The sequence below is a fragment of the Symsagittifera roscoffensis genome, chromosome 3 (genome assembly GCF_963678635.1).
Source record: "Symsagittifera roscoffensis chromosome 3, txSymRosc1.1, whole genome shotgun sequence".
Classification (NCBI taxonomy): Eukaryota; Metazoa; Xenacoelomorpha; order Acoela; family Convolutidae; genus Symsagittifera; species Symsagittifera roscoffensis.
In genome coordinates this window covers 80,605,549-80,676,033 of record NC_087064.1, presented here as the reverse complement: position 1 = coordinate 80,676,033, position 70,485 = coordinate 80,605,549, and the positions used below count along the sequence as shown (strand labels likewise).

General features: G+C 39.9%; 5 protein-coding genes across 6 annotated transcripts; all 5 read left to right on the top strand.

Moving 5' to 3' along the window:
- The first annotated feature begins 26,531 nt into the window (after window positions 1–26,531).
- On the top strand, window positions 26,532–27,859 carry LOC134842451 (ribonucleoside-diphosphate reductase subunit M2-like). Its single transcript, XM_063858794.1, has one exon. It carries the CDS (start codon window positions 26,563–26,565, stop codon window positions 27,652–27,654), a length of 1,092 nt encoding a protein of 363 aa, XP_063714864.1. The 5' UTR covers window positions 26,532–26,562; the 3' UTR covers window positions 27,655–27,859.
- A 147-nt stretch (window positions 27,860–28,006) lies between these two features.
- On the top strand, window positions 28,007–30,690 carry LOC134842126 (serine/threonine-protein phosphatase 5-like). The gene is made up of 4 exons (XM_063858324.1): window positions 28,007–28,563; window positions 28,685–28,948; window positions 29,474–29,644; window positions 30,050–30,690. Exons 1-4 carry the CDS (start codon window positions 28,009–28,011, stop codon window positions 30,491–30,493), a joined length of 1,434 nt encoding a protein of 477 aa, XP_063714394.1. The 5' UTR covers window positions 28,007–28,008; the 3' UTR covers window positions 30,494–30,690.
- Window positions 30,691–30,797: 107 nt separating this feature from the next.
- LOC134841857 (succinate dehydrogenase [ubiquinone] cytochrome b small subunit A, mitochondrial-like) lies at window positions 30,798–33,376 on the top strand. The gene is made up of 2 exons (XM_063857897.1): window positions 30,798–31,140; window positions 33,213–33,376. Exons 1-2 carry the CDS (start codon window positions 30,798–30,800, stop codon window positions 33,374–33,376), a joined length of 507 nt encoding a protein of 168 aa, XP_063713967.1.
- A 2,313-nt stretch (window positions 33,377–35,689) lies between these two features.
- Window positions 35,690–44,072, top strand: LOC134842452 (pyridoxal-dependent decarboxylase domain-containing protein 1-like). Of its 2 annotated transcripts, none has more exons than XM_063858796.1 (13): window positions 35,690–35,774; window positions 35,944–36,138; window positions 36,376–36,525; window positions 36,917–37,265; window positions 37,623–37,809; window positions 38,803–39,047; window positions 39,524–39,700; window positions 40,130–40,264; window positions 40,338–40,440; window positions 40,736–41,076; window positions 41,296–41,412; window positions 43,043–43,235; window positions 43,423–44,072. In XM_063858796.1, the coding sequence occupies exons 1-13, from the start codon at window positions 35,710–35,712 to the stop codon at window positions 43,536–43,538; spliced, it is 2,373 nt and encodes a 790-aa protein (XP_063714866.1). In that variant the 5' UTR covers window positions 35,690–35,709; the 3' UTR covers window positions 43,539–44,072. The 2 variants fall into 2 exon arrangements, with proteins under 2 accessions (XP_063714866.1, XP_063714865.1); XM_063858795.1 differs by having other exon boundaries at window positions 35,944–36,144.
- Window positions 44,073–52,026: 7,954 nt separating this feature from the next.
- On the top strand, window positions 52,027–61,674 carry LOC134842283 (histone-lysine N-methyltransferase EHMT2-like). The gene is made up of 7 exons (XM_063858554.1): window positions 52,027–52,343; window positions 55,817–55,988; window positions 58,167–58,336; window positions 58,589–58,678; window positions 58,945–59,197; window positions 59,432–59,578; window positions 61,492–61,674. The coding sequence occupies exons 1-7, from the start codon at window positions 52,048–52,050 to the stop codon at window positions 61,666–61,668; spliced, it is 1,305 nt and encodes a 434-aa protein (XP_063714624.1). The 5' UTR covers window positions 52,027–52,047; the 3' UTR covers window positions 61,669–61,674.
- Window positions 61,675–70,485: the final 8,811 nt, after the last annotated feature.

The following is a 70,485-nucleotide window of genomic DNA, read 5'->3' as shown; positions in this document are numbered from 1 at the left end:
CTTGGGACAGTGGTCTTGGGACAGGGTCTTGGGACAGTGGTCTTGGGACAGTGGTCTTGGGACAGGGTCTTGGGACAGGGTCTTGGGACAGTGGTCTTGGGACAGGGTCTTGGGACAGTGGTCTTGGGACAGTGGTCTTGGGACGGGGTCTTGGGACAGGGTCTTGGGACAGGGTCTTGGGACAGTGGTCTTGGGACAGGGTCTTGGGACAGGGGTCTTGGGACAGGGGTCTTGGGACAGGGTCTTGGGACAGTGGTCTTGGGACAGTGGTCTTGGGACACTAGTCTTGGGACACTAGTCTTGGGACACCAGCCTTGGGACACTGGTCTTGGGACACTACCCTTGGGACACTAGTCTTGGGACACTACCCTTGGGACAGCAGTCTTGGGACACTAGCCTTGGGACACTAGTCTTGGGACACTAGCCTTGGGACACTAGTCTTGGGACAGTAGTCTTAGGACACTAGCCTTGGGACACTGGTCTTGGGACAGTAGTCTTGGGACACTAGTCTTGGGACAGTAGTCTTGGAACAGTGGCCTTGGTACAAGGGTCTTAGGACACTAGCGGAGAGTACTGTGATAGTGACGAATAGTCTTGGGACGGTATAAAAATTGAAGTAGAATCACAACAAGTGTGTCTTAAGACAGAATAAGACAAATCGAAATAGGTACGGTTAAGACCAAATTAAGGAAAGTTTTTCGGAGGTTTTAGAAAGAGAATTGGATAAGGTTTTTAACACGTTGTACAGAGTTTGTTACCACAAAAAATATTTTTTTTTTTTTACCCTTAGAATAGAATCGTGTATATAATAAAATTGTAAATAGAAGCAGTTGTAAATAGAAATAATGAGGCGGAGTAGGGTACCGGTGCTCGAAAAAAGGTCAAGTGGATCAAACACGAAATATAATTCATCGCTGCGCGGAACGACATCAACGGGCCCAAAGATAACGAAGACGAACTTTTCAGTTAACATGGTCAGCACAAGGAGTACAGCGGAGAACAGGGCGAAAGAGGGCACGGAAGGGGAGCGAGTAGAACCCACCATCGAGATTGATCTAGAGACACCCGATCAAAGTGTGGATGAAACAAGGAAGATGGCGACAGAGTCAACTCCAATGCCCAATGCAGAGGAACCGAACCAGAAACCCATAGAGTTCTCACCGATAGATGACGCGGAAGATGCAATAGGCAACACCGAAGAAACGGTGAAAGAAGACTCTCAAGTAAAGAGGACATCTTTTTCGGGAAAAATTGGGAATAATGTTCGGAATAAAAACAAAAGAAAACGTGACTGAAGAACCAAAAGCAGAAAGAGCACGAACATTTGGGACAGTGAGCACGAGGACCTCAGAAGCCAATCCAAGAGAGGAACAAGCTAAAGCAGAGGCTACGGCCGAAGAGAGACCGACAGCTGACCATGAAGAGACTACCATTGAGCTGGGTGACTTGTTGGCGAAATTAAATCAGATTGACAAAAGACTTAAGCACAGTGAAGAAGACAGAGAGGTGATAAAAAAGAAGATAAGATACAACAAGCACGAGTATCTAGACAGTTATTTTAACCTAGCTAAGGCAACAGATGAGAGACTCAAGGAAATGTCAGATAAGGTAGAAGCCACCAATGAAGAACGAGAAAAGAACATCAAAACAGACATGCAACAGTTGAAGAACCGATATGATGATGTCAACAGCCAATAAGGGAGCCTGGAAAGGAGAATGGACACAATGAGCAAGAGTCAAGCCGAGAGTTCATGTGCAATACAGGCGAAGTTGGATGCAATCTTGAGAGGTTCTACTCCACAAGAAAGACCGGCAGCGGATCGTACGCAAAGCACCAGAGTTGACTTTGTAGAACCACAAAGGAACAAACGGCAATCGACACCGTTGCCCTTAACCAGGGATGCGATAAGCATAGCACCAACAGCTGCGAAAACAATAATGAAGAATGGAACGTCGAATACAACGACTGCTCCGGGAGATTCAACAGCTAACAGCAACACAGGACCGGATGCTATGACATGGGCCAGCACTTGGGAGATGATGAACAGGACTCTAGAGGCCTTCGCCACGAGGAACACTGACTCGAGCGACAGGAGAGAGGGAAAATCAAGAAAGACATTCAAGAAGCCAAAAGAATTCAAGGACGACTCCGATGGATGCATTGACACTTGGGTGGAAGTGATGAGATTACACCTAGAACAAGACAACTTGAGTGACGAAAGACAAGCATGTACAGCCATACTGAGCAACTTGGAAGGAACGGCATTAAAATGCGTGGTCGCAAAGAAGGAGGAAGAACGCGACACCGCGGACAAGATCTTCGAGATATTGCTGAATCGATTCGGGTCAGGCATGAAGGGTCACCAAGCGATGATGCGATTTGAAAAGAGAAGGCAGAGGGACGACGAGTCAATAGATCGGTTCCTAGATGACCTCGAGAGCTTGAGAAGGAGGAGTGACCCAGAGGAGTCGACAAATAGACGGAACTTTAGCATTGCCTCGAAGTTCATCGATGGGGTGAAAAGTGATGACTTAAGGACAATGTTAGCAACATACTACACATTGTCGAAGGACAGCGCACCCACCCCAGAAGAAATGAGACAGAAATCAAGAGAATACATGCTGATGAAACCTAAGAAGTACTCATATTCCGAAAACAGGAACACGCAAGGGGGAAGCCAACCCCAGAGGTCATCATGGTACAAGCCTAGAGATGATATGGACAAGCGCAGATCATGCGCAAACTGCGGGTCAGCGGATCATCATGTGGCTGACTGCACAACGTACAAACAAGGCATGAAGAGCCTAGGTTATGCACCGGATGAAGAGGATATGAGCCAGATGGAGGAACACGAGTACTATAATGGCTTAATCATCAAGATAGGCGCCAGATGCTTCTTCTGTAACCAGGAGGGGCACTTCAGAATGGATTGTCCCTTGTTCTGGGAAGCGGTCAAGGACCAGAATCACCCCAAACATAAGTTGGCATTAGCGGCGGTGCAGAATCAGCGGAACAGGCAAAACGAGTTTGAATCTAGGAACTTGGGGGCACCAAACACCGAATTGCCGACGAAGACAGTGAAAGCTGTTACACATGTTAGCGGTGCGTTAGAGTCCGCGGCCGGAAGCTCTCTAGAGATAAATTATGAGAAAGCGGCGACGGAAGCAATTGCCAAAGTGAAACAAGATCTGGCTGCGAAAGAAATAGAGCAACGACTAAAGTTGGAGATCGAAAGACAGAATTTTAACGAAGCATTAACCGGATCGAACTCAATACCAGAGGCTAGAACGGGCTCAATGAAGACCGGGAATTGTAACACCGTGAAAATGGTGACAGGTAAACCTTTTGGAATATCGAAAATCGGAGCAAGAATAATGTCGATAATCACAGTGGGCGGACACGAGGTAACCAGAAACTTGAGCGAGCCGAGCGACCAGACGATAATGCACATTGACGTGTATGCAGACTACTTGAGTGGAATAAGTCCACAAACGACTTCTAGAGCGCTCAGGGCACTACTCACGAGAGGGGGCAGCAAATCGGTACGTGTTGATAATAGGTACACTGAAGCTTATGGTCCACACGAGGTCATGCTAAATATAGATGGAATCAACATCTATACCAAGACGATGATAACATGCGACGAAGACCTAATTGGACAAATCTATGTAGGGAAAGAAGAATTGAAAGTAAGATCGATTGGACACTGTGCTATGCTCGAAGAAGATGCAATGCACATCGGGACGGAAGCAGACGTGACAGGGCACGTGCTAGACATAAATGGCAAAAAGACTCAGTTACGTGGATTACTCGACACGGGAGCAGTCTTGAGCGTCATACCAATCGAAACATGGGAAAAGATGGGCTTTGACAAAGGTGACTTGATAGACTCGAGAATACGGCTGTCAGCTGCAAACAAAGGGGCCCTTCGGGTGTTGGGCAGGACGCCGATAATAGCCCTCAATTTGGGGGAACGTAACCTGTGGATGAGCTTCATCGTGGTAGAAAACCTAGATGAATCTGACCAATTCATTCTGGGCAGAGACTTCATCAGGAATTTCGACGTAACGATTGATCTAAATAATGCAATGTTCAGGATACGGAACCCGGATAGGAGGTACGCAATCAAACCGGTAAATTTAATAATGGCGAATGAAAACAAAGCACCGGTATTCTTGAGTAGGAGAGTGAGGTTATGAGCTAATGAAGCGGCAATCGTAAGCTTGAGGATGAAAAATTATAATGAACTAAGTGACAACAAGCAAGTGTGTATAGTTCCGAATCCCAATAGTCAAAGCGCTGCTGTTAAGATCATTTTCGATAACGAAGAGCGGCCTCTGCGTCAGTGTCTTGTTGAATACCCTTGATATACCGATCACGATACAGAGAGGGAGGAAGCTGGGATATGCTTTACCAGTTAAAACTCGATACGAAACAATTGAAAACTCAAAACAAAATGAAGTTGTTGATTGTCCTAATCACAGGGACAAAATTTGTATCTTGAGACGATTGCAGAGAATAAAAGATTCTTCAAGTCTTATCAAATCACTTAAGTCAGAAACGGACGATGGGCTTTCGAGCTGTTCGAACTTTCCAGAGCGACCCACGCTAGATGAAATGCAAACTGATAAACCGGTTCTGCCGGAGATTGAACATTTAAGGGGCAAACTGAAAGATGAACAGCTCGAAGCTATCAAGGACGTACTAGAGCGGAACGAGGAGGTTTTTTCAAGGCATAAGGCGGATATCGGGTGTTGTAATTTTGTTGAACATGAAATAGAACTTGAGGAAAACGCGGTGCCACACAGGGAGGGGGCGAGGCGCATGACCCCACACAAATCGGACGCGTGTAGAAAAGAGATCGAGACGTTACTAGAGTATGACATGATAGAACCATCCAAGTCACCGTGGGCGTGTGGAGTAGTGATGGCCAAAAAGAAAGGCGACCAGTTAAGGTTTTGTTGTGACTTTCGATACCTGAACTCCGTCACGGTGAAGGATGCCTATCCCATACCTAGAATTGATGAGAGCCTCTCGAAGTTAGGTGATGCGAAATTTTTTACGACTCTTGATTTAGGCTCGGCCTTTTGGCAGGTACCATTAAGGAAGCAAGACAGGGACAAGACAGGGTTCGCCTGCGAGTTGGGTCTGTTTCAATGGAAACGGATGCCGTTTGGACTCTGCAATGCAACAGCCACGTTTCAGCGGCTGATGGCACACGCGTTGATAGGCGTGACGAAGAAGTACGGCAACCTGGTAATGTGCTATGTGGACGACGTGGTAATAGCAACGCCAACACTAGAAGACCACATCGAGAGGCTTGACGAGGTGTTCGCGTGCATGAAAAGATCGGGGCTGAAGTGTAAACCATCAAAGTGCGAGATACTCAAGGACTCGATTAAATACTTGGGCAGGATGGTAGATAAACACGGTATCAGACCTGACCCAGACGCCGTGGAAGCAGTCCTAACCTGGAAATCACCGAAGACGGAGCACCAGTTGATGAGCTTCCTGGGTTTCGCCAACTATTATAGAGAATTCATCAAGGGCTATGCGGACAAGGTATACCCGATGCAACAATTAATGAGACACAAGGGCAAGAAGTTCACGTGGAACAACGCGGCAGAAGAGTCATTCCAGAGAATAAAGAAAGAGCTGTGTGAGGCACCAGTACTGGGTATGCCGACTGAGAAGGGGATGTACGTGCTAGACACGGATGCGTCAGTAGTCGCTATTTCTGGGATTCTCCATCAAGAACAAGAATGGAATGGGAAGACAGTCTTGAGACCAATAGCATACGGGAGCAAGGTCCTAAGTGACACAGAAATGAAGTACGGAGCACCGAAAGCAGAGATGTTTGCGGTGGTCACCTTTGTCGAAAAATACAGAGCATACTTAGGCAGTGAGCCCTTCAAGCTGCGAGTCGACAACCGAGCACTAAGCTGGCTGAAAACGTACTCAATGGACCAGAGCTATATTGGGAGGTGGATAGTTCGCTTGGATGGATACAACATGATAATTGAGCACAGAACACGAGATAAACATCAAAATGCTGACAGCTTGAGTAAGAAGACGGAGTTCTACGAGAGGCAAGAACAAAGAGAGGCGGACAGACCTGAGATCAAAGACGGCTTCTCCTTCATGGACAAAGAAACGTACGACAGTCTTCCACTCACGAGATGGCTGGACAAATCAGGCAAACCGATTGAAGATCATCCCGAATTGCCGAAAGAGCCTCTTGAAAAGACCATCTTGAAGAAAAGCAGAGGGATTCCGATAGGAATAATGCTCAAGTCCAAGATCGTGAGGGAAACACTTAAGGCAAAAGGTTATGATCTCATCCAGGTAGAGGAGGGAACGGTCCGAATAGATGAAGACTTAATAAGGTTGCTTGAGAAACTATCAGATGACAAGCCCGTGATCCAAGGGAAAGGTCAGGAGGCACCGGAACTAACCATACTTCGGAGAGAAGAAACAGTGAACAATACTGACGTCTCAAAAGGAAGCATCACTGATAGCAGGGAAGTTGTGCGATCACTAGTTGAAAAAATCCCCGAAAAAATTCTGGAACAGACAAAAGTCAAGGATAAGAAAGTAACATTCAGAGAAGAAGTTGAACACCTGGGACTAGATCAAGAGTCCGGGGAGTGGTCCAGATTCATGGAAAAAGACGAAACCGGAGAAGGGAAATTGTCCGGGGAGCGTGAAGAATGGGATGAAGACTCGGATGAGAGCAGCGAAGACCAAGACAGTCTATGCATGATACTGGCGGAAGAGAAGATAAGACAGCACGACAGGGAATTACAGACGGATCCATCTTCAGGGACGTACAATCTGGAAATACAAGAGGTACGAGGTGGTGAAGAGCTCGAGAAAATAGCAGTTTCAAGAAAACCACTAAGGGAACTATCGTGTAACTCAAACGTCAGAACGAATCTGGTACCAGAAGACGACATGAAAATCGTGAAAAGGATGATATGTGTGAAGCTGAGCGATGACATCCACAACCCTGGTGAAATGAATGGACAGATCATGGCGCTAAAGGAGCACGTTAAGGCGAGATACAGGCTGTCTGACCTAATAAGGGCCCAGAAGAATGACAAAATGACAAGTAACCTCTCCAAATGGATCCATTCGGGAGTCAAGGAGAAGGGGGAACTTGAGGAAGACAGCTACAAGATCTTGAGCCAGTTCTACAAAGAAAAGAGAGACTTACTTTATCACACAGCTGAAGGGGTGGTAGCGTGCAAGAGAAGAGATGAGGAAAAAATATTACACAAACACAACCTCATCATACTACCACAATTGTACCAAACGGAGGTGCTTTTCAGATCACACGACCAGATGGGCCACCAGGGGATAGATAAAGTACAACAAAGGATACTTCACAGGTTCGACTGGCCGGGAATGAGAAAAGCTTGCGAGAGATGGGTGAATGCCTGCCTAGCATGCCTTCAAGTAAAAGACCCAAGGAAGATGAAGTTTCCCCTCAAGTCTGTCGAAAGTTCGGAATTCAATGAAGTGGTGCAGATAGACCATCAGAAAATCTGCATGACGGAGTCGGGTTATAACCAAATACTAGTTATAATAGATCACTTCACCAAGTTGGCGGAAGCGGTTCCGTGCCAGACAGCCTCAGCAGAGGAGACATGTGATCACCTGATAACGCATTGGATATCGCGGTATGGTTGTCCAATGACTTTCCAGTCGGACAACGGCAAGGCTTTTGTGGGGGACTTGACAAAAGAATTGATGAAGAGATCACACATTGCTCAAGCGCACTCGACGACCTATCATCCACAGACCAATGGGTTGGTAGAGAGACAGAACAGGACACTGGTCAACATGCTCAGGGTGTACTGCTCGAGATACATGACGGACTGGGACAAATACCTGCCACAGGTAGTAGGAGCCTATAATAGTACTCAGCACTCAACGACGGGTATCAGTCCTTTCATGATGTTGACAGGCAGGGAAAGGGCAATGCCTATAACATTCTTCTACCCGGAGTACGAGGGGAAGAGGACGTCACCTCAAGCATACGTGAAGGAAGCGATCAAAAGACAACAAGAGCTAAACGAGCTATGTCGGAGAAACACGGCGCAAGCGCAAATGAGGCAACGCAAGAAATATGACGAAAAGATACTAAGAGCAAAGCCATACGAAGTGGGCCAATACGTGTGGGTCTTCCAAAATGTCATACCGCCCAAGGGAACAAAGAAACTACTCAAGAAATGGAGAGGACCGTTCATGATTACGGAAGTACATCAACAAGGACGGTTCTATCGCTTGAGTACAGGGCGAGCAGCACATTACGAAAATCTGAAGCCTCACGTCCCGTCCCCGGAGGACTGGTGCCTACCAAAAGACATGGAAGGTCTTGAGTACCTGGTGGTGGAACCAGCGTGCGAAGTGAATGAGAAAGGCACTAGAGAGAAAAATGATGGTAATGAGAACTTGAGTTTGGACGACAACGAAAAGATAGAAGTGGAGTCGGATGCAGGTTCATTTGTAGAAGAAGACTGGAACGACCCAGAGCAAAACGAGGTACCGAAGTGGATGGAGCCGGATCGACCAACACCACCGGAAACCAGGACTGGCAATCGTAAACGAACAGGTATGAGGTACAATAGGTACGGGGATGACTTCTTGATCGATAAGATACAGCCAGACAAGTTGGGCGATGAACTACTAAGCGCAGGCGAACTGGAAGCCGAAGAGGAATGGCAGGTCATTGACGATGGTGGACATTATCCGCAGGATGATTACTCGACGCCAGAATTGGAGACGGATCTCGAGCAGAGTGAAATAGAAAGGAGGGGGAACACGAACTTGAGGATTCTAGAGTGGATGCGTGATGTCAAAGACGAGAGCCGCGAAGGACAAAGCATTCAGCAAATCGATGTATCAGCAGCAAATTACATGAAGACAGAGGACCCTCTTTTCGGATGGACAGCAACAGACAGGCCACTGGACATCCCCAAGGACAATTCAGACCCGACTACATCGACGGGGACGTCGATAAATATTTTTGTCCGGGGAGTGGGGGTAGGACTTACCCACACCGAAAATTTGATGATAAAGAAGCTCAAGGAAGTGAGGGAAACAAGCGGATTGGAACTGGAGGAAGAAGAACCAGAGCCTACCATAGGAAGGAATTTCAAAACGAAATTCGAAATACCCAATGAATACTCAGAGAACATCATGATAACGGATAGCGACTTCATCCTGTCAAACAGGACCAGCGCGATCTGCATCACGGCGGACATGAGTTTCAAATCAAGATTGGAGGCTGACTTCAAAAGAGAGTACCAGAACGTAGAGTTTCTGTTCAGACAGAGGCCAGGACTGGGAGGCATAGCAGCGCTTCCACCGTCAGTGGCACAAGTCCCGGGCAAATACCTCTGCTTCCTAGTAACGAGAGTCAACGACAGAAACACAATTGATCCCGAACACGTGATATTGGCACTGACAAGACTACGTGACTTCATGATTGAAAGAGGAATAGTGGAGGTCTCGATGCCGGTGTACGACCCAAACAGGGGCAAACTGAGCTCGAGGGAATTGTACGCTATCCTACATGTGGTCTTTGCAGAAACAGAGATAATGGTGCATCTTCACAAGAAGTACTACTTGAGCATCGCCTGAGTCGGGTACATGGAGTCATCAGGTCGGGTGTGAGGGAGGAATCTTGAGTTAGGTACTGGGGTGCGGCGCAGGTAAAGGGATCTTAAGATGTGATTGGCATGACAATTGAATTTTAAAAGAAAGAATTGATGGTGCTAAAACATAAAATGAATCTGCATGTTCTTAAGGGAAAATCCAATCGAATTGCTTTAAGTGATATGAGAATGATAAGTTTTTAACCATATGGGTAGAAGGGGGGTCTCTAGGTTAGGAACGTGACATGCTAAGTTTTAATGAGCTTTCTGTTTTCAGATCGAGTTTGAAAAACAAAGTTGAAAATCCAACTACACTCAAGCGAGAAACAGAAAGAGAGAATCTTGATTGAACACGCGATAATCCGAATCTACAGCAAGTACTTGCAAGAGAACATTTCTAGAGAATTCTTGAATTGGGTAATACTTGAGTTGGTAAGGTAATACTTGAGTTGGTAAGGTAATACTTGAGTTGGTAAGGTAATTCTTGAGCTGGTTAACATCTACCTATATACATCCCGAAGTTGCAAAAATGGCAGACCGATTCTGGAACTCCGTGCCCGCGGCTCTGAAGAAGCCCACTCTTGACGAGCTGTACAGACGCTTGAGGGACCTGGACTACACCCAGATAGACGAGAGAATGGCGGTGATGCTGAATGCGATCCTCCAGTTGGAGGACCAGGGTGAGTGCAGGGAGTCTGCGACGGAGGCTGTCTTGATGGTCGGCTACACCACCGAGGGCATATCAAATCGAGAACAGACCAGATGGTTATCTTGGAATGCGGATGGAGGAGTAAGGGGCTTTGACTTGGCAAGAAATCCTGGCCTGAGTAACAACACCGAACACGGCGCAGGAGAGTTTCCGCTACCGACGAGACCAACAGCAAGATCCACAGGCCAGAGCTCGAGTAAGGTGCCGTCGATGTCGCGAGCGCAACAGACGACAGAGGCATATCCGGATCTGGGGGTTCTAAAGAAAGAGCTCGAGAAGGCGCTGAAGGAAAGGAATAAAGCGAACCTCGATCGGGATCAGGCGAAGCTGGACAGGGAGAAGCTTCAGCTGGAGAGAGACCAGGCAGTCGACGAGCGAGATCAGACGTCGAAATTACTTGAGATGCTAAGGGCTGAACATCAGCAGGAGCTGAGGGTGCGGGAGAACGTCGCAAATCGTGATCAACTGAAGTCGGAGTTGGAAAGGATAGAACAGCGACAACGCGAGCTTGACGCACAGAAGGGAGCCAGGTCAAACGAACGAGTGGTGACCAGCTCGAGGCCAGAGTCGCGCATGGAGGTGGATGAAGCTCCCAGGGCTAGAGGACGGTTCAACCTTGACCGCGAGGCCAGAGAACACATGAGCGAAGGGTTAGAGGTCTGGATACCGAATGACGTGACGCCTTCCTTGCGCAACCTAGAGACACAACCTGTACGTCCTCTGATGGATGTGGTGTTACCAGGATATACCCCAACCTCGACCTCGAGTGGCAGTCAGGTGAGTGGCGCCTCATCGCGCCTGAAGGAGCTAGGCGAGAAATTGCAGCAGCAGAGTCGTGAAAGATCGACAAGGCCAGAGCTTCCCCCAACTTGGAGGGAACAGCCGGTCAGGAATGTCGTGATCGCAAGCTATAAGAAGAATACAGAAGGGAACTACCACAGGCACAATCGGCTGGACTGGAGTGCGGAACAGGGAGCCAGGAGGGACTGCTTCCATGACGCAGCCTGGGTGGAGTATCTAGCGCCACCTCGTGTGCCAGAGGGTGCAGTTCACCTAATTATAGGGGATAGCCTGGTGCGGGTGTTGACCCAGATACGGTCCCATTGGCAGACAGGAGTCTTGAGTTTCGCTGGAGCTGCCACGCCACAGATGTTGGCAACCCTGGACATGCTAGGGATGACCAAAGTTTACACAGTGACCCTGATGGTTGGGACCAACGACGTGTCAAGGGGAGAAGCGAGGAAAGTAGCGAGGCTGTGCGACAAGATGAGCTGCCTTCTTGAGGAACTGAGGATCCAGATGGACCCCATCCTGCTGACGGTATGCACGGTCCCCTACAACATGATGTTTGATCAGCACGCCCTAGAGATGAACCAGAAGGTGCGGAGCCTGAACAAGATGATCCGAGACATACACCGGAAGAGTGTGCTTCCTCTCAGGCTGTTGGACATAGCAGAACGTATGGAGAAAAAGGGATTCCCTGAAGACACCTCAAAAGATGGAATCCATTTCGATAGGCCAAGGGGAGCGGAGTGGCTGAACGACGTCTTCCAGGAACACATTAACACGCTAGAGGCGGACCTGCTGGAGACAGCCCAATTCACTTTAGGACCACCTCCCAACCCACCATTCCTTGCCTCGAGGGCCTTGGCTGGTCGCTTGGGAGCGAGAGTTGATACTAGAGACAGTTCAAGGAGCAATCAGACCCGATTGCAGAGTGCCACGCCAATGGAGTCGGAGGAGGTAGAGTCATCAACACCTCCGGGCTCGGCGATGTCCTCTGTGGTGGTGGCAGATGGCAGGAGAGAAAAGAAGTCTATGGAGACTGCCCGCTTGAGATATCCTGAGAAGGTGAAGGAACTGGATCTAGAGAGTTTGGAATGCAGACGAGAGTTGGCGGAAACCCTGGGGATCGAACGAGTGTCGCACGAGGATTTGAATAGACATCATTGCATAGACTGGTTGAAAGCTCACGAAGCGCACTTCTCGAGAGCGAAGTTAATGGAGACCACAGACCTGACTGGAATTCCCACAAAAACGATCATGGGACCCATTAACTACAGGCCTCTCAAACTGTTGGGGGGTCCTGGACTTATAACAGAACCTCCCAAGCACCGAACTGGCATCGCTAGGATCAGGTTGGCAACCCCGGCGCAGTTGAAGGTGGTAGACAAGCTACTCAATCCGGGGGGAATGGAATTGCCTGATGCCGCTTACGAAGGTCCGAAGTTGGCAGAAGATCCCAGGTACGGGAAGCCCTGTGGTGGCACCCAACTGGCCAAAACTCTGGCAGTTTATGATAGAGCAGATCCAGCTGCTGCAAGAGTAGTCATTGTGGCGGGATCGGACTTCGAAGGAACGTCTCCCAAGTTGTTCTGGCCGGAGACTCTGGTATACTCCTTGCCAGGAGCCGAATTGAACCAGATGTTGACTCTAGTGGTGGCAATAAAGTCGGAGATGCCCTGTGAACCTGAGCTGCTAATGTTTGCAGGAATGAATGATCACCTGCACGCGATGGGACTTCTTGAGCAACTGAAGGGCAAGGAGATTCCGACATCAAAGAAGATATGGGAGGCTATTCAGGCGTTATTTGCGGCGATGAATGAGGTACAAGAGAACGTAGCCTCGAGATTTGGGTCCAAGACGAAGGTGGTGTTTACCACATCCCCAGGATACGCAAATATGCCACCCGCCCTACAATTCGTGTACGCGGTCTTGATCCTGATAGCAGAAGGGAGTGAATGGCGGATTCTGATGGCAGCCCCCAATCGAGAGCTGGAGCCATTGAACTTGAGGCTTTACAAATCAGAATTGCCGGCGGCATGGGCTGACATATCTCATGCACTGAGGGGCTTTTACGGACTGGCCGACGTCCTGATTGTATTGGATGAGGTACTCTTGCTAGAGATATCGAACTTTGCTAGACAACTCAAGTTCAGCCCAGTCATCGGGGACGACCACCCGGCGATAAACCAGTTGACGGCCAGCCTGTGGTTCCGGAGTATGGATGTGAAAGTCGCAAATTCCACCAGCAGGACTAGAGGTCCCAGCAACGAGAGAAGAAATGTGGTCGAGACGGAGAAACAGTTAGAATCGATGAAATATCGCTTGACTCAAGAGAACGGCTGGTGGCCATTCCTGACACCAAGGCTGGAGAACGTCACGAATAAGACGAGGGAGGAAGCACCACTCCTCGTGAAACAAATCTGGAGTTTTCTAGAGAAGCAACTGGAGCTAGCTGAAACGAGAGACATGACGGTGGTTAGATTTGTCTCGGCCGCCAATGAAGTGACGATTGGAGGATTTTGGAGAGAGCACGCCAACGGCGAATTGAAGACTAGGAGAGATTACGAGATTCTCAAGTTCTTGAGTCCTTGCTGGGAGAGAGAATTCTTGGCAGGAGTGTTCGGCACCACTGCGACTATCTTCGGAGCCTTCGTACAGGAGATACTGGGCATGTCCATCAGCCTGCTCTTGGCCCTGTATTTGGTTTACCCCAGATACTTGTTCAACATGGGCCCAGCATACATGTTTAGTCGAGGAGTGGAGACACTTCGAGTTGATGGGTATCTGGCACTAGTACTCTTGACCCATGGGGAATTGGTATCGTTTCATCGGTTAATGGAATATGGAGAACCTCTGTCTATGGGGAGAGTCCACACGAGCATTGAAACCAGCTCCTACAAGTGTGCCGCAGGGTTGAAGACACTGCTGGTGCAATACCTCATGATGCAGAATCGATACATGACGGGTGAAGATGAGAACCCAACCTCGAGAGAAGAATGGGAGAAGGCGAACAGAGGGATGCCTCTGTTGACGGACCTGTGCCTGGCAATGAGGTCGGACCCAATGGGGATAATCCGAGGTCTAGAGGAGGTGGTGACCTGCATCTATGGTCCAGCAGTGACGTACGCGTTTCCAGACCCCCTGGTGATAACGTATCGTCACTCGGTGACGCACTTGAGTCTCATCAGCGTACTGGATGGTACAGCGCTGAATTGGTGTCAGCAGGAGGTGCTCAGGGCGCGTATGAGCAACACGGTACTCTTCGGAAAAGTGAAAGATGCCGAGATGATGGTGTGCAACTTCAGGGGACAAATGCAATGTAGAATGGGAGGCAAGCGAGAGGGCCCCATTGAAATGTATCCAAAGTTTTGGAACCTAAACCCATTGACGGCCAACGGACGAGAAGTCTTGAGAATCCCCGCCTGGAAGGAGTGCTTTGCGCTAGTCAAGAGGGAGCTGAAGGCCATAATGGAGAAAGAAATCCTACCAGCCACCATGCCTGAGTTCCCGACAGTCAGGAGGATGACCTTGGGAATGAATAGTCCCTTGGTGGTTCCCTCCATAATGGCGAAGATGATGACGGAGGAAACGCAGAGGCATTTCACGGATGGCTGGGATCCCCTGTTCATCGGCTACACGGCGGCAGTCTACTTCCACACCAGCGAGAGGAAGGTAAATTCGTGGACGACGCAAGCGAAAAAGAGTAGAGGTTCGCAGCCCCCTGGATATGAGGTGCGGAAAGTCTTGAGGACTCTTGAGAAGGAAGGACTTGAGAATATGCTACCCATATGGGATGATGGCAGGATGATCGTGATGGAGGGACACGTCGCATTGGTGGACGAAATGAAATTTGCCACGAGAAAATACAAGGCACCCTATGGCTTGGAACAAGTAGAAGTGACACAGGAGGGAACAGAACTAGATGCAGCAGGTCAACTGCATGTAGCCCTGACGGAATATAAAAAGCTGGATCCTACGACACCGTCACCACTGTCTGTAGACACGCCTGGAGACAAGAGGAGTGGACCCGTTGAGGATCGATTCAAAAGAATTCTCGAGAGAAGAAGAAATGAATCAGAGGAAGAGAGTATGGATGAAACTCTCAGTGAAGCTGGAGAAGACATGGAGGTGAGGAATACACCTGAACCAGGGCCATCAGGGGAGGAACTCACCACTCAAGAGCTGTTGAAAGACTTGAGCGAAGAGAATTGGGCAGATACTGCCACACCACCTCTGAACCCGTCCCCGCGGAAGAACCTAGAGTTGCCATTGGCAGGTGAGACCTTCAATATGGGGATGTTACTCTTGAGCTCGGAGGAAAGGGAGAAGAACACGTTCGAAGGGAACAGGGACATATTCTTGGGATCTCTCGAGGATGACGCTTGGCAGGAATTCCTGGGGGAATTCAATCGAGAAGTGGGCAGCGAGACGACGCTGGACAAGTTCAAGAAGGAACTGTGGGACGCAGTAGTGAGATTCGGGGAACCGCTCCTGATAGGAACGGGCCTGGATGAGAAAGCAAGAAAAGAGCTGCTGAACAAGCTAGTGGAGCTGAGGAACGCACGATCGAAGACTAGAAAAGAGAAATGTGAGGACAGCTCTACTCTGAAACAAAAAACTGTGGATAAAATGGTTGATGATATAAAGAGGGATAAGGTTGGGACTAGTAATATGATTAAAAGTACTAATATCCTTAAGGCTCGAGCAGGGGGGAGGCAAGAGTTGGAAGGAGTGGATGGAGAGGTCGAATCAATGATGATAGCCACAACACCCTCGAGCAGAGATGTGAAGACTAGCAAGAGGAAGAGAGAAGTGGAAGGATGGGGTAGTCCTTCAGTGGATGCTGTTTCGGAAGGAAACTTGAGAGAGACGGCGCCCATCGTTTTGGCCCGATGCAAGACGGCGGCATACAAGAACAGCTCGGAGCTCAGGAAACCACTTGAAGTAGAAAAGGAAATAGAGGTTTCCACCAGTTCGACGTCAGAAGAAGAATTCAAGCCTCAGAAGGTAAACGTGAAGAGAGGTTCAACGAACGGACAGGTAGGGGAAGTGGAGATCGGCAAAGAATGGATCTCGAAGGCACATCAGGACATGGGCAAACAAGTGACGAGTGATCCATTGGAGAGGAACAAGACGAGGAACACTTCCCGGACGTGGTGGGTGGCCCTCGAAACATTGAAGGAAATGGAGGACTGCTTGAAGAAGTTGGACAGTGGAATAGCTCGCAGGCGACGCAATTGGGCCACCCAGCAAAAAGCCGAGGTTAACAAGATAGAGATGGCAAGTCATCTGAAGAGGTCCTGGCAGAGTTTGTTGAAGGATCATTTTGAAGAGGCGATGAGGACATCCTCATCAGCACCGCCACTAATGGCGAATCCCTTCGTTAGAACTGCGGGACAATTAATGTTCACCTGGATTCTGGTGGGAATAGAGTTGGAGACATTGACCTCGTATGACAGGCTGAAGTTGGGAAGCAAGAAGCTAGAGGTGTATCAGGCACTGATGCAACACGTGGCCAGGGACAATTCAGGCTTGAGCCTGGCTAGAAGAAAAGATGCCACATGTTTCTTGAGATGGACAATGTCAATGATGTCTGATAGCACCATCCTGGCATGCCACCAGAGAGCAAGTGGAAGTAAAACCATGGAGAGAAGAGTCTCAACGATCATCTTGAACGTATATCAGAGTACAGGAATAGAGAAAGAAGATGGTTCCAGACTATCCTTAGAGAACCATCGAAAGCTGGACGAGGTACGGAGGTTCTCTAATAAGAAGTTCGAGGAAGAACATGATGTTCACCGTAACCTGGCCTCGTCAGAACAGTACTCGAGACTCAGTGAGAAGGGGGAATACCAATATGTGTCTGGAGTGATGGGAATAGCCTACAATCCCTTCTTAGACTCGGAAGCTGGAGGAGCCCACAGAAACCATGAGGTAGCGGAGCTACTGAAGTTTTGGACAGAAAGAATAATGGAAATAGACGCGGTGGAAAAAGAGGGGCCGAGCCTGGGCCTGATTCTTGAGAAAACACCAGAGGTGATAAGCATACCGCGCTCAAACAAGAGAGTTGAAGTGAACATGGGCGGTGGAAATGGCTTGTTAACCACGAACTTGGGAGTGATATGGAAGCTACTAAGACCCTCCTGGTGTCCACATCCCCATGCAAGTCTAATCGAGGAAACCACAGAGCGAGTGAGGTTAGCACCAACGGAAGATGAAGATCTGGCGAAGTTGAGTGTGCTACATAAGCTAATCACGCCCCAGATGCAAGAGCCAAGCGAAAGGACGAGCGACCCCGGGTCAGCAAAGAAATTGGAGCCGGGTAGCTGTCTGGATTCGACGTGTGGGAACGGAGAGCACATCTGCGATGGACGGTCATGCGTCAGAATACTGTCGTTTCAAAAAGAAGACCTGGTCACTTGGTTCGAAGACATCACAGAAAGGGAGAAAAGTGAAGTGCAAATAATAGCGGAATGTTACGCGAGAACCACGGTGAATATAGCGACAGCTCTCGGATTCTTCTCGAGAATGTGTGGTCTGCAGGCACTGGAGAGACTGGAGTCTGAACATCATTTAGTGACGGCGTTGAGCGTAGAATCATGGCCCGGGGTGTTGCAGGTGACTCAAAAACACATCCGGAGCTGGAAGGTTGGTCTTGAGGCGGAAATGGGATTTCCCATGAGCGAAGCTTATGGCTTGCCATTGAACGCGAAATCGCTGATAGGGTCAATGATGGCCAACTTGTGCGGAAGTCACTACCCGCTACACATGGCGATGGTGGAAGTGTCCAGCCAGAGAATACTGGTGGACAAGGCCTTCTCAGTGCCCAAGTGCGTGAGGTTGGCTCGGATGTCGCATCACTCGCACAAGTTGTTGAGAAAAATCAAAGGGACAGTACCAAAAGAATTGAGAGATGACTTAAGCGAAATCTGGGGAGAAGATCTTCTGAAGTTGGAAAGAGAAAACACGAGCGATCACGAGAGACAAAACGTGATCGGGAAACCTGTGGGAAGTACTCCGAACCTGGAAGACAACGACACGATGCACGAGAAAATGATGGAGCTTGAGCCTCTCTTGGAAGCCTCAGGGGAGCGTAATCTCAGGAGCATTGAGATCTCTCATGGGGAATGCCCATGCCACTGTTTGGCACAAACGGTGTGGTATCCAGATCACAAGAACCTTTGCCTGGTGTGGGATGTGGAAGAGATTCGGTCGATCGGACTACCGGATCACCGGCAGAAGGTGACGCTCTTAGTAGTGAGTACGATGTTAGCTCTGAGATGGATAGAAGAGAATATAACGAAGTATCGGGAGGCGACGAAGCCAACGGCTGAGTCAATATACGCGATAGACTACAGCAGGAGACTCGAGTTGTTTGAGACTGCGTGCAAAGTATTCGCCATACCGACGGAAGTCAGGTACGTATGGAGTCGCTTGAGGTACTTTCCATGGTTTCGGGCGACGCTGACGTCTTGGTTGTACATGACAACGAAAGATCACATGAGAAAACATCAAAAAGAGTATCGACAGTTCCAGGCCGAGATTGGGCCGGAAGCTTTCAAGAGACCCCTGCTAACCCATCGTAATGCGATCACGACGGGATGGAAAAGAGTGGGGAAGATGTCTAGAGACAATACCAAAGCGAGGGAGTCGATACTAGAGGAAGACCTGGCGAAGAACGTGAGCTTGAGCCTGCACAACTCCTTTTGCTTGAACCGAGAAGCTAGGGTGAAGACACTACCCAACCAAGCAAAGAGATTGCAGGAGCAGAGAGAATGGATGCGATCCTATGAACAGCTGAAGGCTTGGGAGGAGATTGTGATTAGTCCCGATGATGAAGAGGAACTGTTGAGACAGTTTGCCGCATCTAGCACTTCAGGATGCAGTACCTCCAAGGCGAAGAGTACGAGATGAATGGGCAAATCGGATGGATCTTGAGTCTTGAGAGGGAAGGGGGGCTTGAGCGTGGATCCGAGTGAAACTTGGATTCACGAAAAAGAAATTTTAACAAAGCAAATATTGTTACTAATATACTATATTTATTATATAAATCGAAATGCTGCATGACAATTTCCTGATTGAATAGGACAAAAGAGATTTTAAAATGATTGGCTTGAAAAGCGAAAGTTCAAGGGTGCAGGTGTATGCAGATTTTGGTTGCTGTTTAGCAATAGCGTGAAAATTTTAAATGGCTGTGAATTTTGGGGTGTAGATAAGCTTAAATCTGCTGCAAACTTCTGTAAATGACCACTGGCACTGTATCTTGAGCAACACTCGGTTTTTCTGGGACTCACTGGCAGAAGACAGCGCGCGATGAGGACATCGATCTCGAGTCCGGGGAGTATGTGCCAGTCGGTCATATTTGGAAGTTTGACCTTGAGAGAAGAAAAAAACACTTGATTTTGGAGTGAAATTTAATTTTTCAAAATTTCGAATGGAACCTGTCATGCACGATTTTCTCGCGAGAACTGAAAATCAGAAAAAGAGATCAGAACAATTTCAGAACAATTGAGTAACAATCGCGGGAAAGTTGCTAGAAAAATTGGTGGGAAATTGCTATTCGCAATTTCGAAAGCAATAATAACCTAGAGTAGAGCTGTCCCATCTGTGACAGAGACGAGAGCATTCCCTCGAGTTGGATTATTACGATTGGAATACTATTATTGACTGGACCAGAGTGAACCTTCGGTGGAAAGGTGGACAGCTAGAGTGTCCCAATGGTTCACGAGAACTTGCAGTCTAGAGTAAAAACTTGTTCTTGTTGTTAAAACTGACTGACATTAAACTCATATTAGTTACTTTATTAATTCTTGAGTTGTTTACCGACTTATTTACTTCCTGGTTCTTGAGCGTGCTACAATGTGAGTACTTAATTTAAATTCCTAGAGTGTGTTTTATAATTGTGATGTTGAGGTAAGGCGAGTTTTAGGTTGATCCATCTGAAATGGATCAAAGTTCCACTGTCTAATAAAAAGTAACTTAACGGATTGTTCCAACCCGGTTTTTAACGGCGTTCATGTATTTTGGGTATCTAGAGACCTAAGTATGGGGACGTTTCTAATTCTAGAGTGGGGGGATATTTTAGTAGTAGCCTTTAAGCTGTAACGGGTCGTAGTCTCATGTCACAAACGAACCGAACTGGCTCCGACCGTTCTTGAGGTAGAAAAACACAAGAGATGGTGTCCCTGACCCTTGAGCCAGTGGTTATAGGGCCTATTTTTCTTAAGCCTCATGTGTGACTGCAGTAGACGAATGTTACAGCAATTAGGGAAACAAAAACAAGAAAAAAGTATAGAAAAAGGAACAAAAAACCATAAAACGAAAAGACAGTGACTTTGATACCGGATCATTTGGATCAAACCGTTATATTAATTAAATAGTATAGTAGTAGTAGTAGTAGTAGTAGGGCTTTTGTGCTCGTAGCACAAGGGGTTTCCCCCTTTCAGTTTTTCGTTCTATAGTGAAGTTTTGCTTCTACAGTCATTCATTGTGCAATCGCAAGCAATTCTCCATGTGCACTTGTTCATTTGTTCGTAGTCCTTCTCAAATTTTCTCCAAAATAACCACAATATTCGCTTCTTCAGTCTGCTTGTTTCTCTCACGTCAATTTTGATCACATTCGCTAGCCGACATGTTTGGTAAAAGAATTCGTCCTCCAAAAATTTCTTTTTCGGCCTCTCGAGCTGAAACATACAACCGCGCGAGGAACAGGAATACGATGGAACTTTCAACATGTCAACATCATAATTTTTCGATAAAATTTTTGACAGCAACAAAAGGTTGTTGATCTGTATATACATTGGCAGTGGCAATAGTGAAATTTCGATTAACCGATCTTTGTACGAATCCATATGCGGAATTATCCATTTAACTATACGCCTTTGTACATTTTCAAGCTCCGTAATAATGTATTTACTTAATCCATAACATGGACTTGCGTACGTGAGTATACCCATACTGTTTTATAACACCGATCGTTTCGATCAATCTAGCAATTTAAACCAGTGACTTCAGTAAGGTGCCCGAGTGGGGGGGCGTTGTTAAGGGTTTTCAGATAGATTGCAACCTAGCCGGACCACTAGGAGACTTGACTGGAAGAGGTGACCAGTCGAGTGGGAAAGTGGGTCACAAGGATCGAAACGGACCACTAGGTGACTTGACTGGAATAATTTTGACGATTATAATTTTGTCGTATGGCTTGACGTGTTCTAATTGTAGTTTGAAATCTTTGCGAGTAACGGGGCGAGTAACGTTGATGTTGTAAATTAGTTAGATTTGTTAGTTGTAGTTTTATGATTTGCAATTGATATTTCAATACTAAGTTTTAATTATACAATGTCTTTGATGTGAAGCAGTGGGAGTGTCGAAAGAAGTTGAGTCGGCTGTTTTGAGTTGAGAAAACAGAATTTTTTTTTTGGGACGGATAGTTAGGGTCTCTACAGCTGTGTTTGTTCTGGAGAAGTTTCAGAGTCAATGAGTTTCTCTGGCGTTGGGGTTTGGGTGGTTGATGAATAGGGATCAAGGGGTTGACCTTAATTTTTGGTAATTACCTGAGGTATTGCTGTCAGAGTCTTCAATATAGATTAGGTTAATAAAGTCAGTTGCCCTGAAAATGGGCGAGTGGAAATACGCTAATGGTCAAAATGGTTGAAGGTGAGGAAGCTGGAAGGGGGCGCTGCTGGCGTCGTAGGGATCCAGTCTATCTGTTCATGAAGGGCTAAATCGCTTATCGTTTTGGTAACAAAACGTTTTAGTTTGAGATTGTTTTTTTATCTGTTTCTTTTGGTTTAGAATCAATTTCAGTCAGTAGTTATTCCGTCAATTCACTTGAAATTATTGTCAACTTAGCATCGCGCTTGAGTACTTCCGACAGCTTGATCAGACAAGTACGTATGACCCACTTGAACGGGTTATAGTTAAATTGCTTATCAACAAATTAAGGGAGTCTAACACGAGTTAAGCCATGAACGGTTGCCCAAATTTGGCCACCCAACATGCAAAGCTCGTTCGATTTTTTGACAGTTCGTTTATAAAGGAAAAAAGCTACGACAAAATTGTGAATTTTAAAATTAAATCAAGATTCAGGATGTTACTCACACTGGCTAAATTGAGAAAGCAGCTGCTTTGGTTCAGTTTCAGACAGTTAGGAAATAGTTCGTCAAGCAGTTTGCGATCAGAATCAACAGCAACTTATTGTAAAACTGTTTTCGATGGATCAGCTCTTACTTTTTGAGAATATTATTGAGCTAATGTTTGCCGGTTTTCGTCATTGGGGCGCAACCAGACTCTTCAACATACTTGTCCGGATCCACTGCGACCCAATGACGAAAACCTACTACAGCTCAAAAGGGGGCAGTTGGCAGAAGGCAGAGTCATTGAACGAACAAAGATAGCACTTCATGTGTCTTTCTTTGTAGATGACTACACCGATGGTAGAGATACTAAGGAAAAGTTTATCAGATTGTGCCAGTTTTCCGAAAATTTTGTAAAAAGGCTTTTTCATTTAATGAATGATAAACTTGCCAAACTGCATAAAACAGAAGAAATTTGTCGCAGAATATGATCCCAGCGTCAAAACATTTGAACTCAATGAGTGTATACTTTGTAATAGTTTCAAGTATCAGTGTATAGTTGAATTGGAATCTGTGGAGCCTACAAGGTTGTCCAATTACGGAGAGCTTACCTAGTCAAGCCAGTCAAAATCTCGTTTGTTGATTTTGAAGCAAGTGACAGCCCAGCAGATGACAAGGAAGCAGGAGCTCCGGGAAGTAAGAGGTTGTGCTGTTGTTTTTGCCAAAAATTGTATTGTTAAAAAGTTAGCACGAGGTCACGTTCCCAACTTTGAGTTTTTCTGGATGATACTTGTGGAATGCTGAAATTGAAAACAAGGGACAACCCAAAAATAGTCAAGTTCAACATAATTGCTCAAACATGAGTATGCATGAAACAGAGTCTAACAATCGATGTTCAAAATTTGGCATTCGTTTCAACCCAAAAATTGGTCAGTTTTGAGCAACGTTTTCCAACCGAAAAATCAAAGTTTAGTCTTTCGATAACCATCTTGTTAACAGCACGCTTAACTGGCTTACCCCAATAAATAAATCATTCAGAAAGTTCCCACAAAAATTTTTCAAATATAAGGCTAAAATCACCTAAGCCGTCATGCGGTTAATTTCGACGGAATTTTTCAATTATGAAATTTCAAAACTCAACCCTTCAAAAAACCAATGTTTTTTAACTGTACCAAGAGATGTTACAAACAAAAAGAACAAAGTTTTCTCCAAATTTGTTAATTTTTAAGTACAAACAAACAAGGCTCCAGCGACAATCTCTGACCAGCAGCGCTGAAATGGGAGAAAAAACAACTACAATCTATCTATTGGTTCAAAACAACTCGTTAACTATGATCGAAAGCTTTACCAGAGTCACTCTCAGCATTCTAGGCAGAAGCTTGGAACAAAAATTGATCCTTTGGACTTGCAGCCATTGTAACAATAGTGTCAAAAATTTGTTCCGACAACATGGGATAGAGATTTGAAACAAAATGTCGATCTTGGTGCCACTTATAGCGAATCAATTCCAACACGTGGTATCAACTTAAATCTTCGAGCTTCCCTGGGCTGTTCGTCAGTACCTAGAAATAGATATTTTTATAGCTTTTTAGATATTCAGTCTTCATTTTTTCTGTGATGCATCAGATATGGCTTATAGAGCAGCCTAATTTGCTAGGACAGTTCCAGAAGCAGGATTAAACTTTTCATTGCTAGCAGCCAAGTCACAAGTAGCACTGAGGAAGAGAGATTGCATTCCATGATTTGAGCTTTGCTTAATGGTTCTCAGTTGTCAACTCCCTGGATGTGTTTGAAGTCAATTCACTAAAATGTTTGCAATTCTTGATAGATGTCAACACCTGTCAGCAATTTTATGAGTTTAGATCATATCAAATCTGAGTTGACAATCAAATGTGGGGTCAACCTCATTGCTAATGTTCATTAGATGCTGGCAGTTGAAACCACCACCAACACCCACAGCAGAACGTACATTTTGACCAACAGTAACAAGTGTATGTTTCAAAACCTAAAAAGCTCAGAGCGAATAAAGAACGAGCTTTAACTGTTACCCAAGGAAACCTTCTTGTGCTCTAGAGCAGCAAGTGGGGAGGAAAGCAGGCAAGCAGCAAATGCCATCAGGACTAGACGTCGGACAGAGAACGATTTTCATTTTGGGCTACTCTCAGCAGCCTACTGCCTGAACAAAAATGGAAAGTTTCGGATTCATTGTGCGAGAACTGTGTTTTACCGTAGTCAATGCATTCTCGCTCGCAATAGACAGCAAGGCTGGGTCATATCAGTCAAGGCGGTGTCACGACCAGTTATCAGCAAATGCTATCTTTAACTACAACTTTCATAGCAGAGCAATGAATCAGCTAAAGGGAGGTTACACAGGTGAAAGAGTCGATCCATCACCACTATTCTTCAATGCTGATATCAACTTTGCCGGACTAAAGTAGTACTAGAAGTCCAATCAATTACGCAAGTTTCACATGGTTGTTTTAATTTGCTTTTCTATTATAGCAATTTACGTGGATATTTCGTCAAAAACTGAAGAATGTTGAAAAACATTATGACAATTGACCATCTCTTGATGCATCATGCAAGAAAAACTGTTTAGAAAAACGAAATGTCAAAAGAGCTCCTGTATACAAATCTAAAGGTGATAAACCGCCTTTATCAAAGCCATTTCAAATTGTATATGCCGGAAAAGATAGGCCACAGAGCGTAGTTTTTTTTACATTTGTGGAATTTGCCTACAAAGACGATAAAAAACCATGAGCTATATCAACTAAAGAAATGAAAAACCAAATTGAAAACTAATAGCCAGTCATCCAGCTGGTTTTCCTCATACTCTTCTCAAAAGAACCTTTTCTAAACTTCCAATTTGAATTTTTCCGATCCCTCGTCTTCTTCAACACAAGATGAGGGGCTGCATCAACCACCTCCAACAGCCTGAGGTCAGTACGATCATCGAGTTTGATCTTGTTTGCTGCCTTCTACCTAAATTTTGACCTTTCTCGCAACATACCCATTCAACAAAACGACACCCATCTTTTTTCTCGTCAACGCAATTTTCATGTCTATCTAAAAAGGAAACGGATTGAACAATAAATGGAGGTGGCAATGTTTGATTGTCGCGGCAAATGAAGCAGTTTTTCCCTGATAATTTTTTTCTTCATGATAACTGAAATAAAAGTCTCTGAAGTTTCGTATTTTTTTAACTTTACGCGCAATTTGTATAAATCAAATCACCATTCATTTGTTACAGTCATCGAAAAATACATTATTTATGCATATCCACGCTTGTCTCCTAATTTGTATTATTGCAGTATTCTTAAGACTACCACCGCGGCTGATATTCACTTAGGTTTGATAATCCTGTCTAAAAGTAATTCGAAAGTAGACTTGGAGGTTGAAATCTTTTTAGTTTTTTTGAACACAAAAATGGGAAGGCTTTTTGTATTATTGTGTGCTTTAGTTTTTAACCTTCTGTTTCTTTTGTTTCGAGCGAAAAGTCAGATTCCACAATCAATCATCGGAATGGGTCGGGTGATATATCAAATGTAAGCGCTTTCAGCCGTGAATCGAATTAAAATAATAAATTTTTTGAAAAATTGTCCCGTTGTTGAGAAAAAAGGCTTGAAATTTTAGTGCCTCCAGCCTTATATCCAGCGAGTAAAGCGATCGAGTGACGTTCTTTAAATACGACGTTCATCATTTTTCTTCCATTTAAGGAAAAACTGTCTTGAAGAGCTTGACTTAGTAACGGAAAAAAAAACTGGGTAACGGAGAAAAATTCAAATTAGGATATTTAGACGATGCAAGGCAGAAAAGCAAGATAAGAAGAATAAATCCTCAATAACAAGTGTACTAAAAGTTTAAATCAAAGGTCGTAACACCAGGAATTTCAAACTGTTTTCAGGATCATTGGGAGGATTGGAATAAAGCATCCAAGAGATTGCAATACAAAATGCAACTAATGCATTCGTTTCGTCGTTGTTGCAACCTCTTTGAGTCGTATTTTTCTCTTATCATGCGAGAATAAGTCCTGGTTATTACCACTGGTCCTGACTTCAACCATCAAAAATGGGGGTGGGACATTTTACAAAAAAAATTCAATTTTCAATATCTTTTTTGTGACCATGCTCTCAAACTGCTCTACAAGGCAACGTGAAATTATGACTGGCTTAAATGGGCAACTGGCACATTGATACCACACTGGCACATTAATTTAGTGTGCAGCACTTTTTGTCTCCAGTTTGGCTCTTGAATGTTCTCCTTTTGCCATATAACAAATAACCATTGCTTTTATCAAAAATATTTTTCAGATTCTTGTTTTGCTGATTCGCTATGGTTCTGGGAGAAATTACTGGTCAACTTGAAAATGTTTCGCTTCGAGAAACTACTTCTAAAAATGCTACCGTTGTCACGTCCAAAACAGATCACAGCAAGTATATTGAAGCCGAGCCTCTTTTGAGAGAAAACCCGCGAAAGTATGTCATGTTCCCTATCGAATATCCAGATATCTGGCAAATGTACAAAAAAGCTGTAGCTAGTTTTTGGACTGTTGAAGAGGTTGATCTATCGAAGGACATGGATGACTGGGAAAAGTTGAAGCCAAATGAACATCATTTCATCAAACATGTTTTGGCTTTCTTTGCTGCCAGTGATGGAATTGTGAATGAAAATCTTGTTGAGCGATTTGGCCAGGAAGTTCAGATCCCAGAGGCAAGGAGTTTCTATGGGTTCCAAGTTGCCATTGAGAATATTCACTCTGAGATGTATTCTCTGTTGATTGACACATACATCAGAGATCCTAAAGAGCGCGATTATCTGTTCAATGCCTTGGAAAACATGCCCGCAGTCAAGAAGAAAGCAGACTGGGCACTAAACTGGATTAATAGTGATGATGCAACTTACGGAGAAAGGATAGTTGCCTTTGCGTCCGTGGAGGGGATCTTTTTCTCAGGTTCATTTGCAGCAATTTTCTGGCTGAAAAAGAGGGGTGTCATGCCAGGATTAACTTTTTCGAACGAGTTGATCAGCCGTGACGAGGGGCTGCATACTGATTTTGCCTGTTTGATGTTCAAGCATCTGGTTAATAAGCCGTCGGAAGCCAGGATCAAGGAAATCATAAAGGATGCTGTAAAAATCGAACAAGAGTTTTTGACAGATGCACTTCCGGTTAACCTCATTGGAATGAATGGAAATTTGATGTGTGAGTACATCGAGTTTGTCGCTGACCGACTTTTGGTTGAGTTGAACTGTGAAAAGATTTGGAACCGGGAGAACCCGTTTCCTTTTATGGACATGATCAACCTGGAAGGCAAAACCAACTTCTTCGAGAAGAGAGTCGGTGAATATCAGAAGGCGGGTGTGATGAACTCAGTGGGAAGCTCATCGAAGAAACAATTTGTGTTCAGCGTCGATGAAGACTTCTAATCTATACAAAATGAACATCATGACAACGATGCTTGTAATTTGTTTTTCGTGCAATCTAACCGGTGTCTTCTATTTAGCAATATGATAGTGTGCAATGTTTGTTTGATTCTTGAGTTCAGTTTGTTTTAATTTGTCGATAGTAAACCCTAAACTAAGAAGACAGTACTGTTTATGAGAATACCTACAATTGACTTTTAGTGGCTGGCTCGTTTTTTTAATCTAAACGCATTTAACCTTCATGCAACTTTATTTTAAAGAACTAGGGAATAAACGCTGGTAATCAGAGGTCCTTTTTGATCGGATTTTAACTGGAGTTAAAGTGGAACTATATATTTTCTTAATTTTCAGGAAATTATGGGCGATAGCGGGGATCCTGTGACAGAATCTGAAACTATCAAAAAGGAAGCGAACACTTGTTTTTCACAGGGTCAATTTGATAAAGCCATCGAACTATACACATCAGCTATTGAAATTGATCCAGAAAATGCCATTCTATACAGTAACAGAAGCTTCGCTCATCTCAAAATGGAGAGCTATGGGTACTCACTGGCAGACGCTACGAAATCAATAGAGCTCAACTCAGGGTACATAAAAGCCTACTACAGAAGAGCCAGTGCAAATTTTGCAATTGGTAAATTCAAAGTAGCTCTGAAAGATTTCGAAAGTGTTGCCAAGGCTAAGCCATCAGATGCTGACGCACAGAAGAGGTTCAAAGAGTGTGAGAAAATTGTTAGGAAGATTGCTTTCGAAAAGGCAATCGCTGTTGATGACAAGGAGAGTGTAGTCGAGACTATCGACTTGGATTCGATGGTCATCGAAGACTCCTACACGGGGCCATCGCTGGATGAGGACGGATGCGTCACGAAAGAGTTTACAGAACAACTGCTTCCATACCTTAAAAGCCAGAAGGTAGTTGTTCATCATAATATCATACAATTTTAATATGCTAGATGCTGCGTAAATTTTGTCTGTCTTTTATGTGCATAGCATTCAGCGGCAAATGAAACTGTTACACTTGAAAAATTTTCAGGTTTTGCACAGAAAGTACGCGTACAGAATTCTGCTCGAAATCAAAAACATGTTTGAAAAAGAAGAGACGTTAGTTCGAGTTAATATCGAGGACAAAAACCAGATCACAGTGTGTGGGGACATACACGGACAGTTCTATGACCTCCTCAATATCTTCGACATCAATGGAGTCCCCTCCGAGACAAATCCATACTTATTCAATGGAGACTTCGTGGACAGGGGCAGTTTCTCAGTAGAAGTAGTCATGACTCTATTCTCTTTCAAGGTGGGTTTTTAAACTAACCATAGTGGTGCATGACTGCAAACTATCCGATCACAGAGAACTTTTTGCTATGCATTTTTTTCAGGAGAATTGTAGTACGAAAAAGCCCTCGAGTGAATGAAACTTCAGCGTATAAACTTAAATGTTATTTTGTCCAGGCCGTTGTCTTAATAAACAGACTTCTGAGCCTTGATATAGACACGTTTTTGTATGGCGTGGAGATTGTTTTGTATAACTATACCACATTTTCCAATCATGCTAATTTAATATTTAGATCATAATATAAAATAGTCATTTTTGGCTGGGTACAGAAAGTTAGAAATGATTTATTGACGATTTCTGACAAATAATTGAAAGCGGCACATGTTTGCCTGCCGAATTATTGAAGTTTTTGTTTTAGAATAGCCACAAAGTATTTGCCTAATTGATTGCAGTAATCTTGTATAAACTAATTCTTCTGAGAAGTATCATCATAATAAGACGAATGTTGACTATGTGTAAATCACTTCAGCTTAGGGGTCTGTTTAGGTGTTGTACCCTAAGCACGTATATCTGGCCAGGGGAAACCACGAGAGTCTGACGATGAACAACATGTATGGGTTTGAGACGGAGGTCGGCACCAAGTACTCCTCTCAGATGTTCAAACTATTCACAGAAGTATACTGTCTTCTTCCACTCGCGCACTGCATCAACAATCAAGTAAATACCATTTACATTTTATAGTTAACATTATAGATCAATCGGCAGGGTTCAAAAAAAGAAGCTGTTAATAATTGTTCTTGAAGCTTGAGCAAGTCTCGCCAAAATTGGTTAAAATTTTTTTTGGCTGAGAATTCTTTTCAATGATAACTGTGCTCTTAAGTTTGTGTTTCTTGAATGAGTTTCTTCCGAGTTTTTTTAAATTGAATAGCATAAGTTTCGTTTCTACAGCTTAGTACAAACTAAAATTGTGACAGTCTTTCGAATTAGCGTCGACAAGTTTTTTGTTGACTTAATTTTTAACAAGACAACTGTTTTCAAAAAGTTGGCATGGCGTTTTACACATTTGGTGATCGGTTGTTTCTCAAGAGGTTTCCAATCAGATGCAAGTTCACGATGTTTCAGGTTCTAATCATGCACGGTGGTCTTTTTGCCGAAGACGGCGTAACATTAGACGACATCGCAAAGACAGATCGAAACAGACAACCGCCCGAATCTGGGATAATGTGCGATCTTCTCTGGAGCGACCCACAGTCAATGAAAGGCCGGGCTCCCAGCAAACGAGGCGTCGGCTGTCATTTTGGCCCCGATGTCACGGAACGCTTTCTGAAGGAGAATAATTTGAAGTATATCATCAGAAGTCATGAGGTCAAGATGGAAGGTTACGAGGTCGCTCACGGGGGCAAGTGTATAACAGTGTTTTCGGCTCCCAACTACATTGACCAAATGGGCAACAAAGCAGCTTTTGTTAAACTAACAGCCCCCGATTTGAAACCGGAGTTTAAAACATACGATGCAGTGCCTCATCCCAAAGTAGCGCCTCCAAGAATGCCCTTTTTCCTAATGTGATATAGCTTTCAATATTTTGCTGTAAAGATTATATTTTTTTTCTGAGGAATGCGAGTCTTGCGTTGCTGAACTTTTGAATTACATCCTGATTGCCATATCTGACTTTGTTACAAGTGGCAGTCATTTGAATTATTGCGTTAGATGATCACAACATAAAACTACATTTATTTGTTCGAAATATATTTTTGATGTTCATGTATATTGTTTTTCCAGCTAGAAATATTTTATCCAGATAAAGAACATCTTCTGGGTTGTTTTGCTTATTTTTTTGTTTAAAGAAATAATAAATCGTTTCAGAAAAACAATGGCTTTACTTCATTTGTTGAACCGATCCATTTTGAGACAACATGAAGTTGTATCTGCTTCGTCCAAACTGTTTTCAACCACTTCGAAATCTTTCAAACTGACGCCCGCGTGTTGTCAGCCGACGTCTTCTTATGTGCATCAACAGAACAGAAAGATCTCAGTGACTCCCGATACTGCCCTGAAGTACTTGGAGAAAGACAAGCACTCTCACACCAAAGAGTGGCTCTGGGAGAGAGGAACTGCAATTGGCCTGTTGTCCTGCTTCCCAGCTGCATTCATACTGCCCTTCCCCCTTGTAGATTTCACTCTGACCACGCTAGCTGTTTTTCACGGTCATCTTGGTAAGAGATTGCAACTGATATAGTTTTCACGAGAATTCCTCGTTGCATAATGGTAGAAATTCCTGACAAAAGAATATACGTATTGCTCAATTGGTTGCTTAATATCAGGTAAACATATTCTAGTGTTGGTCTCTCTTGGATGATTTTTTTTCATTTTGCATGAGTGACTTTGAGCCAAGGATTTTTCGAGAGTTCCAAATAATTGTTCTGCGTTAGCACATTAACTTTTCTGGGCTTTCTCGAGGAATTTTCCTGAGGCGGCAAGTTCGTGGGTTCGAATCTGACCAGGAACTGTTTATTTTTTTAAAACTTGAAATATTCTCTTCCAAAAAATGTAGGCCTATGGTTTGTATGCTTATGTTTTGTCGGATTAGCTGCCACATCGTAGAATTAATTTTTTGTACGCATTTTTTGATGTAGTTGCTTTCAGTGTTTTAAATCACTCTTTCAAGTTATAATTTTACCAGCCTTGACTTCGTATTTTTTGCAGTTTTTTTGCTTAAAAATTTTATTCGGCTTAAATGATTTCGGCTTATATTTTATCGAATTAGTGACCTAATTTGGAGATCTTTCAAAGAAAGTATAAGTTTTTTGCTTTATTCCGCATCGCACAAAACGCTTAAATTCTTTTAATTTATAGTTCAAAGTTTTTCATGACAACAATTATATTTTCGGTTTATGGGAAATTATTCAAGTTTTGTCGGCTCATTTGCAGCTTATTTATATTTTGAATTTTTTAAATTACCGTCGATTGTGTTTCTGGACGTGTTTTTCGCAAATAGAACATGATTCCAGGCAAAATTTTGAATTTTTTTGAGTTGTTTTTTAAAGTGTTTTCTCTTTTTTTTTGGATATATTGGCTTTCTTTTTTTTCTGTCTGCAAGCATGCAGTGCTATTTTTATGTTGTATCGCGCCGCTTCGCCTCCGTGGGCAGGGGGATATTTTATCCGCATACATGGCTTTCAGTTTCGACTGCTTGGTCTCAATTGAGCATGTGAAGGGGAAGTTTTTAGAAGGATTTACTTAAGAGAGGAATAGAGGAAAATATGCTAAAATTCATATTTAACATCGTAAATAAATACTTGCTACGCTAAGCATGTAAAAATGTTTTGTTACAGTCAAATAAAATGACGAAGATTTCGTCAGCTTAGCTACTTCTTCTTATGTAACTTAAGTAATATTGTACCCGACCATTTTTTACCCTACATTTTTTCACCAACGATTTTTCACCGAATAAAATAATATGGATAAAAAGATTTTGATGGACAAAGGTCTATTGTTCCTTCCGTACCAGGACCTGCACTTTCGGCAAACTGGAATATTTCTGTTCCTGAAAAACCTTAATATCCGGAAATCTCTCGTCTGATGATAATTTTCGCCTGGGTTGCTTCGTCCCCAAATTTTTAAAACGTCAATAAAGTATGCTTTGGCTTTTACTTTCCTAAGATGATTATTTTGCTTGCATTTAAGTTGGCAAATGATCATGTTTTATATTTTATTGTCTGAAAAAGTCGAAATTTTATTGGGAAGATATACAATTTTTCGTTTTTGTTTTTCAAAAATGGTTTCTGTAGTTTTTCAAGTAATTCGAGTTATTTCCAGAAAATAAGTAAGCTGAAAATCAGTTGACATTCTTTTTGCGACAGAACTGGTGTGAAGCTCCGTTTCCTCTATGAGGTTAAGGTTTCTTACGCCAATGAGTCATTTTTACAGCTCAATATACTATTTTCCCCTAGTTTCTGATATGATCACCTGGTACATAATCAACTACCTGTCAGGTTTCAGTCGTAGCTATTCGTAAAGGTTTGCGAAATGTTAATTTGTTTTGAGAAATTTAGTTTATCTAAATCTCGCTTAATCAATAAAGTCCCCATTTTCCCGTCTAATGGGTTGTGATACACATTTTGCATCTCGAAACTATTTTGCCTTGCTTATTTTCTCCGTACGATTTTGCTATTTAATCCCATTAGTCTTTTGGGCGTGATCGGTTAATCTGATTGTAGTCCCTCGTATCGGGCTATGCTTTTAGTAGTAATCTCTTAACTGTATTACAGTCAAATGGATTTTGCAGGTATGGAAGCCGTCTTCACAGACTACGCCCATAGCCACGCGCTCCGAAAGGCAGTGAATACTCTTCTATATGCCGTTTCGTTTTTCATGTGGGGCGCCCTTATGTACTTCAACTATGCCGACGTAGGACTCTGTGGAGCCGTCAAACTAATCTGGACGTCATAGGGACAGCAGTCAACGATGAATTAATGAAGCATAATGATAACTTGGCAGATAGATAAATGATGAACTTAATTTTGTTAATACTAAAATTGAACTTGATAGAAAAAAAAACAATTGACTAATGCAGTGAAAATGTTTATTTTAATAACCATTTTTTCGAGCGCATTGAGTTTTTTGTAGCTCGTCACTTGAAGAGTTTCACTTGTTCAAGTTTCGTTCACAAAAAAGCCATCATAGAATTTGTATAATCCACTCAATTTCTAAGAAATTAAAAAATAGTGAAAATAATGAAAGTATTATAGTGGCCAAAAATACGTGTATATTATCTTTTCGACTAGACTAGCAAGTGTATTTCAACTGGTTAATAGACTTTTTCGATGTTAATAACTTGGTTCACAGACTTTGATGAAAAGTTAACAGACTTTGATAGCTACTGTTTGATAAAAACGGATGGTATGAAATGTGTTTATTTTTTTGAATGCTTCGGAAAAGTTTTTCTGTTTCTCGAAATCCGCTCTGCCTATTTTCACCAGTGGTACCAATGAAAATATAAGCCCCTCCTCTGCGTGCCTGCTTATTTCGCCAGCCTCTCTTCGCGTTACCGTACTCCCTACGACCTTGGGAACGTTCAATTACAAGGAACTTCGGAGCTTGTTAACTATTCCCCCCCCCCCCTATGGTACCTTGTAACGAATCCCCCCCCCCATTAAAGAGAGAATTGATCAGTTAAGCATATACGAATTTGTACCTTGTTACGAATCCCCCCACCCCCATTGCAATAGGGGGGATTGGAAATTGTTAACAAGATCCGGAACTTTTGACCCATTTTTTGGACTTCTCTATTTTCTCCGAAAATGGTTTTGTCAATTCTAAAATTGAGGGTTCAATCGAAACAGTAGATTTTTGCTACCTCCACTTGGTAAGCGAATGCTGCCTAATTGTGGTAGGAAAACTGCTATGAACTTGGAAAAGTCTAATTTTTGGCATAATGAAACTTAAGCAACACCTTTTGATCAGTGCATGTTATGTTCTAAATTTATCAGCTACCTCCAGTTTTAACTAAACCACTTGTCAGATTTTAGTTTGACTTCTGTTTGCATTTCAAGATCAGTTTGTTTCCTTTGGTAAAAGGAGGGACAAACTTCACTATCGAGCAGCTAAAGTGTTAAGATCACAAAAAATGTGATCTACTTCTCGTTTCGAAAGTGGATTTTAAATATCAGATTTTCAAGCGTAATCAAAAAATTTAACTTTCGATCTAGTTTCTCAAATCGGGTTAATTTTATCAAAAAAAGTGCTATCATAAAATTTTCTTAAAATTCAAAGAGTTTGAATAGCATAATTTTTTCTTTGAAATTCTAAAATTTAAACTTCCAAAAAACAAGTAAGTATGTTTTTGCCTCTTTTTCCTACTAGCTGTTGGCTATGTTTTTCAATATCAGATTGAAAACAAGCCGAATCAAAAAATTTTATAACGAATTTTTTAACTATAAATGAAAGTCATGTTGATATATTCATGTGATGGTACAGGTGTTATTTATCTTAAATTTAATGACATTTTTTAAATTTTGATTTTCTTGCATCGAGTTTTTGTTTGCGTACTTACAATCATGGGTGGATCTAGGATTTTCTCGAGGAGGCGGATTTTCAAAAAATTTTGAAATTTTTTCAGGAAAAATTTTTTTTTTCTAGGTTGACCAAATCGATTTTCCTAATTTTGGCAAAATTTTGAAAAACAGGCCAAAAAGGCGTTTTTAGGCACTTTTTGGAAAAGATCGACCAAAAACTTGTGCTTTTTCGGCGCGCGCTCCCCCTCAAAATTAGTATGTATTGGCGCCTTCAGAAAATTAGAAAGTTATTAGGGTACGTCACTAAATATGGATATCTCAGAATAGTACAAAGAGGGACTCTTTGGGTCAACAGGGGGTCGAATCCCTGAGGGGATAAGCGTCCGCCCCCAACCGCCCCCTAAATCCGCTTCTGCTTACGATGAATCAGTTAGAGGAGCCTTAAATTTGAAATTATCGGAACTTATTTGAACATATAATGGTGAAAAATTACGATTTTTTTTGTTTTCACGATGGATTCCATTGTCTGGGTTGTTTGTCAAATGAGCTTTTATCTTTTGGAAATGTTTAGCATGGATTGATTGTGGTTACTAGAAAACGTATACTGCGGTTTTTTCTAATACGCATTCTCTATATTGCTGATAGCATGTTTCATAGATTCACGAGTGCAGTGAGGCTTAATTTGCCTCTGTCTCTAGAGCTCTTTTTTTGGTAAACATGTGTACTTATTATGCAGTTCTTTGAAGTGAACAGATTTTTTCAGATTAGATGGCTGCTACGATGGAAAAACTGGATAATGGTCTCACAATTGAGATGTTCAACACTCTTTTGCGGTATGTTTTCGTTTTCTCAAAAATTCTGTAGTGGTAAAAAAAACTAGCTGCGTTAAAATAAAGAAGCATACAAAAGAAGGAAGCTTACTTTTTGAAGCTTACCCATCATTGAATTGTGTTTTCTATTTAAGTCGAATAATCGTAAATTTCATTTTCTTTTTTTTTTCAGTCGTGGCTTCGAGGAAGGTGGCGAGCAGCAGGGTGGTTCGGAGATGGTTTCAGCAGCTGCACTGGGGAGTCCCCGGCTGTCGAAGTCGTTCGAGTACTGTCACGTGGACTCTGAGTATGAACTGATGAAGCATCTGGTCTCTTTCCTCTCTCACTCCACTCTCTCGCGCACGGAGAGGAACTTCGGACAGAAGAGGTCAAGGTCAATCAGAAGTGTCTTCTTAAAAATTAAATGAACGTATAAGACTGGAGAATGTAGAAAAATTATCCTTTTCTTTGAATTTCACATACACAGCTGTTTAATATCTGACGTGAAGAGAGCTGTAAAAGTTTCATAACCGCAAAAGTTTTATTTGTTTTCAGTGCTTATTTGCTGTTGTAATTTGTTCTGTTGATAATCAGATAGTGTTTTGTAATAACTACTTGGGTTTAGTTCTGACTTCTTGGTGATTGAGGAGAACGAGAGGCAGGCGCAGTTGGCAGCCCTCATCAGCCACTTGGCCAGACTGGACCACCAGGTGTTGAGGACACTCACAAGACGCATCCTGGCAGACACCTCTCACTGGATGTCCACCCTCTTCAAGTAAGTCACTTGTGCTTAGTCATATAGAGATAAATGTATGTACGTGGGTTCTTTGCTTGTTTTTCGCGGTTAGAATATGACCTTGGTTTCCAACGTATACTACAGAATGAATCATGTTTAAGAAAATCTTTTAAGATACGAGTATGATAAAAATTTTCTTTAATACAGTTAGACGCGACTGTAAACTAATGGTCACATTATTTAGTCTTTTGTTTTGAATCGTTTTTAAAAAGAGAAAAATTAAGTTCTCTTGGCTTACTCAATGCCGTTTCCGGGGTTAACAAATCTAAAAGTATGTGAGACTTCATGCCCGCAATGCGCAGCTTGTGTGTTGGTTGTTCCGCTTAACTTGATAAAACCTGAGCGAAAATTTAACAAAGTATTTTTCAAGGTTTCCACAATCCAAGTGCTACTTCCACCTGCGAGAAATCGACGGCGTGATTGGGGCATGCAGAATGGCACTACACAAACAGTACCCGTCCTTCGCACTGAACGGATTCAAAATATGGCTGCCAACTACCGAGACAATCTCGCCTGTTGAAAGTACTCCAGAAGGCGATTCCGAGGAAAAGGGAGATTCAACAGCAACTGGAGATAGTAGCGAGACTGAGTCGGCCTCCAACGACAAGGATGGAGACGGGAGTGTTTCTGGCGAGAAGAAACGGGAGCCGGAGAAGTTGCCAGTTATTTACATACCCCAGTGCACGTCCCCAGGGTGGGCCGATACATGTTTAAGACAGGTATGTTAACAGCATGTCTTTATCATGATGATATTGGAAGAAGAGACAGTGCGTCGATGTTCTGTTCTACGATTTATGAACACAGTAGACGCTTAAGTGCGCAGTAATGGCAAAAAATTCGGTAAATAGTTAGTTTTTTGAGGGTCTCTAAATTTGTTTGATTCGTTTGAGTGTCTCTAAAAGTCTTAACAACGAGTGCTATCTACACATTAGCAAAGAGAACCCACAATTTCTTACTAAGCAAACAAAAATGTTAAAATATGATGAAAATAATTTGCATCATTTTTCTGGCAAAAGCTTTTTTTTTTGAAATATCAGTCGCGCTTGTTGTTTTTCAATCTGCTGAATTGTGATTAGCTGGGTCTGCCGATGGACTGTCTGTTCACTTTGAGCTGCAACCACCAGGAGGAGATGTCGAAACGGTCCCACTCGAAGGACACTGAGGACAAACTGAGCGACACCATAGATGTGGCCGCATTCGACAAGGCAGTCCAACATCACATTGCGAATAACATGAAGCCCCTCTTCCTACTTACACATGCTGGTAAACAATGCCGCTTGCAAAGTTTTAATAAATTAAAATAAATAAATAAATAATGTCATTCTGGGTCTGCTAGAAAATTTTTAGTGGGCTTCAAGTGTGATGAGTAAAATGGTTTTAAATGCGAGAAATTTTGATATCCGTGTAGATCGCCGATGCACTGTGAAAGAACAAAAAAATTACTGATAATTTGAATTCCATTTCACCAATTTAAGATATCTAAACGTGATCGACTTACTAACAAACCGGAGTTAAAATAGATGCAATACTTTAGCATGTTTGCATATTGAAGGCCTTTTATGTTCAATTTTGTTACTTGTTCGGAAGTTTGCCAACTGCCCAACTGATTGTCCATTGTAGGTGTTGTTTTTTTTTGCTCTAAAAGAATTCTACATCAACTCCCGAGTTTCCAAATTGAAAAACACCGGCTTAGTCGACGCTACATAAATTGTAAATGGTTTTTTTTTTTTCGTTTTTTTTTTCGTTTTTGTTCAGGAAGTCTTAATATGCTTGTATCTTATAACAAACGAAGTGCACTCATACTTATAAATGAACATATGAATGCCCTTAAGTATATATGCACTTTTTTGTTCAATTCAAGTTCATTTGCTAGATGGTAGGCGAAATGATCTCTCCAATTATGAAAGCTGAAATGGCGCGAAAAAACGTGATCGAGTTCTAGTTTTGAAGTGGAATTTAGTTTTTAGTTTTTACAGCGGAATAAAAAACGCTTCCTAGTAATCTAGTTTTTGCAAATTGGGTTATTTCATCAATAAAACGTCCGTCAATTATTAATTGATCTCAAAATTAGAGCTTTGAGGCTTTTTTTTTTGAAGTTTGAGATTTTTTTCGGAAAACAAGTCAATTGACTCTTTTCGAACTGTCTGTTGGCTTTGTTTAAAGTTTGGAGGTGTTTTTATTCTAGAGAGTCTACAGTGAAGTCGATTTGTGTTGGGGGTCGCGACCATGAAGTAGTATTTTTAAATCTGTTTTCAGGCACTTGGCTGATGGGCCAGTCGGACAATATCCAGGCATTGAGTGCAATCTGTTCCAAGTACAACATGTGGATGCACGTGGTGGGCAGCAACCTGGCCGCCCTCGGCATCCTCTCCTCCTCCATCCCCGAGTCCATCGCCTGTGTGCCCAAAGTGGCCGACAGCATCACTGTGCAGCCGAGAGAGTGGCTCGCAATACCCATGGCCCCCCGAGTCACGATCTACAGGGACACTGATCCCGCACTCGTACGCTCCCTTCATTGTATTCCCACATTATGCGTGCAGTGTAATTATACAGTGCTCATTTAAATTATCCGGTCAAACGGATAAAATCTGATTTTTTAACGCATTTTTCTCTAACTCTTTTTTCCATATTCGATAGCTCAGAAAAAACGTGATAAAAAAGCAGTTGCTTTCAGTTTCACCAGAATTGAAGTTAGGAAAAAAGCGACGAAGAAATATTTTGCGTTGAATGTTGCCAGTGTTAAGATAGTGATGATCAAGAAAGTTTCAAAAGCTAGTTTTTTTAAGATCCAGAAAAGATAATTGCTCCGACCTGTTTTTATAAGCTTAAGAGTTCAGTTTTTATAAGCTAAAGAGTTCAGTTGACTCTTTGAAGAATACGAAGTAATGCGACGATAGCAAGTATAATGTAAAGTAATAGCAAGTAATGATGGTATTAATAATCATTTAAATTAGTAGACAAATTGAGTTTATTTCAGACTGCTCCAGCGGGACTGGGATCCGACTATGACCACTCGGACTTGCACGTCATTCCACTGTGGGCCAATCTGCAGTTGCTGGGACAAGATAAAATCTCCTCCATGCTGCATTTTAACGCTTCGCTCGCTCAGCAGCTGGCTCACAAAATCAGCAGCATTCCACAGCTATTTTTACTGGTTCGAGTTATACGGTATTTCGATCTACCCAATACTATGGACAGCATAGGGCCCACTTTGGTACTATTTTACGACATCCGTTTTGGCCCGACCGACCTTCAAGCTTTTTCTAAACAAGCCTTAGGCGGCGAAAATATTTTTTTGATATTGAGGGGGAGCACGCGCCAAAAACCACAATTTTTGATAAAAACTCCAAATTGCAAAAAATGTTTAAAAAATGCATCTTTTGTTCAAAATTTTTCAAAAAGTGCCTAAAAGCAGTAGAAAATTTTGGCAAAATAGTGTCGTTTAAAATTTGGGAGACCTGAGGCAATGAATTTAGTTCATCGCAATATTTAATGTGTAATTTTTTTGTCAACTGCAATTTTTCGAGTATAATTTCATAAGTTAATGAAAACTAGTGTCAATTAAATTCAGTTTATTTTTTAGAGCCAATCAAGTGCCGTGTCTTCAGTCGTGCTCTTCCAATTCTCATTGGAAGATGCGGATAAGATAATCGCCACTCAGAATAAGTTTAAACTGGAACCAGAATATCAAATAGATCAAGATGCAATCAATATGTGGGTAAGTATCCTGGTTCGTACTATTCGGTTTACAAACAATCAGCTTCACAGTTTTTAATTTTGTATGTCTTTAGCTTTACAAGAAACTGCGGGTGGAAACATCGAAAGTTGTGCTGGATCTAGTCCAATTGTCCACCAACATGTACCTTCGCTTCTCGCCTAACATGTCATCGTCACGTGAGTAGATAGCTTTCTGTTGGAGTCTTCTTCGCCATCTCCCCCTATGAAGCCTAGAAAAGAGTTTTCACCCTCATGAAGGACTAAGTTAGCGATTAAGCATTTCTAATTTAGTTTATTGTAACGAATTTCCTCTTTTGATATGAGGGGAGGGGTAAGTTAACAAGATCAGTTAACGGTTTCTTCTGTTCGATTTGAAAGGTCTATTTTATTAACTTTTCATTTAACAGCCAATATAATCTTAAGCAGTTAAGTTATAATATAAAATATTGTTTTCAGTTATTTCTTTTTTTAGTGCGAGGAACCAACAGTGATCATATCAACGAGTTGTCTCATATAATGAAGAAACTCTGCACGTCAGGAACTGACACCTTGCTGAAGCGGAAAGAACTGGTCCAGATCTTCCTGGATACGGAAAACCACTCAGTTATGTCTTGTAGTGTGCGCTTCGTCTCTGCACCAGAATGGGCGGGACTGGCTGTGCTGAGGTATGTGCCGGAGTATTGTGAGAAACCAGTGATAGAGGGAATCGTAGTTCCGGATCAAGAAGAACGCGCTCAAGAAGAGATAGAGCGACTCAATAAGCTGCTGTGTCAGAAATTGTCCGAAGCGTTTCCTGATGTCATCATATCTGAAGTGAGTGCAAGGAACTGGCATCTATTTTGATGTTCTTTGGAATACTATTGGAGAAATTTTAGCACTTGCTTGTAGCATATCAAAACTTAGGTTCATGGACCTGAAAAGCAATTAGGGAAGCGGAAGGCTTCAGCTATTCTGATTTATGGGAGAAAGTAAATAATTAATTTTCTTAAACCAGTGGGTTCAATAGAAGTGGGTTCAATAGATGCATTTTAGGGTTTAGTAGGGAAGCTATGGGCTATCAAGGTGTCCATGGTGCCCTTCAATTTCAACTGCTCTGAATTCTTGATGGAGTTCTCCAATTCGGGAAAGAAGCTGGAAGACTCCTCTGCTGTGAGTGTCATAAATTTATCTTTACACAAGTAACCGCTTGTCATAATACTTTTCCAGTTCACATAATCCACCCTAAAATTTCGCTCAATGTAATTGGTGAGCGATTTATTAGCATGTGGTATACTTGTTAATGTCTACTAAAAGGCAATCAAAACAGTTGACTCAGAAAAACGAATGCTGCGTAGTCAGCTGGTCTGTGGTGGTTTATCGTGGTCAGCTAGTTGTTTTTCTAATTATTGTTTGTTCCGACCATTGAAAATGGGGGAGGAACTTTGTACTCGGGTGTGATATAGTTTCTTTTTTTTCTTTTCGTTTTCCATGCAAAATCAGGTACCAAAAACAATTATTGGACTGGGTTGAGTGATATATCATATTAAAGCCCTTTCAGTCGTGATTCAAACGACATTGAAAAATTTTTACAATGTCGAGAGAAACCGCTTTGAAATTTTTGATTTTTTCGTCTTAATTCGAGCGAATAAAGCAAACGAGCAGGCTGGCAATCGCTTATTTTAATGGCTCAAAAGCTTGCAATACCTAATTGAAGCTGTACAAATTTAGTTTGACTGGAGTAAAGTTCGTTTTTTTTTGGAATCAAAAACTGCGAAAAAAAAATTGGAAAACTTAGTGAAATTTTGTTGATTTTTTTTCCCGTTTATTAGATATTTTTCTACAAAAATTGTTTTCCAATTTGCGTAATTTACTCTGAATGTCGATTATGCCTAAGCTTTTGTTTTTTTTTTGTTCAGATCCTGTATTCACATCATGCCGAAAAAACGACACTAATTGTATTTTTTTTTAGACTTGGTTGTTGTTGTTATTAGCCCGTTGTATGGGGCGCGTCCGGCATGCTCTCGCCGAGTTCAAGGAACGGTGCGACCTCCGTCGACCGAAGCCACAAGTCTATTGGGGTCAGGTTTTTAGACAATGGTCGGAACATTCTGAGCTACTTGCTCAATAACCGGCTATCCTTGTTTTCTTTTTAGTGATTTTCATCAATTCTTATTGGTGAAAATTAATTTAAGCTGCGAAAGCACATGAAGACTCGGTTTGTACTAGCGTTTTTTGTAATAACTTGCGTGTGTATGTGAAAATGATTTCGCCGGGCCCAAAACATTGGCTATGTTAAAAGATTCTTGAAGTTTGAAAAGATTTAAGATGTATAAGTTTTTTTGATCTTATGTTGGAAAAGTAATTTAATGAAAACTCGGAAACTGAAAAATTATTTAAAAAAAAAAATCTTTTTCGGCGTACATAAATTCAATAAATATTGTGTGATGGTTGGCAAAATGGGTTTGATAATTATTTCAATACATGAACCTTAAAAACTTTCAGATAATTGAGGTATGTGCAAACCTACTGCCTGCATATTCTGTTTACTACTGACACTAATTTTTGAAAGAAGAGTTGAACTTGTTGAGTTCACGGAATATAGAATCTGATAAACCCACCAATCACTTCTTAATTAATAATCTGTGAAATGAATTTTTCAGTACTCTAATAATCGTGTGATGGCAAATATCGAGTTCCTGGTTATCCTCAATAGCGCTCCCAAACTCTGTTTTGAAAAATAGTATCAAAAATTCTATTTAAATTAACTGACCTTCTTAATGTCAGTCACCTTTTGTTTTAGTTTATTGCGGGTTTGGGGTCTGTCGTGGAGTCTATGATCAGGGCAGCGAGTGAGCAGTTGCAGGAGGAGCAGACGAACCAGTTCTGGCAGGAGGGGGTGCTGAGGAACCTGCCTCTGTTCGGAGGCATCTACTCCTGGATACTACCCGCCGGCACATCTCCAATCAAAGGCAGATCTTTCAACCTGTCGTCTGGTAAATTCCATTTTTCCTATCACTCCCTTCTGTTCTTTCGTAAATAGATCAGTGCTTTTTTAATTGAAAACTTCATGAAATAACAGGAAATTAAAAAGCGTATCTATGAAATGACGAGAGGTCAAGGATTTGGTTTTATACTTTTGGTTGAGAGCATAAATCCGCTTATGACTCAAAATTGTTTCAGGATCTTTGGAGAGTACGGAATTCGTATATGAACACAAATTGCAATACCACGAAGCGCCTAACAGCCAACTGAAAAAAGTGGACGAAGAACTCCCTGCAAAAGGCGGCAATTCGTGAAATGAACAGTGCTGAACTGTGCCTTTAATACTATAACGTGGTGTCTATTAATCACTTTAGACATGATGAAAAGAATAACTCAAGATTGGGTGATTTTTGGGTTCACTTGGTGTCCTGGTTTATTACCCTCAATGAAACGCAATTTTTTTTTGAATAGTGCTGTAAAAAGGAACAGCTATTTCAAGAATGATTAGTAAGATTGTTGGGGTAATTCTTGTGTTCATGTCAAATGTAGTTCTGTTCACGCGTCGTTTACGTGAAGCAAATTATGTTATTTTTGCAGCAAGTACTTCAAGTTACGTCAATTTCGAATATGTGGAAACTTATTTAAGTTGAAGTGCTTTTTCATCTAAAACCTTGATTCCGTGGCTTTTCTGGTGAACTTAGAAATTTTGTTTCAACATATCTTTTACGTAAAATATGTATTGCTGTATATAATAAATTCTTTCTGCGAATTTTATGCAAATATAAATTGAATGTGTACTATTAATTGCATATATGAATCAGGTTTTAATTCACTGGATCTTCAATGAATTGTTTCGCGAGACATGACAGACGGGGGGAGGGGCTCAAAAAAGGACTGTTAAGCATGTGCTTTTTTGCTTTTTCACAATTTCGGTTATGACAAAGCTAAATTATTGTTTTTTTTTGCTTTTTCACAATTTCGGTTATGACAAAGCTAAATTATTGTTTTGCTTCTAAAAAATTATTAGCACTTGGGGTTATATATTAATGCCTTCATCCAAGATTCAGCTGTCTCACAAATAAATCAGTGGCATATGAACCACTAATAATCGGTGATATATTACAATAAGCGGTGGTACGCTCAAGTTAAATAGCTGGATCGCTTTTTTTTATACTTCGAACAGTATTTATAATTATTTCAAAAGCCAAATTTTTTTGCAAAAGAAGATAAAAATTTGAGTTTTTGACTAACAGTTTATCTGGCAGAGTAATGTGTTCACAAAAACTATCTTAGCAGCATGTACAATTGATTGAAAATGAAATGACTATATTATGCATTATAGCTCTCCAATTTAACACATGCACTATACTCAATATTACCACCTATTGATCTTTAGTCGACGATCAGTTATCGACGGTGAAGTGAATGCATGTGACAAACAGTGTATTGTCGATTATTAGTTGAACTTGTTTGCGGCTCAAGGCCGTTGGTAGCGTCTAGAGCTTTCAAAGTAATTAAGAGTAGATGGACATAGTTCAGACTCTTATATCGGTCGCGATGATTTTTTTCAGCAAACATACATTCAGTTTGTACAGGATCAATTTTTTTTGCGGTTTGACTTTTGACTTCTTAACGCTTGCGATTAGCAAGCATTATCAAACCAGAATATAGACTTTTTTGAGTTAAAAACTAGTTTAACAGAATCATTTTACATTTGGATCATATGAAATCAAAAGTCATACGTTATTTCGCCGCATATTGCGTAGAGCTAATGTAGCTGCCTATAGAGACAAAGGTCAATGGTTCGAATCCGGCCTGGAACTGTTTTTTTTTGCAAGCGGAATATTGTCCGCAGCACCAAATCTAGCTAAAATTTGAGCATCTTTTACTCGCAATTTTCCAGCTTATGTCTTTTTTGGGCTACTAATTGAGTTCCAAGAAGTTTTGTCTATTCTTTTCGCTATTTTTTGGTTTTTTATGCTGTTCATTGAGAATTGTCGGAAGTTGATTTGAATATTTTACATTTAAGGCTTTGGTGTCTTTCGGGGTCTCGAAGAAAGGTTCGGTTTCTTTTTAGCGTTTTGAAAGCTCTGATGTCTCAAATGGTCCGGGTAATTTTGTTCCCGGAATTTTTTCTTCCTTTCTGCACCAAAAAAAAACGATTTTTTTTTTCAATTTTTGATTTATCTTTTCATTTGCTGAAATCACAGTTTCGAAAGTGGAATTTAGTTATACTTTTTGATCCAGTTTTTATCAAATAGATTTAATTTTATCAAAAAAGAGCCAATTATAAATTGTTTTAGAAGTTTAAAGAGCTTTAAGGCGTCTTTTTTTTGAGTTTCGCAAAGTGAGATTTTTCCAAAAAAAAACAAGTCAGTATATTATTTTTTTACTTGCGTTCATTGACTCTTTTCCAACAGCCTGTTGGCTATATTTCCAAAGTATTTTTTTGACTTAAAGATTTCATGGAAAAAATTTATATTGATTTTTTTTTTGCTTTACAATTGAATATATTCCTCGCGGTCTCTCTTTTAAGTGTTTTGAACAATGAAAGCGCGAAACAAATTTATTTATCAGTCAAGTAATATTATTCTGATTCGATCAAATAATTTCTTGTACGAGATTGTCTTTGCTCGACTTGGATACTTATATTCGCTATATAGTTGTTCGATCATATATTTTCTTGTTTTGTTCCTTAATTTCTTTTTCAATTGTGTAAATTTGCTGGTTTCTTCATGCGGAATACTTATGTAGCGATTACTGTACGTTAATGCTCGACAATACACTGGCGGCAAAGAAAGTCGATGCTTCAAATTTGGGTCTATGTTCTTCTTTGTTCTAATGTTCTTATGTTCTACTTATGCTCTTCAAAATAATGTCTTCTGTTTAAATCGTGTGAAAGTTTTGTTCTTATTTGTTTTTGTTTTGCTTGTATATACTCATTTTTTGCTCACTTTTTTTAACTGATCTACTTCATAATAATTAATATTGCGTTTAAAAAGCAAATAAACCTATTTAACACTTATTTAGGTTGTTTAGGTTTTCAATTGTCAATGAATGTAGTGAAGAAATTATATAGATCGTGATAAACTTTTTCCGGGAATCTCTAATTTTGTTCACGCTCAAGCTGATTTTTTGCGGGTTAACTTTTCACTTATTGAAGCTCAGTTTTTTTCCTTTGTTCAAAGTAAGGCAAACTCAACTATCGATAAACAGTGTAGCGGTCACAAATAATGTGATCGACTTCTAGTTTTGAAGTGGATTTTTATTTTATGATTTCCCAGCGGGGATTATGCAATTATCTAATTTTCTCGAATTGGTTCAATTTAATCGTAAAAGTGTCAATCATAAATTGTTTAATTCTTTCTCTGTTCAATCAATTAAATTGTGTTAAATAGAGCTACATCCGCGTTTTCTGTTTCACTGTTTTCTCGAACATTAATCACTGAATTTTCGATCAACACTTCTTTATTAAATAATACCGATAAAATCACTTAACTGCGTTTTTATAGCACGAAATTAGTTACTTCAAAGCAAGGCGTAGAAAGTGTAGAGAAACAAAACCGAAAAACTTGTCCATGTTTTGAGAAAATAAAACTGTCATTTTTTAAATACCAGCCTATTTTAGAGCGGAGCTGGAGAACACTCTTTAAATGGCAATTGAATTATGCAAAGAAATTGAATACGTAAATATGACTATTATACGGTATACTATTTTTTATTTGACTAGTTCTCAAAGCTAACTTTTTTGTCAGAACTTAGTGAAGACAATTATCGAAGTCGTTTTTATTTTTTTCAGGAAGCAATCGTACAATTTGTTCACATTTAAAATTCATTTTTCAGTGTGACTTCTGATTTTTTTCATTGGGTAACTCAAATGCATTTGATGCAACTTTAACAAATTATGCTCTAGAATGAGAAAAAACGTGAATGCTTGATAGTTCTCAAAATAATCAGTTTCCATTATCGACTTAATTGCTTTCGTCTCATTTTATGCTAGCTTCAAGTCTTTTTTTGCCTGGTATCACAAGCGTTGCGAAGGTCACCTTCGCCTCTTTGTTCAAGATAAGTGGTTGCAGAAAATTTCATTTTCCCCTAAATATAGGAAATCGTAAATTTGTTTTTGTTTCCTCTTGTTCGGAGTGAACTGTCTGATTTTTTACACGCCAATTTAGAGTGAGAAATGATGTAACCAAAATGACGAGTAAAGATAATAAAATTAGTTTGAAATGTGAAATCAACTGTTTTTTATTCAGATTCGATGAGCGTTGTGAAGACTTTAATAGGTTCTTATGGTTTTTTGTATTGTTTTCAGGAATAGTCTTAAAATATGTTCACGCTTGGATTTGATTTTTTTGCCGTTTGAGTTTTAATTTCGTTAAACCAGTTCAATTCTTTTGTTAAAAGTAAGGCAAACTCCGCTATCGCAAAAGAGTAAAGGTCGCAAAAAATGTGATCAGTTTCTAGCTTTGTGAAGGGATGTAATTTTTGAGGTTTACGACCGGAGCATAAGAAAAGAGCTTTTGATCTAATTTTCTCTCATTGGGTTAGTTTTATCAAACGCAGTGATTTACAAATAAATTTGTGAAATTCAAAGAACTTGAAAGAATTTTGTTTTTCAACTGTCTTTTGGCTGTCTGTTTTGCTGAATTTTGGAAAAAAGTTCTTAGCTACTTACACGGGGCTCTGTCTTTGACGTATTTTCTGAGCATTGAGCGTCAAATTTTTTCTAGCTGTGATTTAGCTAGAAAATTTATTGCTAGTGGAAATTTGTTTAGACAAAATTTTTAGATTTCACATGAGGTTATCGATTACTGAATTCAAAACTTTTCATCTTTGAGCGATGACCGTAGAGAAAACTCTTATATAGGTCGTGATGAATTTTTTCCACAAGTTCAAAATTTGTTCAGGCTCATTCTTGTTGTTTTTTTTCGCGCTTTGACTTTTGATGATTGGAGTTCAGTTTATTTTTTTTAAAAAGGAGTCAATATCCACTCGAGCAACAAAAGTTTGAAAATCACGAAAAACCTGACCGGTTTCTAGGTTGATCCAGTTTTCTCAAATTGGATTGCATTAATTTTATCAAAAAATTGTCTATCATAAAGTGTTCTGGAAATTCAAAGAGCTTCGAAGTCATCTATTTTTTTCCTTGAAAGTCGAAAGCTGAGTTTTTTTTTCAAAAAACAGGTCAGATATTTTTTTCGGCTTACTTCATTCGTTGACTTTTCCAACTGTGTTGGCTGTTTGTGTAAATCTGGGATACTGTTGATTGGACTTTGGGCCTTCGCAATTTTTATCAAATAAATACGGGCTTTGAATTTTATCTTTTAATGCACGCAATTCTCGAGGAGAAGTAATCTAGCTCAATTTGAATGAACGCAAGCAAATCGTCAAAAAAAAGAACCAGTAGACCCGAAAAATAGCTGGTAACAAAGCTATTGACGTTGACGAAGGCAAAGATATTTTGAAGTAAGTTGTTGTCTCATTTAAGTCATGTCATGCAGTTTGCGAAGAATCACAAAGCAAACAAGCCCGGATTTTTCGAATAAATAGCTTCATTTGATCCTTAAACTTGTTGGGCAGTAGCAGCAGTGGATTTAGGGGGAGTCTATTGCTTGACCACGCAAAGGGTCTCTTAAGTGCTACTTTTCAACAACGTTTATTGAGCGACTAAACATAAAATTTTTACTAACTATATTTCGATGCCTCCTTATTTGAAGTGGTATGGGAAAGCGTTATCAAATCGGAAACCAGATTTTTTCGAGTTAACAACTAGTTAACAAAATCAGTTGAATCACTTGCTCAATCAGCTGACATGCTCATTTTATGAAAGTTCAAATTGTGGGTACTAATTCAAAAGTAGTGGGTACTAATTACAACAGGGTAGTTTCAGAGGGATTTGAAACATTTTCGAACTTTTTTACAAAATCAGTTTTTTTTCGGCTCAACTGGTGAGTGCTCAAAGATTGTCGGCGTTGTTTCCGCTTCGTAAGTTTTGTTCTAATCCTAATTTGAAAATAAAATCCCTTGCTTGGCATGTTTCCCTAGAATTGTCTTTTGATAAAGATGGATTTTTTTGAGAATGTATGGGATTCGGTTTTTTTTTGCTTTTTTGAGACGCTGAAAGTTTAGGAAGTTTTTTGAAAGCTCAGTGCTTTTTTTTCTCAAAATGCTACCGATTTTCAGAAAAATAGTAATTATAGAAAGGCTCTCTACACCCTTGTCTGCCTGAGCGTTTTCCTAGTCTCTTTCTGCTTTACAACTTTGTCTACAGCCTTCGAAAAAGTCTGTGGTGGAATATTTGACCGATATTTTAAATTTTATTTCACTTTCTGAAAAACTAATTTAACATATCTGAGATAATTGCTTGAATGAATAGCGATAGTTTGAAAAGCTCCCCCGCATAAGCGGCTACGCCCAAATTTTTTTACGCATTAAATTATGGCCCTCAGTATAGTGAAATTTTTCGATTTTCCTGACCGTTTTTTTTTATTTTTTTTGTTTTCCTCGAAAACTATCCTCCCAAACCTGAGGTTGTGGGCCAATTGAGAAAACGGGTAGTGAGAAGCTCCGCTTCCTTAGCGGTCACTCACAATTTTCTGTACACAAAAAGATAGCTCCCTCTAAAAAGTCCATTTTTAAACTTTTTTCAACGTTTTTTCTAATTTTTCAGAATTTTACCAAAAATTACTCTCTCATACCTTAGATTTTGGGTTCAATCCAAAAAACAGGTTGTGAGGAAGCTCCTTTGCATGTGCGACTACGTCCAAATTTTTTGACACAAAATTAGGCCCTCGGAATGGAAATCTTTTGATCGTTTTTTGAAACTTTTTGACTTTTCTCGAGAACTACTCTGGGTATTTGTTTTAATCGGGTTTTTCGATTCAATCGGGTAAATCTTTTCTGCATGAGTGGTTAAGCTAAAACTTTTTCTAAACAAAAATTATGATTCTCGACTATCTGATTTATTGACCGTTTTTTGGAATTTCCTCTAACTATCCTTCCAAATCTGATATCATAAGTTTAATCGACACAACAGCTTGTTGAAAGCCAAACTTTATAATTTGCTGCGCCAGGTTTGTTTTAAAAAAGTTGTGGCTTTCAAACAAGTGAAATTTTAATCGAGAAACTCGATTTAGAGAATCTTCTCTAATTTAGCGGCCTTTACCTGATTTTAGCAGAATAAAGTTACGAATTTTGGAAGGTCGAGTTTTTGAACTTCGAACGTTTTTTAGAAACATTTTGGCGTTTCTTAAAAACTACCTTATCAGATCTTAGATGAAAAGTTTAATCGAAAGAATCGGTGGCGCGAATGTTTCCGCGAAGTTTTTTAATAAGTGCGGCTACTCCTTGTCTTTTTTAATAAGAGAAAAGTTTTCGTATTTACCGATGAAGGACACTTAGAGCTCTGCTTAAGTTGGAGGTACTTGCTTAACATTTTTTGAAACATTTATACTGATGCAGGACGAAATGCGAGATTTCAAAAATTGGACTTTGACCAAAACCTTAGTAGTTTGTCTGCTAAAAGAATTAAGAGTGAAATTTTTTTAGTAGACAAACTACTAAGCTTTTGGACAAAGTTCAATTTTTGAAATCTCGCATTTTTGAGTGACTGTTCGCGAGAAAGCGCCTTGTAATCGAAAGTAAGAGTTTTCCAGTAAATAAATAAAACACATTAAAAGGTCAAAGGTCATATAACAGCATTGATATGGCAAATTTGTTCATATATTTACGAAATTGAACGTGCTTTGTTATTGAAATTTCGCAAATGCAGGGATTCTTCTCACTTGGTCTAGAAGTCACACGGTTGCCTTTGCATCCCAAGGTCTGGGTTTCGAGTGCCTTTTGTACCTTTTTTTTATGCATGTATGAAATTGATTTTTTCCGAGAAAAATCGAATTTGGACTTCCGTTCGACTGCTTTTGTTTGTGGGCTTAAATCTTCAAAACAAAAAAGTCTTTTTTGAATATAACAATTCTTACTATTATTGACAGTTGTCTTGTTATTTTGTCAATTTACCAACTCGGATTCTGATTAATTTTTAAAGTTTTTTAATGATGTTTTGGCCTATGTTTTATCGGCTTGGTCACCTTGTGGGCTGTTTGTAAAACAAAATTAATTGTTATTTGAAAAGTAATTCAGGTCAGTGAAGTTTAAAAACTTAATTGCTCAAACGGTTTTTTTGACAACAATTTCTTATGGATTTATTTGTTTTAGGCTCTTTGTCTTCTTAAGTTTTGTCGGCTAAGCTGCTGCTCGATAAATGGCTTCGAAAGCTTATTTGTGTCTCTCGACTATTTTTCTAGAATTGATTTTGTCAGACTTGAACTTTTTTTGAGTCTTTCTATTCCTTAGTTTTCAATGCTACGCTTGCGTTGTATAGCAAGTGGTGCGAAGCTCAGCATGCCTCAGTGTATACTGTTACGAAACTAATTGTCGTCTGTTACGCCTTGTCTCCTCATCGACCTAAACACTTTGTTGACCTTCTCTGTTGACCTCACTTGAGAAAAACGTAAAGCCACCTCCCCTGGAAAATAAGGTTGTTGACTGTCTACGCATTACTCAACACAACGTCTTTTATTGGTGAACGTTTTTCGAAAAAAAAATCGAAGTATTCCCTTTGCATCCAAGTTGCAAAAAAAACTTGAAAGAAATCATAGTGTTTTCGGAACTTTCAGGGTTTCGCCCTGATGCCTTAATCTGTTCGTCATCTAAATAAATGAAACCCAAGTAAATGAGATTTCAAGTCGTAGCAATACGATAATTTGAGTTTTTTGTTTTAAACAAATGGGCTTCAGGTTTGATGAATTTTAAATTTTACAAATGTCTTTTAACCCTCACATGCAAACCAAGAAATCCACTACAGATCCTGAAGTAGAAACGCGTGATAAAGAGCAAATTACACTACACGGTGAAATCTATTCCAAACTAATTGATATTATGGAGCTCGATGATGTTGAGGGCCTCCAGAAGCTGTGGAACGACCCCGAAAATCAAATCAAACTCAACAAGGCGAAATTTGAGGAGGACCAGAAGTCATTACTCCATCTTGCAGTTGAATATCAATCGATGGAGTGCTGCGAGTTAATTTTGCAGCAAGATCAATTCGCCGTAAATGCGTGAGTAGTTCTGTGTTTTAAAGTTCTATTATTGCAATCTCAAGAGATCATGGGCAATTATGCCAAAGAGAGTGAAAAAAAAGTTGTAGTCTAGTGCTTAGTGAAGAGATTACTAGCAGATGAAGAATTTAAAAGCTGATTTTTCTACAAAACCTGTCCGCGAACATGTTTGAACTTTTTTTGCCATTTTTTTTTCAATCTAGCTTCTTCGGATATTGATTTTGAGAATATTTCAAACTATTCTGATACTTGAAGTTTTGAAGTTAAGAGGAAGAATAGTTTTTCTGTCGGTTTTTCTGACCTTTTCGGTATTGGTCGAGATTTTTTATACTTGATTTTTATTTTGATTTAGAAAAAGTGCACAATCAGAAATTAGACTAAAAAGGAATTGTATCCAACTTTGTTCGTATATGGAAGTTTTTTGTCATTCAAGTTGTTAATAATCATAACTTGTTAGACGATGATAAATTTCAATGAAACGGTTTTCCATGTTAACGGTTGTTACTGAAATTATCATATCAAATAGCAAAGATTTTCTTTTCGCTGTAGTTTTTTCTTGTAGTGACCGTTTTTTCGAGTTATACACCGCCGGTTTTTTCAATTTATTGAGGATCGTGAAAAATTTGAGCTAAAACTATCTCAAAAACTATGCGAATATTTTAGTTGACGAATTCCTTAGAAATTTGATCAAAATTTCTCTCGAAAAATATATCCTCAAGACCTTTTTTAGCATGACTAACTTGGCCTTATACTCTTCGCGTCACAGCAGTGAGTATCGGGACCGTAGGTTATGATAATACCAACCAGAGTTGCTTTTTTTTGACCAAAATCACAATTATTTGTGAATGCTCCTATATAGGTCTTGGTGATTTTTTTCAGGAAAAAGTTTTAAATTTTTATTTTTCGCGGTTTGACTTATTATTTCGTTTTATGTTCACTCCATTTCCTTTGTTGCAAGGAAGGCAAACTCCACTATCGAACACCGAAAGTGTAAAAGCCAATTTTCAGATTTCTCAGCGGAATAAAAAATGTACTCGTTGATCCAGTTTTCTCAGTTTGGGTTAATTTTATCAAAAAAGTGCCAATTAAAAAATTAGCTTGAATATCAAAGAGTATAAAGGCCATAGTTTGTCTTTCATATTCCAAAGTTGAAATTTTCAAAAAAATAAGTAGTTTTTTTTCTATTCTTTTTACATTCATATCTCTTTTTCGACTGTCTGTTGCCTATGTTTTTACCCTTGCGATAAGTAATGGTATTGTAATGGGGTACTAGACTTTTCTTCCCGTAAAAAACTTTGTTCTCAGAAGGTCAATTTTTATAGAAATGGTAAGTTTTACGTTGCTGACACGCAGACTGCTGACATGCTCAATTTCTTGAAAGCTTAAATAAAACGACCATCATTTAAGTAGTAATTAGGGGAAGTTCGTGCCAGGTAATAGCTTTTTTTAAAATTAAATTCTTGAAAAAAAAAGATTTTTTTTTTGTATTCTTGGCTTTCTTCCTAGTTTCTGTCGGCTCATTTTCACTTTCTTAAAATGCAGTTTGTTTTATTTGGTACGTTTTTTTGGCCTGGCTTTCCAAAGCATATGTTTTTTTAATGATTTAATCAGTTGTTACTATGATTGAAAGTTTTGTAATTTGTGATTTTTTTTTTCGTTTTTTTTTTACTATTCAAAGGTTTCGGCTTAAGTTATTTCAGCGTAGTCAATTTATGTTGCGTATTTTCGAGGGTAAAATATATTTTTATGCTTTTCGAGGGTGAATCATATTTTTATGCTTTCTTAAGTTTCGTAAAAAAAACTTTTAATATTTTATAGCTCAAAATTTTTTGACAATATTTTTTTCCGGCCCAAATTCTTTCTGTTTACTCTGTTTTTTTTTCAAATCTTTTGTTTAATGTTGAACCACAACATCCGTCAGATTCCTTCCCAATTAGTTTATGAGTAACTTCGTTGCCTTCACATCCTAAGGTCTGGGATTCACGTCTCGGACAGACCTTACTTTTTTCAGTTTGTATGCAATTGAAAAAAAAAATCGGATAAAATTGAATTATCGGGTTTTCGTTTGCTTGCTCAAGTTTTGCCGGCCAAGTTGCCACATTAACCGTTTTGTTTATGCTGTAACCAACTTTTATTGCACGTGCAAGTGTTGTTCATTCTAGTATCAGAGGGAACTTGGAAGATTGTAGGCTTAGTTGCTACATTGCAGATTTTTCTTGTGCTGTTAGCAACTTTCATTGTAGTTGCAACTGCAAGTGTTTTTCATTGTAGTTTCAGGTGGGACTTAAAATTTTAAGGTTTTCTTATAAAATAATATTTTTTTTGTATCAATTTGTTTCTGCGCAAAGATTGTCGACTTTGTAAGTTTCGTTCCGTTCCTAATTTTATTGGAATGAATTTCTATCGAGAAATATCGAGACATTAAAAATTTTGGTAGACCTTTTTTTTTCATTTTTTTTCGACTCCTCATAATTTTACGAACCTTCGTGTGTTATTGTGAACTTTCTTTTTTTCTAACTTAACTCGCAAATAAAAGTTTTTTTCATTAAAAGTGTTCTTTCATTTGGAAATTTCACTGTAGCATTGGAAGTTGCTTAGCATCTGTTCTCTGCTTTATTTGTGACGGCCAGTGTTTGGGGCCAATTTAGCTTCCGTGGCTGAGTGGTTAGTGTGTTAGACCCTTAATCACTTGGTCGTAGGTTGGAATCTCAGTGGTAGCCGAATTTTTGCTTCGCCTCTGTGTTTATGTTATTCTCGCATCGCAAATAGTGCAAAGCTCCGCTTCTCTTTTGTTTAATAGCTTGTGTTTCACGTATTTAAGAGCAGTGCATTCATTGCTGCCTGATAATTACTGCTCAACAATTTGTTCACAAGGTCTTACTGGCCGAGTGATCTAACGGATTGTTAGTTAAGTTGTCTATGGTGCAAAAGATATGGGTTCAACCCTCAGCTTTTACAAAGTCATTTGCAGACCTATTTTTTGCCTTATTTCTGTATTTTCTTGATTTTTAGAGATCCTTTTTTGGTTTAGTTGCTTGCGTTTGAGATCTTCAGCTTTGCCTGTCTTGGACTGTTTTAGAAAACCACTTTTTCACATGGTGCGTGACATCAGTAAGTTATTTTTCAAATTTTTTCTTTTGCTGAATTGAAGCTCAATATCCAAATTAATTTCAAGATACTTGAAACCATTTGCATGCTGTAATATTTCGCCATCCAACTTAATTTTATTTGAAAATTCATATTTTTAATTTAATTGTTGAAGCCTACATTTGGAGTGATGTATCGTTATTTTGTTATTGACACACCAATCCTCGGCATATTTTTCATGGTCATAGAATTTTCATTCTAAAAACCTCCCTCGTTTGCAGAAATTTGCGCGACATTTCATCATTTAACTAATAAATTTATTCTTGGAAAAAGCAACTTACTAGTTGAAAAAGTAGATGGATTTATTTTTGACTGTTTTTGATTAGGTGCTCTTCGAATGGAACGACTGCCTTTGAGCTTGCAGTCGCCAGAGCTGAGCCGGATCTCGAACTAATTCAACTAATGTTAGATCGTGGATGTGACCCCACTGCTATCTTTCAATTGGCCATGCACGATCTACATGTCTACCAATTAATACATTGCCATCTTTTAAACAAGGCTAGCATCAAGGCAATTGTAGGCTTCGAATATAAATTCAAGTATAAAAATTAAACTCAAATGGCTGCTGCAATGTTTTGCATCCAGTTTGAAATATCTTGTTTGACCACTGTTGTTATAACCCGGATATAGTTTTTTTATAGAATATTTTTCGATGGGCCTTATTGATTTTGCTAGCTCTCCAGAAGCACAGAAAATAAATGGTTTTCACAAAGAAATGATTCCGGGGTGATTAAGAGCGATAATATTCCCTAAAAAAAACAATTCTTCAGTGTTTTGACCAATATGTTCTCCCGCAGAGTCGGATATATTTGTATCAAATGCGATTTGTAGTAATATAAGATTCTTAGCTAGAAATGGATATTTTGACCTTGCGATAAGCAAGGATGTTGCAAGCGGGTACTAGACTTTTTCACGTAAACAACTTCATTCATAGAATAGACTAAATGGTATTTCTAATATAAACAAATTCGTCGTTTTAAAGCAAATTAATGACTGGTATTGCGTGCATATGTGACTTGGCTGCTCGCTAAGAGCTGCAAAGTAATTTTTTTTCATTTCGAAAATTATCGGCACTGAAGTCTATTTTCGTTGGTATTATGTGTGGAAGATTGAGCTCTAACGAGAAATTTTTGAAAAATCTAAATCACCATCTTAAGCCTCCATATTAAAAATAGAAAAATTAAACGTAAAAAATTGTCTTTTGTTATTTCTGACTTTTTAGCTTGCTATTATCTTTCTTCGAAACTTTTTATGGTTATGCGACTGGCTGATTTATTACGCTTGCAATACGGAAGCATGAAGTTAACGTTAGCTTGATACACGACTATGGTTATGGGTTCGATACTGGCCAGGAGCAGATTTTATTTAAAAAATTCTGGGAGAAATTTAATTAACTGACTTTCAACTATCTGCTTATTTGTTGTCAACTTCCTTCCAAATCGTGCTACTTTTTTATTGGATCAAGTTTTGAGGGAATTGAAATACCTACTGATTTTTTCAAGTAATTTTGAATTCGCGAACTGTGGCTTCAATGGTATCGACAAAGGTTATATCGGGCTATTCGCCTGATATTGGGTCCTTTTAAGGACAAAAACAGCTTTTTGGGTGTTGTGTGTTTCAGGTGGTTCGTGAATCTTGGAGTTGCAAAACGTAATAGCTCGAAATGTTTTATTACACGTGCGATAAGCAAGGGTATCGGGTATTAGTCTTTTTTACCGTAAACAACTTTGAACACAGGATCTTCACTTCTAAAGAATCTTCACTTCTAGAGTATCTTCACTTCTAGAGGAACTTTCATCTGACATGCTCAATTTCTTGAAGAATCAAATAAAAGTATTATGACTTAGCTAGTAATAAGTTCAAGCCCGTTTCAGGTTGTTATTATCTTTTCAAAAAAGTCTAATTTTTTTCGGGTTCCTGGTTTTCGTCCTAGTTTCTGTCGGTTCAATTTCCATTTTTAAACGCCATTTTTTATGTGGTATGATTTTTGTTGCCTTTTTTAAAACATGTGTTTTGTTCCAATGTAAAATACTTTTACTAAAACTGAAACTTTTCAATTTGTAAATTTACCATGTCTGATTTTGAGTTGGTTTTTTCAACTTTTGTCAAGTTATTTTTTCAAATAATTTTTTCGAAAATAATTTTTCAGAATTTTTTTTCATTCACTGTTTTGTAGCGCAATGTGTTATTTTTTTTCATCGCAAAAGTTGCGAGACACTGCTTCGCCTGTGTGTGTTATATTTGTTTTCGACTCAATGATCGATCGTCTGCCCAAATTGTGTCGGCCATCCTGGCGCTCCATAATTTTTTCTGAATAGTGAATAAACCCTGCCGATTATATTTGTCGGAAGACAAAAGTATTGAATTTTTTTTAGATATGGTTTTTTATTATAGATTTTTTCCGACATACTGGCCTCCGCCTCATTTTCTAATTTTGACTTGCATCGCAAGTAGTGTGAAGCTCTGATTCGCCTTTGTGTAAAATGATGCCCTTAACGAGTACCGAAATTCCGAAGAGGGAGGTATCAAAGCCCCTCGACAGCCCTTTACTACACTAACGTGTTAAATGAAACTGGTTAATCTTGGATTCTAGATAGAATGCTTCACTCACATATAAAATAAACCTAATAATCCGTAGAAACTTAATTTGAAGCCTAAAATTGAATTGATATGCAGGCTAAAAGCAAGCGTTACGACCGGTTTACTCTGATAGACGATATTGCACTTGGACTTGAGAAGTTCAAAGTGCCGATGAAGAATTACACCTCCACCACTGGTATATGGTCCAAGTTTTCACCTTTTATTTACATCAACAGAACAATGGCTGGAGCTGAAGTTTCAGACACGTTAGTGTGTTTTTTGATTTCGTAGCAAAAAAAATCATTTTAGTCTTGTAGACTTGTTAAAACTTTTGAGTCGTTTAATTTAGTCTACAAATTTTATTTTTTGACTAAAAATATAAAACTAGTCTCAAAATTTATAATTAGACTGATATATCATAAACCCAACTCAACCATTTGTTTGTGTTAGTCTCATCCAGCAGTTTCATAGTTTGGTAATTTAGTTGATGAAATGGCTGGAATGGTTAAGATGTTAAGGGTACAGATGAATGACAGTCCTCGCGAACCCTGTGAATGTTCAGATGGCTGCGGCAACGATTGTTCTTGTGTTAGGAGAGGAAACATAACGTGAGTAATGTATACCAAGTGTTGTATATATACCATCATGTATCACGATAAAATTAGCTTTGGGCTATGATAAAGCATCGCAAGTGTTTTTCAAGTGAAGTTGTGAGTTATCATTGCTTTTCAAAGCCATATCATTGAAGTATCTTTTCTGGTATTCGGCTTGTTTTGTTCCAATTTTTTCTCATCCCAAGTAGTTTCTTATTGAAACTTAGACAAGTTGTTTGATCAGTGTTGGCTTTTGATTTCCTGCTGTCATACATATTTAGGTACTCAACTCCGGGTTTGATCCACGTGCCTCCGTCTGATCTGGAATTTCCAGTTCTGTTCCAATGCAGCTCAGAGTGTAGGTGCACTAACTGTGGCAATCAGTGGGCTAGTTCAGGGTCAGAGTACCCGGTGGGTGTGTACTTTGTCTCTGAGTCGATGGGTTTCGATTTGAGGAGTATGTGCACGATTCCAGAGGGCGCATTTGTGGGCGTGTACGCCGGTCGAGTGCAAGATGTTAAAACCACGTGCGAGGTATATTTCGGATGTATCCAAAGTATCTTGTTTACTTTTGAGAATCATATTTCTATTGTATTTATTACCCTTGCAATAATAAATTTTCTTGCGATTCAAACTTGAGCTTCATGAAAAGTTCAAAAATTAGCTATATACACTTACGACAGTTGGTATTTGAAGTTTGTCTTATAATTTAACAGGTGCTTTCAGAGAATTTTCAAGTTATAATGTCGGAAGTTGTTGTTTGTGTAGGACTCTGATGACGATTACATTTTTGAGATTCCCTGCTCAGTGGACGAGAAACACCAGCTATTTATAAACTCAAAGCAATTTGGAAACTACACTCGCTTCATAAACCACTCGTGCAATCCTAACCTAGAAGTCATCGAAATTAAACAGGTATGACCTTCAAGATTTTTTAAGAGTCTTCATATTTTAATCGGAGAGTAAGTCAGTTAATTAAAGAGTTTGAAGTGCGACTCTTGTTTATGCAGACCCAATTTCAATTTGCATTTTCTTGATCAATTTGGGCTCTGTAAGCTGAGTGGTTAACATTTGTTGACACGCCCGGGAGTTTAGCGATTAGCATGTGTGCCTATTAGCATGCGATAATTGTTTTTAATTGGGTGTGCATTTAGATGAAAAACAAACAAGCCTAAACTTTCAAATAGTTTTCGAAAACCGCTTAATTTATTAAGGAAATAAAATTTTCGCCTGAGTAAAAATTAGGCAAATTGCGCGCTGATAAAAATAGCCAATTTCAGTAAACAAATTTCGAAAAAGCGAGTCTTCAAGCTTAATGCTTTTACATGGGCTCACGGGCATGCTAATCGACACATATGCTAATAGGCGGGTCCCCGACACGCTTATTAGCTAAATTTGACAAAAATGCATCGCGTCTAAATATTGTCGGCTTAGTTGCTGCTCGGTCATGGTTTCGGGAATCACCAGCGGTTTTGGAGGGGTGTGTTTGGATGGCATACGCCCCCTTTTCAGGCATTCGACCCCCCTGCCGACCCAAAGAGTCCCCCCTTTGTACTGCCTTGAGATCTCCATTTTTGGCTGACTGACCCTAAAATCTTTCTAAATACGCCTTCGGCGCCAATATATACTAATTTTGAGGGGGAAGCGCGTGCCGAAAAAACACGATTTTTTGGTCAAAATTTTCCATGAAGTGTCTAAAACTCCTTTTTGTTGTGTTTTCTTTGGAAAAAATTCGGAAAACTAAGGTGTTTATAGTGATTTGTGAGAAAATCAAATTGGTCGACCTAAAAAAAGTCGATTAAGTTTCGAACATTTTTTGAAACTCCGCCTCCCCCCTCGAGAAAGTCTTAGATCCGCCCCTGTTCAGAATGCTTATTAACGCTGTTAATTGTATTTTAATATGTTTCTCTCAAATTAAACATCATTTGAGACAAACGTTTGAAATTTGTGAGATGTAATTTTTTCGCGATTTCTTACTGCTTGATGATTTTCTGTCCGCTGTCTTTCAATCCATTTTTTGTCTTGTATCGCAAGTGCTGCGAAGCTCGGCTTTGTCGCTGTGGAAAAAAACGGTGGTTTTCGTGATAGTTTTTTTTGTAATATATTTAACGCTAATTTCAAATGTCAATGAGCGAAACGAACCAACTTGTAGCTCGTGTTGATTTTTTGTTTGCTTTTTTTCCCGTGAAATGGTCTGAAAAGCTGTTCATGTTTAAATGTTTTTTTTGCGATTTTATGATTTATTTAAAGTTCAATTAAATTCGTGGACCAAGTTAACATCCTCCCCTAAACACGTTTAGGGGGGGGGAGGATGTTAACTTGGTTCTAAGTTGGGAATTTTCAGCCAATCAGAATCGAGCATTTTACATGCAGCGCTTAGCAAATTTAATTTAATTTGAGCGCTGGGGTGGAGGATCTTAACTTGGTCTATTAGGGGGGGAGGAGGGAGGAGGATGTTAACTTGATCCAAATTCGTTTGCTAAATGGATTGACCACCACGCCCTCAAATAACTAGGGCGCAAGTGGCTCGAAAAAAAACGTGAATGGCTTGAATTCCAAAAGTGGTTTTTAAATTTTTGAATTACCAGCGGAAGACAAAAAAATATTACTTTGATCTGGTTTTGCAAATTGCTTTTGATTTTATCTTTAAAATTTCTGAATGGATTTCTTCTATAGATTTTGAAGTTCAGACAAAGTTTGGAAAAATAATCGTTTTATATTAGGCGTTTTTGAGTGGGCCATTAATGCTTCCGTGGCTACGTTTGATTCATTTTGAATGAGTTAACAAATGTCGTCAAATATATTCAACACGAAAATTGCTTTAATAGGAGAATTATGTGAACTTCTCCAACCTCGGAATCTTCGCGAGGACCGAGATCCAAGAGGGACGACAACTGGCACTCGACTACGGAGACGAGTTCTGGAAAAACAAGAAGAAAAGCTTAAACTGCAGGTGCAAATTTGAGAACTGCAAATACGCTAATAATATGCAGACTGCTGAATAAATTATACAATCCATGATTCTTTTTACTTAAAACGGGATGAGTGATACCAATATTTATTTTGATTGGTGTCAAACTTAGCAAGAAAATGTGAGCCAAGTTTTTCCAAAATAGGTTGAGTTCGACTCAAATAATCGAAAAAGGAAGGTTGATAGCAGGCTAATTTGAAAAAAAAACGGAAGTCTTCATCGCTCTGCTTGCAAGTCTGCATTAAATGTCCTGTCCTTTTACCACAAAATTGAGCATTGTTATATTTTATGGGAAAAATAGTAATACACTTATGGAAATCTTCAAAAATGTAAATCTATTTAAAAAAATCTTTTTTGGAGTAGTTTTTTTCGTGGGAGAATAATATTTGATGTATTAAAAAACGCTGTCTTTAAGCCTTAGTTTCTTTCTTTCAAATACTATACGGAATACTTGAATTCAAAAACCAATACCTCTGGATACCAGAAAACTTTGATATTGTAAAATAATTGATTCAGTCATTTCGATTACAACGGTTTCAGTATAAATTATGGTTGGACATCTCTTCATAGCTAAGTATGCGTTTGAACACCTAACTCAGTATTTTCTATGCCATTTCAGTAGTGAAGACCCAAATATCCTCCAAAATTGATATTAAGACGAAATGAGTTAGAAAAGAGAGCCTCCACCAAGTAAGCACGACAAATCATTGGTGACATGATCATACCATTAGGTAATTTATTTATTTCATCGATCCAAATCGAACATAGTTTCTAATTTCAATTTTTATGTGTGGATTGAAATATAATTAAGTGTTAATTATCGCTTTTTGTCAAAAGCCTGCACTATCGTCTCAGTGAAATCTGAAGGATCGCTTCTAATGTTTTCAAACGCGAATCAAATAGAAAAAACAACGCTACGCAGGTTGAATGAAAATTTCAAATTTTCTGCAGATTTTCCATTTCATGCAATTGTTAAGGTAACACTCACGCTAACTTGCAGTTTTGAGGGTGCACTCCTGCGACACGTACATGATTTTTCTATTAGATTTGAAAGATGTCTGTATTTTTTAGTGCACAGTTTAAAATAACATCAATAGAATAGCCCAGATACTTGAGCGCCCTTGCGTGAGATTTATCAAACAGTTTACAAAGAGTTCCAGGCATACTTGGATGAGTCAGTATATTGTTTGATTTTCAAATGATACGTTCATTAAATTAGTATCTGATAGAAATTGTTAACAGTTTCCTATTAAGTAGCAAAATATCGTTTTACATCAGTTGAATTCATAAATCTGATTTTTTAAAAAGAAAGCAAGACTGATAGCAAACTCCTTTATTTCTGCCTTGTTCCGGTTCTGAAGTAGATCGGTTTCTGAATGACAGCATTTCAATTCATACGTAAATTAACCGTAATTATCGAAAATGACAAGTCAACAAAGAATATTGAGCTGCTATAAACTTCAGTATATAAAAGCAGAACTCAATGTCATAAAACACTCAAAAGTGTTAAAAAATCACTTTCAAAAGAGCGCCTGAAAATCTTGTGAGCTTCGTTTCGATCTTTTAGATTTTTTCATTCACTGTTCGTCGTTCACCAGAAAATTCATTTGTTACTACCTTGGTTTTTCCTGCTTTGAATTCTAGCGACAACATCCTCGGCCCCCAACAGAGCGAGAAGAGGTGAGAGCTCCACGGTCAGCCGAGTCAGCTCTCATATCCAGGAACTGCTCCTATCCGGGTCGGCGGACCATATTTCTGCCTCGTTCCTGTTATGAGGTAGATCGGTTTCGTGTAGCTGGCTGATTGAAGACATTTCATTTCAAATAAAAATTAACCGCAATTATCGGAAATTACAAGTCAACAAAGAATAGCAAACTGCCATAAACTTCAGTATTTGAAAGCAGAATTCAATGTCATAAAATGCGCAAAAAAGAAACCATTAATAAATCAATTTTAAAAGAGCGCCTGAAAATCTTTTGAGCGTTGTTTCGATCTTATAGTTTTTTTGATTTTATCATACACTGTTCTTCGGTCACCAGAAAATTCATTAGTTACGACCTTGGTTTTTCTCGCTATGAAGTCTAGCGAAAACGTCCTTGATCTATTTTAATACTTTTGTATGAGGTTGCTTTACAAGCAGCTCAAAAATTCTAACCACATTAATTACTTAATAACTACATAACAACAAAAACTGTCATTTTTCTTTAATTTGCCGTTTTGTGTGCGTAATGTGACGAAAGACGGAGAGAGAGAGAGAGAGAGGAGAGATTGAGAGTGAGAGTGAGAGTAGAGTGAGAGTGAGAGTGAGAGTGAGAGTGAGAGTGAGAGTGAGAGTGAGAGTGAGAGTGAGAGTGAGAGTGAGAGTGAGAGTGAGAGTGAGAGTGAGAGTGAGAGTGAGAGTGAGAGTGAGAGTGGGAGTGAGAGTGAGAGTGAGAGTGAGAGTGAGAGTGAGAGTGAGAGTGAGAGTGAGAGTGAGAGTGAGAGTGAGAGTGAGAGTGAGAGTGAGAGTGAGAGTGAGAGTGAGAGTGAGAGTGAGAGTGAGAGTGAGAGTGAGAGTGAGAGTGAGAGTGAGAGTGAGAGTGAGAGTGAGAGTGAGAGTGAGAGTGAGAGTGAGAGTGAGAGTGAGAGTGAGAGTGAGAGTGAGAGTGAGAGTGAGAGTGAGAGTGAGAGTGAGAGTGAGAGTGAGAGTGAGAGTGAGAGTGAGAGTGAGAGTGAGAGTGAGAGTGAGAGTGAGAGTGAGAGTGAGAGTGAGAGTGAGAGTGAGAGTGAGAGTGAGAGTGAGAGTGAGAGTGAGAGTGAGAGTGAGAGTGAGAGTGAGAGTGAGAGTGAGAGTGAGAGTGAGAGTGAGAGTGAGAGTGAGAGTGAGAGTGAGAGTGAGAGTGAGAGTGAGAGTGAGAGTGAGAGTGAGAGTGAGAGTGAGAGTGAGAGTGAGAGTGAGAGTGAGAGTGAGAGTGAGAGTGAGAGTGAGAGTGAGAGTGAGAGTGAGAGTGAGAGTGAGAGTGAGAGTGAGAGTGAGAGTGAGAGTGAGAGTGAGAGTGAGAGTGAGAGTGAGAGTGAGAGTGAGAGTGAGAGTGAGAGTGAGAGTGAGAGTGAGAGTGAGAGTGAGAGTGAGAGTGAGAGTGAGAGTGAGAGTGAGAGTGAGAGTGAGAGTGAGAGTGAGAGTGAGAGTGAGAGTGAGAGTGAGAGTGAGAGTGAGAGTGAGAGTGAGAGTGAGAGTGAGAGTGAGAGTGAGAGTGAGAGTGAGAGTGAGAGTGAGAGTGAGAGTGAGAGTGAGAGTGAGAGTGAGAGTGAGAGTGAGAGTGAGAGTGAGAGTGAGAGTGAGAGTGAGAGTGAGAGTGAGAGTGAGAGTGAGAGTGAGAGTGAGAGTGAGAGTGAGAGTGAGAGTGAGAGTGAGAGTGAGAGTGAGAGTGAGAGTGAGAGTGAGAGAGAGAGAGAGAGAGAGAGAGAGAGAGTGAGAGAGAGAGAGTAATAGACGAAAGCTTAAAACTTGTGTAAATCAGACATAAAATATACTTGAGTTGCCTTCAAAAAAATCCAAACCAAAACATTGGCTTGGGATAATAAGTTTAAATTTTTTTTAAAAAAAAAATCAAACTAAACGAAGACAAAATCCTCCCCACTTCAGTCGTCGGGGCAAAAGCTCAAAACATCAGTAAATCAGACATACTATATACTAGTTGCCTTATAAAAGTTGCCTATACTAGTTGCCTATAAACTAGTATATCCAAACAAAACAATTTTGGCATGGAATAGTAAGTAAAACACTTTAAAAAGACTAAAACTCAACCGAAGACAAAGAAGTTCCTCCCCAACTTCACTGGTCGGAATTAAACTAGTAATTGGAAAACTTTTACAAGTTTATAGTTGCAGGAACCGCTGCATTTCATTAAATTTTGCTGTTTAAAAGTATTTGCTTCAGTTTCATCGGTTTTATCTGCTTCCGTTTTTAATTGCTGATCTGATTTTTGTTCCGACCATTGAAAATAGGGAGGAATTTTGTATTCAAGCGTGTTTAGTTTTTTGTATTTTTCAGGCAAAATCAGCTACCTCGAATAATCACCGAAAGGGTCGATTGATCTAAAGAAAGGTTTCTAGCTGCAAATTGAACAGCTTAAAAAATTTTCCACAACGTGTTTGCACCGTCAAGACATCAACTATCCTGCTATATGAACTTCACTGGCTTCCAGTTTGTCAGCGTTTCAGTTTCATGAAACAAATGTTTAATGATAAACTGGCCACATTTTTGATGGAATTGCGACTAATATACGGCAACGATTTGCAAATAACTGAAGGAATGATGGTATACGTATATCTATGGAACGTTCAAAATATGGAAAGAGATGTTTCACAATCGCGTGACCAAAAATATGGAACAGTTTAACCCGGAAGCTTAAATTAGAATTGGACCAATTGACATTTAGGAAACACTGAAGTTTCACTTGTTTCGACACTATTTCCATTGAGAACAGAACACCTTTGAAAGAAGAAAAGGTACTAAAAGAAATCCATGAATGAATGAATTGGCTTGAACTCGAGCTAAGAGGTTTCCGGTGGCAGTAAATACATTTGTCATAGAAGATATAAACTAAAGGTTATATCTGTCTAGTAATATATCAAAGCTTAGGTTTTCCAACGTTAAGCTTAGGTTTCTCAATCATAGAACCACCTGAATCGCAACAAATGAATGAAAGCTCAAAAAATATTTTCAACTTTGGCTCCTGTTGTTTCGAAATGTTGATATTGCTTTGCATGCGAATTTGCATGCGAATTTGTTAACCTAAGTCCTTGGTTTTTATTCGTTTCTAGCATTATTTGAGCTTAAAAAATATGGGTTAGCATACTTGAATTTTAATTGCTTATTGATAATCAATTCAATCACTACCTCACTTATTCGAATAGTATACGTATTCTAATGAAAATTAAGTAACCAGTTATAAATTTCACCTAAATTCCCCACAATGTTACGTTTCAAGCATTTTTTTAACACCGTACAATATTACTCAACAAAATAATTGCCTAATTTTTCTATAATTTGTGCATAGCTTGAGTTATAGTATGAAATCTTTTTTTTCCAACCTAAGACCAAATATTGTTGCGATGCAATTGTTGCGATAAAATGTGTTCATTTTGATCCAGCTATTAAGTACCGTCAATGCTAAGTATATTAACACGGACTATTATATTACAAATAGCGTTTTAGTTTCACGGTATCACGGATCTGTAGCGTAGATGTAGGGAAGGAGACCAGCGACAAAATAAGAGGGTTCGAACCTGGGCAGGGTTGGATGTTTTCAATGAACTTTTTCGTACACTAGTTAAAATGTGTCCGCTCTATTGATTAAGGCATGTTAGTTAGTAAATTCCTGTTTAATTAAAACAGGTGTTATGAAAATGTTTGTGATTGGGTTTTTTTTACTGATTTATTATTTTTTTGAGACGCTTTGGAAAATTTTTTCACTTTTTTCAAAAATTTAATTTTCCTCAAAAACTACCCTACCATTTTTCAAAAAAAGTGGTACCAACGGAAAGTCCACCTACTCCCTTGTGTGCCTGCATAATCCCCTAGTCTCTTTTAATCTTACCCCACTTTCTACAGCTTGCGAAAAAAATGTGTGGGGGGATCTTTGACCCAAATCTTTTGGATTTTTTTCATTTTCTCAAAAACTACCGTCCCATATCTGAGATTTTGAGTTCAACGGATAGAACAAGTTGTGGGAACCTCCTCTGCATAAGCAACTACGCCCAATTCTGTTAAAACAAAAATTTATAGCCCTCAGAAAAGTCAAATTTTTGATTTTTTGACCGTTTTTTGAAACTTTTTGGCTTTTCAACAATTACCCTCCCAAATTTGAGCTTTTATTTTCAATCGAAAGAACGAGCTGCGAGAAGCTCCCCTGCATAAGCGGTTACGACTAAATTTTCTTACACAAAAAGTATTGACCCTCGGAAAAGTCGAATTTGCAATTTTTTGACCTTTTTTTCGAAACTTTTAGACTTTTCTCGAAAACTGCCCTCCCAATTATATTACAAATTATATTACCGATGATCATGAAGTTTTTGTCACCTTCTTCATAAGTCAGAATGAAAACTCACAAGTAATACTTACTGGGCTATTTGCTTCGAAAACAAACAATGTTAAACCTCGAAATATTTCGGGGGAATGCTCTCATAAAGTTACCCCAAAGTTTTTTTCAACAACATAAACTTTGACTAGAAAAATGTGATAATTCAACAAGATCCGAAGGACCACTTCAAAACCATACGGTGTATCTTTTTTTGAACCTATTACAGCTGAGTATTCTCAAATTTGTCTTCTTACTGACTATGAAACGGAGGTGCTTTGCTTGTTGGCCGCACACCTCAAGACATTGGATGCTGTTTTGTTTAGAGGAACAGATTCTCTGGAACATTCCTTAAGGATATTAACAAGTAGATCCTAAAAATTCGGTTGAACCAAAATAGCATCCCTTCCTCTCCCTCCCGCAAAGCATTTTAGGGTTAAAGGGTTAACTTGGTTCTGAGTTGAAAATACCGCCAATCAGAATTAAGCACTTTTACACGCAGCGCTGGGGTAATTTAACTCAAACTAGAAGCTGCGATAAAAAATCTCATATTGATATAATTCAGAGATGCATTTTAACCTCATATAATAAAAAAAAGGTTAGAAACGATTTTTTGAATGAACGTTACGTTTTATTATTGTTTTGGGTGTTGCTTCTAATTAGGTTATTATTTTTGTAGTTTAAGAGGTCTGCTCTATCATAATGAAATATATGCCATTCTACCCAAAAATGTCAAAATCCAAAAGTTTCATGAGTCAACTACGAAATCAAGTTTCTAATCTGAATTTTTTCAGAGATAAATAGTAAGGCTAGAATGGCGGCAGAAGGGGTAAACAGACAAAGCCATGTTACTCTAACCCAGTTACAGTGTTGATTTAAATTAACGGGGCAAAACAAACAAGTTTCGAAAATTCAAACGCGTTCTTCTCAAATTGGGTTAAGACTAGACGAAAAGTGAAGAGATTAAAAGTTGCTTAGAATTTCACCAGAATTAATACAAAAATCTGAACAATAATTTTAGCCAAAAATTAGGAATACTGTACTGCTCTAAGAGGGCCCCCAAACCATCGTGGTTAGCGTCGCATAATAAGAGGGTTTCCCGGTACACATCAAAATGTTTAGGTTCAACCATATCTTTGACCAATAGTTTTAGCTGCTGAAGCGCGTTGTCGCATGCCGGCGTTCAAATGAAATCATTATTTAAGCTCAATAACGATCGAAGTGGAGAGCATTCTCTCCTAGTTTTTGTGGGAACTTAATTTGGCTGTGTAAGGATCCCATTAGTGACTTTAATTGTTTTCTGGACTTGGGGGCTTTAGATCTTTGATCGTCTGCGCTTCTCCGACCAACGGTGTTATTCCGTCTTTAGTGATTTTGTAACCTAACCATTCACATTCGCTTTTCATATTTTCACATTTCCATAGCTTCTGTGCGGCGTTGGCTACATCCAGTTTTTAAAGAACTTTCTCGACTAATGCAATGTGTTCCATTTCTGTTCCCTTAGACACGACTAGTATGTCTTTTATAAATGCGCTTGCCTGAGGGTTTGCCTTTGACAAACGATTCTTTGACCGCAATAAAAGTCCCCGCACTAATTTTGAGATACCCAACGAAAAAAATACTCCAACTGGTGCACCTCATTGATTTTGTCCGATGAAATAGAGCTGTCTTCCCCTTGTTTACTTAGAACCGCAATCACGCTCTGCCCTGGGACCTCAGCTGTTCTGAAGTCGCTTATCTGTCCACCTTCTCAATTTAGCCAATGTATTGCATTGAAGTGCATCTGCTATTCTGATTCTCTGAGTTTTTTCCTTCTTCCCATTCTTTTCTGCTCCTGTGAGTTTTCAATCATAAACATATGAGGCTTTACTTCTTCCGTTTTTTTGCCATTGTTGTCTTGCCTTTCATGCCTTTTCATAGATTCGTAGTTCCCTGAATCTTCCTGATTAACTGTCACGTCGTATGTCCTATCCTGGTCGATTCGGACTTGTGTATGACTGGTCCGCTGTCTCCTGGCTCCTGATGAAATTGGCCGAATTTGATGCTGCAACAATTTCTATGTCTGGCCCGGATCGAGGTGCTTGATTTATGTCTCTGTATATTCTCGATCATAACTCGGAAACTTAAAAACAGAGGATTTTAAAATTTGATTAAGTGAGCAACTGTATTTAGCTGACTGAGAACAGTTTCTGACGACTTTGATTGAGCTATATTTGCATGCATCCTTTGATATCTCGCATGCAAATATCTCGCTTCTGATTGGCTGACCGTCGGTTGCATGCTGCCACGCTCTCTTGCGAATGTATATGCATCAGTTTAGAAATTTCATGTTTAGACTTTTCAAATGAGTTTGGGTGCCACATTCGAACCGTACTGCTCTAAGACGGCCCTCAGGTCGTAGCGAAAAGCATCGCATACTAAGCGGGTTTCTTGGTAAATATCCAAGAATTTGAGTTTAACAATTTTTTTGACCGTTGTAGCTACTGAAACGCATTGTCGGATGACGGCGTCCAAATGAATTCATTATTCAACCTCAATAACGGTCAATTGGAGAACACTTTTGCTATTTCTGGTAAGTATTTATGTTGACTGTGTAAGGATCCCATAAGTGACTTTAATTGTTTTCTAGACTTGAGGGGCTTTATATTTTTGACCGCCTGCGTTTCTCCGAACAACGGTGTTATTCCGTTTTTACTGATTTCGAAACCTAATCATTCACTTTCACTTTTCGCAAATTAACATTTTCGTAGCTTCAGCGCGGTTTTGGCTACATCCAGTTATCTGTGGCT

Excerpts from the sequence above, each read along its gene's own strand:
- LOC134841857 (XM_063857897.1), top strand. The coding sequence starts at position 30,798 with ATGGCTTTACTTCATTTGTTGAACCGATCCATTTTGAGACAACATGAA. Across the intron at positions 31,141-33,212 it reads TGTTTTTCACGGTCATCTTG|GTATGGAAGCCGTCTTCACA; the intron begins GTAAGAGATTGC and ends TGGATTTTGCAG.
- LOC134842452 (XM_063858795.1), top strand. The coding sequence starts at position 35,710 with ATGGCTGCTACGATGGAAAAACTGGATAATGGTCTCACAATTGAGATG. Across the intron at positions 35,775-35,943 it reads ATGTTCAACACTCTTTTGCG|TCGTGGCTTCGAGGAAGGTG; the intron begins GTATGTTTTCGT and ends TTTTTTTTTCAG. Across the intron at positions 40,265-40,337 it reads AAGATGCAATCAATATGTGG|CTTTACAAGAAACTGCGGGT; the intron begins GTAAGTATCCTG and ends GTATGTCTTTAG.
- LOC134842451 (XM_063858794.1), top strand. The coding sequence starts at position 26,563 with ATGGTTCTGGGAGAAATTACTGGTCAACTTGAAAATGTTTCGCTTCGA.
- LOC134842283 (XM_063858554.1), top strand. The coding sequence starts at position 52,048 with ATGTCTTTTAACCCTCACATGCAAACCAAGAAATCCACTACAGATCCT. Across the intron at positions 55,989-58,166 it reads ATTGCCATCTTTTAAACAAG|GCTAAAAGCAAGCGTTACGA; the intron begins GCTAGCATCAAG and ends ATTGATATGCAG. Across the intron at positions 58,337-58,588 it reads GGAGCTGAAGTTTCAGACAC|GGTACAGATGAATGACAGTC; the intron begins GTTAGTGTGTTT and ends TAAGATGTTAAG.
- LOC134842126 (XM_063858324.1), top strand. The coding sequence starts at position 28,009 with ATGGGCGATAGCGGGGATCCTGTGACAGAATCTGAAACTATCAAAAAG. Across the intron at positions 28,564-28,684 it reads CATACCTTAAAAGCCAGAAG|GTTTTGCACAGAAAGTACGC; the intron begins GTAGTTGTTCAT and ends AAAAATTTTCAG. Across the intron at positions 29,645-30,049 it reads CGCACTGCATCAACAATCAA|GTTCTAATCATGCACGGTGG; the intron begins GTAAATACCATT and ends ACGATGTTTCAG.